General features: G+C 38.9%; 3 protein-coding genes and 3 long non-coding RNA genes across 6 annotated transcripts; 2 read left to right on the top strand and 4 right to left on the bottom strand.

The window, feature by feature from the left end:
• Positions 1-19,734: 19,734 nt before the first annotated feature.
• LOC131012838 (uncharacterized) lies at positions 19,735-22,506 on the top strand. The gene has a single exon (XM_057940825.1). It carries the CDS (start codon positions 20,022-20,024, stop codon positions 22,224-22,226), a length of 2,205 nt encoding a protein of 734 aa, XP_057796808.1. The 5' UTR covers positions 19,735-20,021; the 3' UTR covers positions 22,227-22,506.
• A 6,379-nt stretch (positions 22,507-28,885) lies between these two features.
• Positions 28,886-29,380, bottom strand: LOC131007902 (uncharacterized). The gene has a single exon (XM_057934814.1). The coding sequence runs from the start codon at positions 29,378-29,380 to the stop codon at positions 28,886-28,888; it is 495 nt and encodes a 164-aa protein (XP_057790797.1).
• Positions 29,381-30,716: 1,336 nt separating this feature from the next.
• On the top strand, positions 30,717-36,258 carry LOC131012837 (uncharacterized). Its single transcript, XM_057940824.1, has 9 exons — positions 30,717-30,852; positions 30,972-31,053; positions 31,215-31,293; positions 31,657-31,741; positions 32,078-32,186; positions 33,376-33,464; positions 33,642-33,706; positions 33,790-33,868; positions 35,987-36,258. The coding sequence occupies exons 1-9, from the start codon at positions 30,790-30,792 to the stop codon at positions 36,131-36,133; spliced, it is 798 nt and encodes a 265-aa protein (XP_057796807.1). The 5' UTR covers positions 30,717-30,789; the 3' UTR covers positions 36,134-36,258.
• A 1,005-nt stretch (positions 36,259-37,263) lies between these two features.
• LOC131012836 (uncharacterized) lies at positions 37,264-39,827 on the bottom strand. Its single transcript, XR_009097484.1, has 3 exons — positions 39,550-39,827; positions 38,102-38,162; positions 37,264-37,496 (listed from the first exon to the last, which is right to left on the bottom strand). It is a non-coding gene; the product is annotated as an uncharacterized LOC131012836 (long non-coding RNA).
• Positions 39,828-43,796: 3,969 nt separating this feature from the next.
• LOC131012835 (uncharacterized) lies at positions 43,797-45,069 on the bottom strand. Its single transcript, XR_009097483.1, has 2 exons — positions 44,883-45,069; positions 43,797-44,795 (listed from the first exon to the last, which is right to left on the bottom strand). It is a non-coding gene; the product is annotated as an uncharacterized LOC131012835 (long non-coding RNA).
• A 9,213-nt stretch (positions 45,070-54,282) lies between these two features.
• On the bottom strand, positions 54,283-54,862 carry LOC131012834 (uncharacterized). The gene is made up of 2 exons (XR_009097482.1): positions 54,675-54,862; positions 54,283-54,587 (listed from the first exon to the last, which is right to left on the bottom strand). It is a non-coding gene; the product is annotated as an uncharacterized LOC131012834 (long non-coding RNA).
• Between the last annotated feature and the right edge of the window lie 17,227 nt (positions 54,863-72,089).

Here is a 72,089-nt window from a genome sequence, read left to right as displayed (position 1 = left end):
TACTTTAGAGGATGGAATTAAATAAGATAACTAAGAAATTAAATTGAATGCGGCATGGTCCGAGTGAGTATGTTAAATTCGAGAATTTAATTTCAAAGTTAAATTTTGGTTATTACTTAATAATGTTTATTCTTAAAATTATGTAGACCTCCACAAGCGGTCTCTAGACAAAGTGATTGGCGATATGAGTAAACGTCCACACAACGTGGCTTACTTCATGTTTGTTCTTTCATAAGTTTGTCAGATGAGGTTTCTATAAAAAATATTTAAATCCATTAAAGTAGTGGGAGTTATGCAGTAAACGTCCACACAGCGTGGCTTACTTGTATAATTTTCACGAGTACTTTGGAGAATGGAATTAAATATGATAACCAAGAAAATTAAATTGAAAGCGGCATGGTCCGAGTGAGTATGTCAATTTCGAGAATTTAATTATCAAGGTTAAATTGTGGTCATTGCTTAGATATCATATTAAGTACAATGTACAACACCCCGATGAGTCCCTTCTTGATAATGATATGGTCTAGTTAAGGTCCAACTATTAATTTCTTTTGTCAAAAGGTTAAGTTGACATGGATGGAAATTAAATGACTAGGTGAATAGTCTGGTTGAGGAGTTCGTGTGTAAACGTCCACACAGCGTGGCTTGCATATGAGATTCCTTGAGCGGTTGGAGGTTTCAATTAATATTGTTTTATCAAAAGGTTACAATATTATTGTTACGAATTATGTGCTTTATGTCCGTTACTTTCAGATATGTGTATGTCTCTTATTGTTTTTATTCTTGCACTAAGTTCTTTTTATCGGTCCACATATATAAAATGGAAACGCAGTTTTGGATTTTTATCTTTATCACAAACTAACACAATTTTTGTGTTGCTTACTACTCCACGTTCTTATGGTTCGAACAATAGTCAACTGATGAGAAAAAGGAATTACATAAAAGGTGGCATAAGACGAATAATGTGGCTATATGCTATATTATGAGTATAATGTCACAAACCTTGTAGCTCCAACATCAGGGCATGGACGATGCTATTAGCATCATGCTGAATCTCAAGAAAGTGTTCGGAGAGTCGGACTGAGCTGTTCATTTAAATTTGACGAGAGTAATCTTGTTATTTTTATGAGTGAGCACAGCTCAGTGCATGAGCATGTCATGCAAATTTTGACAGACTTGACTTGCTCAGTGGGAGTATCGATGGTGAGGCAAAAGTCGATATTATCCTGAACTCTCTTCCCAAGTCTTTTAATTAAGAACTTCCGCCTCAACGCTGTTATGAGCAAGAAAGATAATACTCTTTTTGAGTTGTTGAATGCTCTAGTTACGGCTAAGGAAGTTGTGGGAAAGAGATGTGCAAGCACTTGTTATTGCCAAATGAGAGCCATCTTCTTCGTCGAATGACGAGAAGAAGAAGGGTCCAAGGGGCAAGAAAGACAAGGAAAATAGTGGGAGTAGTGGTGTGATAAGATTGAGTATTAGAGATTTTTTCTTTCAATACTCAAGGCAAAGGGTTAAGGTACTTCACTTGCTATAGTAACTGAGACATATCAGCTCATTTTCTACTCAGTTGTGAGTAGTGGATAACGAGAGAAACTAATTGTTACACCTTGCATGGCTTTTTATAAGCTGACAAGGAAGCTGAGAAGTGATGAGATGATTGTCTTCGTAGGCAACGTGACTAGAGTCGCAGTTGTTGCAATTAGAGACTTGTCTTTAAATCCTAAAGACATAGCTTAGTTTATGAGAGTTCCTTATCATGTTCTAAAATTTTGAATAGATGGATCTTATGTCATTTTTGATAGTGGTGTTTTCTATCATAAGAAATGATAAAGTTGTCTATTCTGCTATTTTGAACATCTCTCTTCATGCTATAACTTGTCTACAAAATACCTTTATATTGCATTTACATCATCGAACAAAAGAAAGAGAAAAGTTAAGGCTAATCTCTCATGAGGATCTTACACATATATTGATACCCTAGATTAGGTCACATCTATCTTAACAGGATCCAAAGGCTCATGTCTAAATAGTACATTGGATTCAATCCAGGTTGTACCATTTGGAACCTGCGAATCCTGTATAGAGAAAAAGATGGAGACCGGGTCATTCATGGCAAAGGGGATAAAGGGCCAATAATGTGTTAGGAATGATCTTTTCTGATTCATTGTCAGTGTTTGGGATTCCAACCCAGTTTACTACACCGTGTAATCCCTATATAAGATGGTGTGGTGGAGAGAAGAAATAGGTCACTCTTGGAAAAATATGTCCGATGATGAGTTATGCATCTTTGCAATTAGTCCTAAAGAATCAGAAGGTGGTTATTAGCAATGACACATGATTCTTAGAAGTGGACTATGGGAATAATCACTAATCCAAGTCAGATAGTGTACTTCAAGAAATTGAAGACATTAGACAGGCGATTCCATCACCCAAGCCAAGTGTGTAAGAGTTTTGTACCACAAGACACTGCACGCACTGTTGACACACATGTGCCACCACAGATCCATTGTAGTGGGAGGATTGTGGGACAACCCGATCGATTTATGTTCTTGGGAAGATCTTTGGATTCAGTCCCTGGTAGTGAATATAAGATAATCGACCCATATATCTACTTGGAATTAGTGAGAGACGAGAATGTAGATTCCTGGCACGCCTCAATAGAGCAATCCATTAAGAATATGGGTGTATACTAGAAAATCTTGCTACCAGGAGGCAGTAAAGTCTTAGATTGTAAGTGAGTATACAAGATAATGACAGGCTCGAATGAGCAAGGTCGCAGCTTTCGAAGCTAGACTGGTGACGAAAGGTTATGCCCAGTGTAAGGGTATAGGTTATGATGATATTTTCGCCACTGCCATGCTCAGAACATTCGGATCATTTTACCCATAGCAGCTCACTTAAACCATCGAGGTCTGGCAAATGGATGTCATATATATTACCTTGGAAAAGGTAAGGACATCCATGTGCAACAACCTGAAGGTTACGTGAGGGAGGGAGAGAAGCATCTCGTGTCAATCGCTCTCGTTTCATCGGTGATGTGGTTTATCTTGCATTTTATGTAGATAATATCCTCCTAATTGGCGACAATATGGAGCTATTGTCAAGACATAAAGTAATGGTTATCCGGACAGTCTCAGATGAAAGACTAAGGAGGTACAGTATACATCTTTGTGATCAAGGTTATAAGAGGTCACTAGAAAAGGATGTTGGGCTTATCTCGAGTGTCTTACATTGATACTGTGAATGCTCGTTTTAGTATGAATACCGCCAAGAAAGGATTGCTACCTTTTAGATATGGTGTTCCTTTGTCTAAAGACTATGTCTTAAGATGTCTGTTGAGGTTGAGAAAATGAAGGCAATATCCTACGTTTCCGCAATGGATGGCCTCATGTATGGATTGCTATGTACGAGACCTGATATTTGCTATACAGTTAGTATGGTTGTAAGATATCGGTATAGTCCTAGTTAAGGACACTGGATTATGCGGAGTCAGATTTCCAGGCTAACCGGAACAAAGAAAAATTACCTCAAGCCATGTGTTTTCCTTGGGAGGTAACCGTTATGGTTTGACCACTACCTCCAGGATCTAAGAGCGATTCCTAGTTAGCGTAAGAGCATCACCTTCGTGATAACTCAAGTGCAGTTGCAAACTTTAAGGAATCCAAGAACCACAAGGGGTCAAACACATGGAGAGTAAGTACCAAGTAATACGATTATTCGTAAATCGAGGTTATGTGCTCATAGAATGAATTAACATGTATTGGAGAAATTAACTAATCTTTTCACAAAGGGCTCATCACAAATGGTCATTGAAGGATGGGAATGCGATTGATGCCACCCACTTAGGAAACTTTAAGTATAAGTGGGAGAAGTGTTAGGTGTTGAGTAAATAGACACATTGTATACTAAACGTTTGCTTTAGTATAAGTGGGAGATTGTTGGATTTGTATACTGTAAAGTAAGAACGTTTTATGCTTGTATACAATATTTCCTGTTACCACTATCTAATCTCCTATCTGATTGTGTTCATGATTGCACATGTACGTTCATTATCTCTTTATAAGTAAATTATATGGTGTGTTGTAGATCACAGAAGATCATATAATTGGAATAACCTTAAGAGATATAAAATGATCACAGCCGATATGACTTTAGGACGAGTCATTGGTTTAGGCTGCGGTATAGATGGAAGTAGTTTGTCTTGACTACTTGTCTATACTGGTACGTCATAACGTATTGATAGAACCACAGTGAGATGTATTCTTCTGTCTGACTTAAGTGAAGAATCAAAGATCTCGGTGACTTAATAGAATCTTAATACTAATAAGATTTCAAATATATATGTTGATTCGTATATCACTTTGACTTACTATGGGTGAGAGTTATATAATAACTTGAGTACTCTGTATCTTGGGTGATAGCGGTCAATATATGATATTTGGTTATCTGTATTAGTACCCGTATCCGGTATAGGATAATGACATCCCCTTAAGGAGCTCAATAAGGTTTATTGCGTTAAACCCTGCAGGTTGATTAAGTTCAGACGAAGAAGGCGGCCATAACTTTCTCCATAGAACTCCGATTCAGACGAAGCAGGCGGCCACGGAAAGCTCTGTCGAAGACGAAGAAGTCGTATTTCTGGGCAAAATACGATTTGAGGACGTTTGAGGCTTCAAACGAATGCTTGAAGCTGACTAGTCTGTTCAGCTGCGAATTTGACGAATTCTTCTGAATTCTTCAGGTATTTCTGAACTCCAACGTGCAGCACTTAAATTCATAGGCGCATGTTAGGGATTAATCGTTGTATGATAAATTAATAATAATCCAAGAAACGGTCTTCGGGCAAATCGGGTATTAATTCAGTTTAATATTCCTTCAGCCTCCTCTTCCCGACCTTTTTCTTCTTGCTCAGCCTTCTATGCCGCCACTACGTCTGCTTCCTTCTCTTCTTCTACCTCTTTTTCTTTCGTCGCCTCTTCCTCCATTAGTGCAGGAGAGGTGACGACCTTGTCTAGGCTCTTCCCAGTAGAGTACTGAGATTCTGACTCGGGTATAACGGGTCCCTTCTCTTTGATCGTCGGGACCTTGATGCGCTTTATTCTCATTTTTGTCGGCTCCGCCTTCGGCTAGTCAACGGTGGGGGCTTCCTCAGTTTCTTTTCCAATTACGGCCTCAACTTCTTCTATTTTCGCCAGTGAAGGCGATTTTTGGGCAAGTTCGGTTGGATTTTTTGTGGAGGGAGAGACTGCCATCTTACCTTTGCCTCTGGTCTTTGGTGGTGTTGGAGTGGTGGTGAGATCGATGGAGGTACCGAGTGGGATCTTCGGCCTGGTGCTTACCATGGTGGGAGAGAAAAGAGAGAGTTAGTATTTTTAGTGAGAGGGAAAGAGAGAAGTTACCGGAGAAAGAGAGAGAGGGGCGATTTTGATTCAAAAATGCCATGATGGCTATGATGGCTGACGTGGGGAAGGTAAGAGTCGCGAGAAGGTCGTGTTAGTCACTTTTTTGAAAACTGACTTGACACGTCTGTCAGTTTGAAAACTGGTGGTTACCGCTGACATCACCGAGACCACACGCATTTTTCTGTACTCATGCTTTTCTCCTTCTTTCCTCTTAGTCACCTGTCCTGCCCTATACACCAAAAATAAAAAACCTTCTCCGCGTACCAAAATAATACTCTCTCCGTCCACGAAATGAGTTCCCATTTGTGGACGACACAGGTTTTAAGAAATGTATGGAGTGTAGTGTAAATAGTTTAAGGGTCCCACTTTTTGAGTGTATTAATTAAAGTGATGTGTGGGGTACACTTGCAAAAAGGAAAATGGGTACTCATTTCGTGGACGGACGAAAAAGGAAATATGGGTACTCATTTCGTGGACGGAGGGAGTATAAAAGAAAAACATAAAATGAAAAAAAGCAATAAAAATACCAGGTTGCCTCCTGGCCTACGCTCCAGTTTTCATCGTTAGCACGACGTTTCGCCTTTCTCAGTTTGCTTCTTGGTCCTGAAGCTTCAGATCTTTTGGATCATCCTCCATCTCTTGCCCATAATAGGCCTTCAAACGTTGAGTGACTCAACTAGAAACACCTCTAGATTGACTTGCAATAGAACAAGGACATCCTAGCGATGGTAAGTTAACCCAATGTCGTCTCTCAAGGAAGATCTTTAAGGGCTTTTAATTATATCACAAGAAAGCAGTAAACTAGGATTATTAAACTAAGGCTTGTAAAATAAACTTAACGTGAAATTAAACTTGTAATTAAAAACTTAATTTAAAACCGAACTTAGAATTAACTAGGCAAAATAAACTATTAAACCCTAGGCAAGATTAAACGCGATTAAAGCAACTTAAGAATTTAAACGCTTCTAACTAAGAATTTAAAGACTTCTAAATTAAAGCTTCTAATCTACTCGGCATGAAACTAAAGTGCAGAATTTAAAGGAAAGCATAAACATAATGAAATTGCATAATTGAAAGTGCAGAATTGAAATTGCTTAATTGAAAGTAAAGCATAAACATGAAAGCAAGTAAATAAACATAATGAAAGTGCATAATTGAAATTGCAGAATTTAAAGCAAAACTTAATTTAAACAAAGCAAGTAAATAAACGTAAATACAAAATACCATAAAACGTCTCGAAGAGGCAACCACTGTCACTTGATTACAAATTCGAACGAAGAACTAACTAAAACGTAAATTGAAAGAACTATAATAAACTAACTGGAACATAATCCGAAACCAAGAACTATGAAAGCAATAAAAACTTAAAGTCTTTGGTTGCCTAGCGGAAACTAAAGATTATGGCAAAGATTTTATTATTACAATGAAAATCAAGACCCTATTTATAGACTTCATTCCAACCCTAATTACCATCAAACTCGGCCTGGACTCTTTAAGATAAGCATCGTGCATTCAAAGGAAAGTCCAGCTGGCAGCGTGCTCTGCAAGTAATCTTAGCTCTGGCGAGAAATCGCCAGCTCTGGAAACGTGCTAACTCTGGCGGTCATGACAAAGCTGGAAGTCAGCTCTGGTGAGTAAAGTCCGCTCTGGAAAAGTATGTTGACTCTGACGCGTAAAGTCAGCTCTGGAATGTTCAGATCTGGAACTTCAGCTCTGTCGAGTCTTAGCTCTGCTCTGATAAGTTTGTTCTGCTCTAGAGAATTCAGCGCTGATAGTGAAGCTCAGCTCTGACTATGGAAGTCCGCTCTGCTCTGGTACAAACCTATCCGCGCAGCTCTGCTCTCGCACGGGCTTTTCAGCTCTGCTCTGACGCGGGCTTTTCAGCTCTGGCGCGGGCTTTTTAGCTCTGGACACCAGATTGCGCCAGAATACACAATTTTCACCCAAAATCTCCAACATCACACTCTTCCATCTATAAAATCAAAATCTCCTGCAAAGCATAAAATAAACCCATAAACGCACCAATTTCCAGGATATTTAACTCAAAATAAGCACATGCAACCCCCAAAATAAGAACAATTAAGCATAAATCATTGAGCATTCACTTTGAAAATGCTCCTGGATTTGAAATCCTTAATCTCCACTGCTCCATTTCGATATTGGGCATGCACTTCATAAAAGGCCCTATCCATTTGCTTGATATCTTTCCGGACATGAGTTTGAACCTTAATTGGTAAAGAAGAACTTTCTGCCTATGTTCAAACGTCTTGACCTTGAAGAGTTGGTCATGCGTTCTCTTCAATGTATCTTTGTAAATAACAACATTGTCATAGGTTTCATGCCTTATCTCCTCTAACTCCTGCAATTGGAGTTTCCTCTCTTGCCCTGCAACGCCCCATTCATAGTGCCCATTATGCCTTGTGCTCGAGTTCCACTGGAAGATAACACTTCTTGCCAAAGACGATCCAATAAAGAGAAATCCCTATAGGTGTCTTGAAAGCGGGATAGTATGCCCATAATGTATCGTCAAGACGCATACTCCAATCTTTGCCAGTTGGTCCAACTGTCTTTCTCAGGATGGTCTTTATGATTCTGTTGGAGAGCTCTGCTTGCCCATTTCCTTGTGGATGGTATGCAATGGTCCCTTTTTGAGTAACACCATACTTCTTGAACAACTTCTCGATGGTTGCATTGCAAAAGTGCATCCCTTGATCACTGATGATCGCCTTGGGCATGCAAAACCTGCTGAAGATATTAGACTTCAAGAAAGAAGCCACTACTTTCGAATCATTGGTTGATGATGCTTTTACTTCCACCCATTTGGATACCTAATCCATAGCCAGCAAGATGTACCGATTTTCTTTTGATGAGGACAAGGGCCCCACGAAATCCATGCCCCATATGTTAAATATCTCTACGGGTAATATGGGCATCATGGGCATTTCTTTCCTCCAGGTGATGTTGCCACCCTTTGACACTGCTCACATTCATTGCATATCTTATAGGCATCCTTGAATATCGTGGGCCAGTAGAATCCACGATCCTGAACTTTGCGTGTTGTCCTCTTATGCCCAAAGTGTCCTCCACATTCTTTGGCATGACAATGGTCAAGTAAATCCTTGGTGTTGGGAAATTGAAGAAATATCATATCCCAGTTTTGATGATCCCAAAACCTTTAGTTTTCTCTTCTCCTAGAATAGCCTCTGTATTTGAACTCAACTGTTAGAGTTCAATCTTTTAGCTAGACTGAAGGTTACAGGTTCCTGTAAATCTGCGCAGACTTTTCCTTCGTGGTTCTTCGAAGACTTGTTCTTCATGATCAGAAGCTTCATTTCGCTCGATTTCCTAAGTATTCTCCCTTAATTCGATTTCCAGACTCTTTAGTTGACTTTTGAGGAATGATACTTTCTCCTTCAACTTAGCGTTCTCTTTTTGATTTCCCAAACTGCGCCGCGGGGTGGTCCCACTAGTTGAGTCCCATGCATCCTCTATTTCAACACTTAGTGTGATGAACCTTCTTTTGTTCTTCCATTTCCCTTGGCCGGCACTTTCTATTCCCCTCTGGGTAACTGGCTTCGAAGCAATCGGGCCTTCAAATCCTTTCTCCCGCGCAGGTGCGGTAGTAGCTCTTTTATGAATGACTTGCTCCTCTTCGCGCGGTGTTATTGGTGCTATCGGAGTGAGCGGTATCCCCAACATCTGACGCATAGTGGCGTAATTAAGCATAGCCATCATCTGCTCTGTTACCATTATATTGATCAAATTTGGCGCAAGGATAGAAGCTGCGTTGTCCTGCACAGTTGGCCCAACTAGTGACTGTCTGATCTCTGGTGAAGTCATATGCAACCCTGTAGAAAGAGTGTTATTAACCATAGTGAACCCTGGTGGCATGAGCACGGAGAGATCAATCCCCTGTGTTGAAGAAGTCCCAAGTATCTTGTTCCCATTATTCCCTGGTACGCTGTCGAATTCTTTGGTGAGGTCCCGATGGGGGGTCATTAGTTCCCATGATCAATACCTGTTAGAATGAAACAATAAGATAAAGAAAAATATACGGAATGATACTTGCGTACCTGCGCAGAGATTCCTGCGCAGGTTAGCTGCGCTACGTGATACCCCTTTTCTGTACTATAAAAAAGCCCATAGGACCCCAAAACCTTCCGCCCATGATAGGATTTCTGATCAATAGTATGAATTTGTCAAATAAAAAAAGGTGCCCAGAAATCCCTTTTAATGAATGTTCATAAGAGGCAATGGATCCTTCTGGGAAATAAACCCAGAAAAACCCTATGACTCCACATCATGATTATCCATAATCTCCGAGAATACCCGCATTACTTATGATGATTAACCACTCATTCGGTCCAACCAATAGATCATAATCATAATTACAGGTTATACATGAACAATGAATGCGAAATCATAATGTTGTTAATGTTGTACATAAGGCTCACAACAGTTTCGTTAACGAGGGGAAGGACCTCCGTAGCCTCGCCAACATAGTATATATCATTGAAAGCTCTGTTGTATCTCACAGATATATATCTCATGAATTGCATCTATAAAACAACATAAAATATAATATTAAAATATGCTTAACCACGTAAAAACATCACAACAAGCACGGAAAATCAACTAGCCGCTCAAACATCAATACCCGGCAGCACTGGCTGCTGACCTTGTGGTCGGCAACTAGTGAGTTTTGGGCGGCTAGTTTCTTTTTAGTATTAACAACATTCAATTCAACTAGGAACAAGTTTAATATCTCCCTAAAATGCTTGTATTGGTAAAATAATAACATCATTTGATAAATATAACGTAAAACATGCTCTTTTAACTAAAAACAACATACAATCAAACATGCAAACTATAATTTATACGAAGATAGGAGAGAATCACCTTTTCAAGTAGAAATTCAACACAAATTGCATCACTTCTCGCACAAAACAACTTCTCAAATCTTTAGGGTTTCTATTTCTTCAATTTGTTCTCTAAACTCATGAATATATGAGTATTTTGATTTGTGTTTTCTCATTCACAAATGTTGCCTTATAAAAAGGACTAATATTAAATTCCATAGTACAAATTCACGTGAAAAGTAGTGTTCATTCTGTACAATTCAATCTATTATTTCATGTGCAATTCTATTATTTTATGTGCAATGAAGTGAGAATTAATGCCCCACTATAATCCAAATTTTTGCACTGTCACCTTCTCTCATATTTCACATCGGTATGTACTTCTTTTCCTAAAAAATAAATAATAAATAAGGATACGTAAGTTACATTAAAACATTAATAACAAGTTGAAAAATTACACGAACCTATATATTATGAAATAGGAAAATATTTTACAGCCAAAAACATCACTAGCCGCCCAAAAACCATTACCTGGCGCCACTAGCCGCCGGTTAATTTACACACGGCTAGTGACGCCGGGTAACGGTTTTGGAATAATAAAACATAGTAACACACAAAATTATGGAATACTAAATCTCCTTCCATTAACCCAGAGCCGCTTACTACTCCCCCGGTCTACGAAAAGTGTGACATTTTTGTCATTTTTGGTGTCCACCAAAAGTATGACACTTTGTTTTTTAAAACATGGGTCCAAATTTTTTTTATTTTATTTTATTTTTTATCTTTACAAAATACTCCCTCCATCCCTGAAATAAGTTCCTCTTTTTCTTTTTTGGGACGTCCCCCAAATAAGTTCCTCTTTCTTTCTTTCCATTTTTGGATAATTATCCCACCACTAATAATACTTTATTTATTCTTACTTTTCACTTTTTCACCATTTCCAATACTAATTATAATATTTTTTCACATTTTCATCACTCTCAATACTAATTATAACATATTTTTCTCCACTATCAATACACTTTACTACTTTTCCTTAAAACCCGTACCGTGGGAGTACGTTTTATTTACAAAAAATCACCCTTAGTTCAATCTCAATCACTTACTTCAAGACCCTTTTTTCTCTGCATAAAAATTACTATTAATTTTATTAATTTGTGTTCATCAAAACTGTCATATTTTTTTTTGGACGGAGGCGGGACTTATTTCAGGTTAAGAGGCGTGAGCACTACTCTTAAACCAATGGTGGATTTGTTTTGTAATTGAGTTGTGCATTATTTAAGATGAGATATTGATTATGACAAAGTAACGAGTTTGTCATTAATCAATGATGCATTCATAGTATAGAGTTAGTGGTGACTTGTTTACCTCACAAAATTCTATACTAGGGGGTGACCTCCTAATCTTCTGGTTGATTTCGATAGTGCCTATATCTTGTAGTTGCCTTCACTCATTTATTCTAAATTTATTGAATCATCATTTTACTTCAAAAAATTTCAGATCATTTTAAGTCCAGCGATCTTGAATTTGAGGATCTTCAGTGACGCAATTTTTAATTTTTTTATTTAATATTATTAATTTATATATATATATATATATATATATATAGGAATGAGATCATATAGATCCCAATGCTTATAATAGATCTGTAGATCCAAATCTAGACCACACATTTATGACATGTGGCGCATCAAGATGCATAAAGGCATTTCAAGGCAAAATCTGGAGAGGGGTAAAATTGGAATGTAATTTTCGAAATTTAAAAAAAAAAATAGATTTTCTCAAAATAGGTATATTTTAGATGCATAAAGTTTCATACGAGAATGCATGAACTTTCATATAAAAATGCATAAAGTTTCATATAAAAAAGCATAAGATTTCACCCCACCCCAACCCCACCCCCCACACCCCTGAACCCCACCCCACCCCACCCCAGAACCCCACCCCCACCCACCCCCCAATTTTTTTTTTTTTTAAAAAAAAAAACTGATTTTCTGACCACTGACCCACCCCTACCCCCACCCCCCACCCACCCCCCCACCAATTTTTTTTTATTTGTTTATTTTCTCAAAAACTGATTTTCTGACCACTGACCCCCCCCACCCCCCAATTTTTTTTTTTTTTTTTTTGAAAAACTGATTTTTACATGCATAAAAAAATTACATATTTTACATGCATTGACGTAGCCAGAGGGGGGGGCAGTGGGGGTACTGGGCCCCCCTGGAAATTTCAAAAAACACTAGGGGTATTTTAGTAATTTTATATTTAATATTAAATAAATACATAAATATTCTTATTTTTAGTAATAATCCCAATTTTTCTCTACGTGTAGGAGATAAGCTATTGAACGATTGTAAAACTAGTGTTTTAAGGGTGCGTTTACTTTGGTTGAAAAAAAAATTATTGAAAAATGATAGATAAGAAAAGGTGAGAAAATATTTTTCTCCTTTTTTTTATCATATGTTTTGCTAGAGATGAAAAGATGATAAAATGTTGAAAAATATTTTCACACCCATACCTTAGAATAATATTATCTAATATTGGAGAGAAAATGAGTGAAAAGGGAATGCCCGATAAAATATTTCACACTGACCGGAGAAGATTTTCCATCATAATAAACATGTGAAAATGGTGGAAAATGGATGAAAATATATTTTTTCTCTGTTTTTCCATCAAAATAAGTGTATTTGGTAATAAAATGAATAAGTGATTAGATGTTTTTTACTTATATTTATTACATATTAGAAAATTAAAATAAATTTAGTTGGGATGCTTCAAAAATGAATATTGATTAAATTAGTTGGGACGAAGAGAGTATTCCCCCCCCCAGCTCAAAAGTCTGGCTATGTCACTGTTTACATGCATATACTTTCACACAAAAATGCATATACTTTTCACACAAAAATGCATTATATTTTTTGAAAAAATATAATTTTTTTTTGGGCTGGAGGGTGGGTGGGGGGTTAGCGGTCAGAAAATCAATTTTTTAAAAAAAAATTGGGGGGGGGGGGGGGTGGGGGGTCAGGGGTCAGAAAATCAGTTTTTTTTTTAAAAAAAAATTGGGGGGGGGGGGGGCAGGGGTTGGGTGGCGAAAATACCAGATTTATTAAAGGGAAAAGGTGCAAATTGGCCCCCGAAGTGGTAGCCCCTATAGCGTATAACCCCTCTTACTCACTGTGTGTGCAACTAAACCCCTGAACTCCGAGAAAATGGTGCAAATTCCCCCCTCTGACTAACGGCTGTTAACAACGTTAGGTCAGAGGGGGGAATTTGCACCATTTTCTCGGAGTTCAGGGGTTTAGTTGCACACACAGTGACTAAAGGGGGTGGTTTTAGGCTATAGGGGCTATTACTTCAGGGGCTAATCTGCACATTTTCCCTTTTTTAATTAACTCTCATCTCTCTCACTCAGCCCTCTTTCTCTCTCGGCCACTGCACCGCCGCTAACGGTGGTTGAATAAACAAGTTGTAGGATCATCTTTTATCAGCAACACAAACGATTAATCCATCAAATCGACATTATATAGAAATAGCGAAAATAAGTAGGTTATGATCGTTACATTGTGAGAGGCGTCAAATTTAGCGATGGCGCCGACACCTTGCCAAACATCACAAACTCGCGAAGCTTCGAGGCGGCAAGCTTGCTTCTGCGGCGTGATTTGGGGGCGACCTTCGCACTGTCTTTTGTTGAAGCAAAGCACAGAGGACGACCGCAAGTTTGAGAGAGAGCAGCCAGTGGTGATGGAGAGCGTGCGCGGCGCTCTTCGTTCGAGATTCGAGCGGTGGAGGCACGCCGGTGCTAAGGTTCAATCCTTCGTCCTCTTCAGAGGAGAATTGAGCTGGAGACGGCTCTCCGGTTGGGTGCGGCTGCACTGGAGCCATGGATTGGCTGCTTGCCGGCCTTTTAGCAGCGGTGGCGGCGATTTCGCCGTATTTGAGAGAAAGAGGCTACTCCTCATCGAGAAAAGCTAGGGCTCGCGATCTATCACAGATTGAGATAGAGAGCATGTGGTGGGTGTCATTGGCGGTAGGTGGCCGGTTTGCCGGATATCGCGGCAGCGATTTCGGACCGAATGAGGGAATTAGGGCTTGTCCTTGACGTTGAGCGTGTGCAGCCGAGAAAGCTCCGGGGTTTAGGGCCCAGGAGAGAGGGAAAGGTGCGGCGCCCTCGGCCAGCCTCACCGGAGCTTAAATCAGCGGCAGCGGCGATCAGATTTTGGAGGAGGAGGGCTTCCTGTTTTTTTGTGCGTGACTTTTTGAGAGAAAAGAGAGATGAGAGATAATTTAAAAAAAAAGGAAAATGTGCAGATTAGCCCTTGAAGTAGTAGCCCCTGTAGCGTAAAACCCCCCTTAGTCACTGTGTGTGCAACTAAACCCCTGAACTCCGAGAAAAGGGTGCAAATTCCCCTCTCTGACCTAACGTCGTTAACAGCCGTTAGTCAGAGGGGGGAATTTGCACCCTTTTCTTGGAGTTCAGGGGTTTAATTGCACACACAGTGAGTAAGAGGGGTTATACGCTATAGGGGCTACTACTTCGGGGGCCAATCTGCACATTTTCCCTTTATTAAAATGAAATGCATTTTTTGTATAATTTAATGCATTTTTATGTAAAATCTTTATGCACTTTTGTTTGATTTTATATGCATGTGAAACATGACTATTTTAGGGGGTGGTAATGGGGAGGGTTGGGGGGTGGTGTGGGGTGGGTTGGGGGGTGGTGCGGGGTGGGGTGGTGAAAATACCAAAACTGTAAAAATCAAATGCATTTTTCTGTTCAAAGTCATGCATTTCATGTGAAAACTTTATGCATATTTGTGTGAAACTATATGCATCTAAAATATATCTATTTTGAGAAAATCTAAAAAATATATATATTTTTTTAATTATTAAATCCGAAAATTACATTCCAATTTTACCCCTCTCCAGATTTTGCCTTGAAATGCTTGGAAACTCCTTGTCACGTGTCACCATCTTGATGCGCCACATGTCATAAATGTGTGGTATAGATTTGAAAATATATATATATATATATATATATATATATATATAGGGTGTGGTTCTAGAGAGAACTACATTATTTGTGAGAACGGGAGAACCATCAAATCTAATGCATCCACTGTAAAAATTAATGCATTCGATGTTAAAATTAATGCACTAAAAAATTTTAAAAAAAATGCTCCCTTCAGGATTCGAACCCAGGATCTGCATTCATCCACCGTAGATCTTGATGATCGAATGACTGAAAATGATTCTCCGGTCTTCTTCTATTTATGGTTCTTTTTTGAACCTCTCCCTATATATATATATAAAACATTCAGATCATTTGAAGCATTCTTTTTGAACTTCATATCCCAACAACACCAACAATTAGGATTATGCACATTTTGAGAGAACACAAGCCTTCACTCTCAAATGACCTCTTAAGTTACCAAGTTACTTTACACATTAATTTCTCATTCAACTAAAACCGATACTAAAAAACTAAATAAATTGAATTAACCTACTTGAAACATATTCTCCAAATATAATTTGTTTCACTCCAGTCAAATAAAATTTCATCAAATAATTGATTGAAGACGATCACGTGTATGTTAGTCTCATAAGTCATGTCTTCAACTTTTTTTTAAGGCCCGCATATCTTCAACTTTATGTGATAGCTAAATAGATATTTTATCAAAAAAAATTTATATGCGGTTAATTAATATACTAGCTCCGCGAAAAGGAACCAAAAGATTGCAACAATTTTCGATTTAAAATTTTACTTTCTACCAAAAAATAATACTCGCACTGTTCTTATAAAATGTATCCATTTTTAAATGATATGAATTTTAATAAAATAATTAAATGTATTATAAGAGGAATAAGAGTCTATTTTGTTGTAGGTGGAAAACTTACCAATAAATAAAGTGGATATATTAAGGGAGTAATAAAAGTGCTAAAATGGGCCCACAATCTGAATATAGATTTTCTAGAAATAAACCGAAGAAAAAAAATCCATCTCATCATCATTAAAACTTAAATATTGTATTCTCTCCATCCACAATATCATTTTCACTTTTATCATTTTGATCGGTTCAAGATATTTGTTTTCACTAATAGTATGATCTACAAACTTCCACTCACAATAATAGTGGGACTCAAAGTACTTCATTCACAACAATATTACTATTATCAACAAGTCCATCCGTCCACGAAAAAACTTCATAGGAGGGAATGACACGAGTTTTAAGAAAATAATTGTTGAGTGTGTTGAGAGTAGAGAAAATGTTATTGAGTGTATTGGAATTGTGAAAATGTGTTTTAATAAATATTGAGAATGATAAAAAGGTAAAAAGTAAGGGTAAATGAAATATTTATAAGTATTGGGGTATAATCCAAAAATAGGTGAAAAGTTCTTTTGTAGACGACCAAAAAAGAAAAAGTATTTAGTTTTTTCGTGGATGGACGGAGTACTATCCATCATTTTCTTAAAACATGTGTCATCCACAAAATGAAAACGATATCGTGTACGGAGGGAGTACCTTTTCTTGTCCAATAAAATTACTCACTCCGTCCACAAAAAAGGGTCATATTTCACTTTATTGACAATTTTACCCTTACTTTATTTCTATATTTACTTTATTTGCCATTGATGGACCTACCACAATAAATCCTAAACACTCTACTTTATTCCTTAATTGAATCCTACACTATTGCTTAATTAAACCCTCCCCCATTTGCATAATTCGGTCACAACATTTTCTTCCATTTTCGTTAAAACCCAAGACTGTTCTAGATCTTGCGCCGCTTCACTTCTCTGTGAAACCCTAATTTCAGAACCCGATTTGCGCCACCTCTCTCTGTGCACCTATCCTCATCGCCGATTATCTTAAGTGAAATCAGTGTGAAACCCTACTTTTGCACCCATCCTCATCGCCAATTACCCTTGCGCGATCGATCTTGAAGTGATTTTGAAGTGTTAGAGCAGACTTAATTGTATTGGTATGTGCTTTCACTTTTTTTTCTTTTATCCACACTCCAAGCAAGCTTTTACTCACTTCAAATTTGCTTGTTATTTTCTTTATTGTTGACCTCTCAACAGACAATAGTTTTACTTTCTCTACATTGAGTACTTTTTTATTATTGTGTTATGATCCATTTTTCATTGACAAGAATTGTACATGCTGAAATTTTAAAAAATTAAACTCAAATTCCGAAATTAAACTTGAATTAATTTAACAATATATTTGAAATTTAACTTGAATTAAAATGAAGTTTGAAATTTAACTTAAATTAAGATGAAAAATTAAAACGTTAAAAATTAATTGAATAATTTTATTAAAGTTAAAATTATTGTCATAAAAAATTAATCCGAGATTGATCAGTTCGGATCCTCTGTCCCTTTTACCCTGTCCCACTCCCTGTCCCACTACAATACTATGTCGTTTTACCCATAATAAGTGTGCCCCTTTTAATTAAACAAAATATGCTGATAATTAATTAAATTATGTGAGTTATCGGCTCGGCTTAAGCAAGCTGTCATCTTCATCTTAATTTCTCCTTTCTCTCTCCTATAGCAGATGCAGATCGAATGTTTCTCTTTTCCTTTGAAAACATTTCTCTCTCCACAAAATCGAGAGAATTTCATCTTCCACACGCGATTTGCTTCAATTTTTTCTTCATCCAAAATCAGTCTTGGTCTTGCTTCAATTTTTTCTTCATCTTCACAAACTACCATACTCGATTTTCTCTGCTATTATTCTTCCAACAAGAACCAACTTACTGTGGGGGACATATTCGGTCTTCGGCGCAATCGAATAATTTACATTCAAGAGATAAGTAAGCTTTCTTTTATAATTTTATAGTTATTCGTGGTATTTCAATCAAGTGTCTCTTGAGTTAGTCAGTAACGATTTCTTTTCTGCTGAATGTAACCTGCAAAAATTTGCTTGATTTTGAATGTTTGTTTCTATATTAAGCTTAATTTGCATAGATTGCTGATGAACTTGAACTATTGTGGCTAATTGTTCAGAAATTAGATCATGAAATCCATTTATTTGCTACTCATTTGTGTTAGTGCTAATCAGAACACTGGTGCAGTGGTGCTTCTATTTCGGAGGGGAAAATGTGACAAATATAAATTATTTCATGTATCTCAATCATTCTTGTAGAGTATGACCAACATTCATTTCATTTGGATTTTTTTTTGTTGTGATTCTGCAGAAGGGGAAAAGGGTTCTTTTTTGAATTAGCTATAGCACCAGCACACTTTGAGGACAGACTCAATGATGCTTGGCTTCAGTTTGCAGAAGGAATGTCGTGTGATCACCCGTAGTCAAAACAAGGCAGTGAACCAGCTGATATGATATCAGCTGCAGGTGGAGGTGGTGCTCAAGTTATTAATGCAAAGCAGGCTCCTAGCACAAGTATTAGCTCGTCTTCTCCCGGTCCTATGGCTATGAGTTGGTATACTTGTTCGTATGAAGTCCACCGCTACGAGGCTGGGTATATCCAATGGGAATGCTGCAGCAACGGATGGGTTAAGTCCTAATGACCCGATTGTTTCTGCCTCTCGAGAATGGACTTCGCCATTTGAAGAGCTTGAGAAAGCTTATGTACGGGACGTAATATCTCCTGCCGAGTATGAAATTGAATGCCAAAAGTTGATTGCCCATTTCAAAACGTTGTCTTCCACGTTGAAAGACATTGTACCTAGCATTGAGAGGTTCCATGATACTTACAAGATGGATTGTCCTGTAGCCATAAACTGCCTTGTGATATCAGGGGTTCCTGCAACCGTGGAGCACAGGGCGGCTGCTGCGACATCAAATAGCTGCCATTGTGGCCGAAAAGAAATAGTTTCTGCACACACTTAAGAACTCACGGAAAACTAAAAAATAAAAGAAAATACTCACCGTCGACTTCAAGGTAAAAGAAGCAAAATCAAGAAGTTCGATTGCGCCGACGATGGACGTCGTGATGTTCACCACAATAAGTTGGTTCTTGCTGTAAAATAAAAGCACCAAAAATTGAGTTTGAAAGTTTGGGAAGAAGAAGAAGAAAAGATTGACGGAAGAGTAAGATTGGTGATGGAGATCCCTAGCCAAATCCTGTGATGCGAACGAAATCCCCATTTTTCGGTGGAGATCGAAAATTTCCGAAGAAGAAGGGAGATTGTTTGATCTGCAGAAGGAAAGTAGAAGAAAAAATTTCACGGCTACAACAAGCCGAGCCGATATTGAGCGAATTTAATCAATTAAGAAGGGATTATGCTAATAAGTTCAAAACGCTGTAGTTTTATGGGTGGGACAGGGAGTGGGACAGGGTAATGGGGACAGAGGATCCGAACTGGAGATTGAGGAATTTTGAAAGTGATATTAGCATTACCTCTATAAATTTATTTACTCTATTTAAACATAATTTAACAATTTCCCTAAACTTCGTATCGAACTCGAGGGAACCCTAAATATAACTCTTTTTTGTGGAGGGAAGTAGTATCATAAAATAAAGTGATATCGCCATCTCTCTTTGACACAAACACACAGACACTGTGAGTACTCCTCTCGAATTCACTCGTTATCCAGCATCCCCACAATACAAAACACAGCTTTATCACCCATTCTCCATTTCCCACTCTCATTCGTCTTGTACAATCATCACTCTCTCTCTCTCCATACCCCACCATTCTTAACTTTTACTGCACAGCAACATTCGTCCATGGCAGAAAAATTAGGGCAGTAGAAACACAAACACACACTAATATCAGGAATTAGTAGAAATGGACATAGATAGACCCCATTTCCGCACCACTAGCACGGGTAGCAGCAGCAGCACCGCTGCCGCCACTTCCAGCGAGCTCTTCATCTGCTTCACCTCCCGCCTCTCTTCCTCTTCCATGAAACTCTCCAAATCAATACTCAGTCCCGGCCGCGCCGCCCGCGACGCCGGCCCCGCCTCACTCTCTTCCTCCCTCAGCCGCCGCCTCCGCACCAACGGCAGCCTCAAGGGCGGCCAAGCCTCCCCCTTCTTCACCACCACAGCCAAAAAAAGAGGCTGTGGCTTCGACAACCCGGAGCCCTCTTCCCCCAAAGTCACCTGCATCGGCCAAGTCAGAGTTAAGACCAAGAAGAAGGTGAAGCAGAGCCGCAGCCTCTCCAAGCGCCGGAGTGGCGAAGTGAGTTTCAGAAAGATGGAGCAATCTTGTGGCGATGCAGACGATAAGAGATATTCCAACGCGAGCGCGCATTATCAAGCGCCTCAGGAATGCCTGCCGCAGCACCGTAACCAGAGATGGGTGCATTTGCCGATCTCGATCTGCGAGGCGCTGCGGACGTTCGGGGCCGAGTTCAGCTGCCTGTTTCCCTGCAGAAGTTCTTGTTTCTCGACCAGTGAGAGAGAGAAGAGCGAGAAGAGTGAAAATGGATGCGGGGCTGTGTTTGCCCGGTGGCTGGTGTCCGTGAATGACGGCGAGGGAGGGAAGAGGAGGGAGATCGAATTGGTGGTTGGCGGCGGAGATGAGGAAGACGAGGAGGAGGAGCAGAATAGGGTTTCGATGAGGACTTCTAGAAGGCACGTGTTCGAGGATATTGAGGTTAAGGATGATAGGATTGAGTTGAAGGGGCAGAGTTTAGAGAGAGAGGAAGAAGAAGCAGCTAGAGTCAGCATTTGCATACCGCCCAAAAATGCACTCTTGTTGATGAGATGCAGATCTGACCCCATGAAAATGGCTGCTCTCGCAAACCGCTTCAGCTGGGACGCCGCCAAGAATGGAAATGAAGAACAAAATGTGGCTGATGCCAAAGATGAAGTTTTTGAGCAACAAGTTGCTGTTTCTGGGGAAGAAACAGCTGAGGAAAAACAGATCATAAATGAAGTCGAAGACAACCCGGAAATAGAAGGAGACCTCGAAGAAATTAAGGAAGAGGAACTGGAGATTAGCAGTGAGGAAATGGTTGAAGAAAAAACAGAGGAGCTAGAGATGCTAGTTGAGGAAGCTATGGTGGTAGAAGAAGAAGAAGGCGGGGAGAAGGAGGAAGAGGAGGAAGAGGAGGAAGAAGAGGAAGAAGAAGAAGAAGAGGAAGAGGAAGAAGAAGTAGAGTCGAATATGTCATCGTTTGAAGCTCTTCTCGACCAAGAAAATGCAGAGCAGTTTGAAGATTGCTGCCCAATTCAAGACGAGGAAGAAGATAGTCCAGTTTGCCATCTTTCTCCCTCAACACAATCAGATGAAGAAACTCTTCAAAGCAACGAAGCGCCGCTCCTCCTTCAAGAACCCGCCGCCGATATGGACAAAGAAGCACAAGAGTCGAGTATTATACTAAAAGAGGCAGTTTTGCTAAACCGTGAGGAAGAAAACCAGGCGGCGGCGGCGGAGACCACCGCTGATGAAGATGAAGAAGAGCAAGCAGCAGCAGCGGCAAAACCAAATGAAAATCAACAAACGCAAGAATTGGTGGTCATGGCGAGTAACAATGGAGATGAAGAAAAGAAAGAAAAAGAGAAGCCGTTACTGCCGGAATGCTTGCTGTTAATGATGTGCGAGCCGAAGCTGTCGATGGAAGTTTCGAGAGAAACCTGGGTTTGCAGCACTGACTTCACGAGGTGGCTGCCGGAGCGGCCGCGCAGGGCGCCCAAAGCCGCGAAACCCGGCGGATGCGACCACGAGCCTGTGAAAAGGCGGCTCAGCGTCGACTCCAAGCCTAAGCCTATTATCGACAAGAGTGAGCTCCACCAGCCGCCGCGGTCGTCGTGCTCTCTACCGGCCGCGGCGGCGGCGGCGTCGATGGCCACCATGATAGAACAGAAGCTGGTCAATGCGGTGGCGTACGAGCCGTTTGTGCTGACGAGGTGCAAGTCGGAGCCGATGAGGACGGCGGCGGCTAAGCTTGCGCCGGAGTCGTGTTTCTGGAAGAACGCCGTGAGGAAGCTGGAGCCGCACAGGTGCGCCGCGATGGGAGTCGGCGCAGCTGGAGTCGGCTTCTGAGCCGAGCTGAGCTGGCGTAAAATAAGGATTATTGGGAATCTTTTCGAGTTTAGAGCGTGAGTGAGAAGTGTATTGGTGCACAGTACTTTTGCTTCCAAGGCATGTTTCTTTTCTGTAAATCTTTTTTTTTTAATTTTTTTTTTCATCTTTTAAGAATTAGCTTTATGATACTCTAATTATTTTTTTAGAAAATTTTAACAGCTTTTGTATCTTCCATTTTGCTCTTGTAATGTATTAGGTGGAGGTTATCTACTTTTAGCATGAATCGCTTGTTTGTATATACCTTGTTCTTACATTAATTGTTTTTCAAAATTATTTCATATGCTTAACCCATGGACAGCAGATTCTTTGTCCCTTTTTTCAAATTTTTTTTGTGCAACGCTACTTACAAAAAAAAAGAAAGAGTTCTAATATAAATCTTTTTCCATCAAATTTTCAATTCCTTCTCTTTTTCTTTTTAATTATTTTTTAAAAATCGTTAACTTTGATTCATAATAAAATATTTAATATGAAAGTTAAATTAAAAATAGCACTTAAAAATATATATATATAATTATTTTCGCGGATTCATAGATGGGGACATTCTGTGTTGTATTGAAACATAACAAATTGGCAAGAAGATGGGATATAATTAGGCTAGATGCAATATAATACGCAATCTAGGCATGTGCCTCAATCACAATCAATATTCAGAAATTGTTTGCAATCACATGAAAAAATAATAAAATAAAAAAGATAAGAAGAATAAGATAGACAATTAGAAATTAAAATTGAGAAGAATGTGGAGGGACAGTGGACAGGCTGGGGTCTAGCAATGTGTTTGTATGTATTTGTCGATTGAAGCAAAAGGAGTTATCATAGACATGTGAGGTTCAACATTGGAAAACACAGAAGCAACAATTGCTGAATGAATAAAGATAATAAAATTGCAGTCAAATGGGGCAAAAGGCTGCCATCTCCAAAAATCAATGCCACTGCCGTTTGGCTATCTTTTGTTCATTAAAACCATCATCATATTGCATTTCCTCTTTAAAATAATGACGCTACATAATTACCAGGGATGAGTCCTTAAGACATACAGTACTTCCCCGGTCCAATAAGATATGAATTTTAATAAAAATTGGTAAAAACATTTATTTGATGATGAATCATACTCTTTCTGTCCCATAAATAACTTTCTAATTGGGAACGGCATAGATTATAAGAAAAAGTTATTAAGTATATTGTAAGTAGAGAAGAAGTATTATAATTATTATTGAAAATTGTGAAAAAATATTATACTCTCTCCGTCCACAATTTAATGCACCACATGCCTTTAAAAATCTGTCCACAATTTAATGCCCTATTCTGCTTTTTGTACCCTTTAACTCTTCTTCTTTTCCTATATTTACTACCCTTTGTCACTAATGGACCCACCTTAAAACACTTTTATCATTTTTATATTTTATACTCCCTCCGTCCACGAAAGAACTTCATATCTTTCCTTTTTGGGACGTCCACAAAAGAACTTCCTACCTATTTTGGACTATACCCACCACTTATAATCCTCTTACTTTTCACTTTTCACAACTCCCAATATTAATTATAACATCTTTTCACCACTCCCAATACACTCAACTACCTTTTATCTACTCTCAATACACTCAATAATATTTTTTCTTAAAACCCGTGCCACTCCCTCCTAGGAATCTCTTTAATGGACGGAGGGAGTATTTACTACAATTTATCACTAGTGGACTCATTCACAACACCTTAACACTTTTGTCAACTATCTTGATCACTTTAGTCAACTACCCTTATATTTCATCCATATCACCTTTTTCAGCTTTATTAGTGATGAGGGATGAGAACCTCACCAGCGCAGTCACAGGGAAAACGTTTATTTGTGTCTATATCTATGAATTTTAGACTGTGTCAACTGCGCAGGTACGTAAGCTAACCTCTTAAACCAAAGCCTGAAGAAAAGAAGCCCGCGCAGACGGTTTGACAGCGCTGCTACATTGAAGGACCATTGGAGAAGTACAGTTCAGCAGCGCAGACAGTTCGGCTGCGCAGACTTTGAAGGACCATTGGAGAGGCGAGCGAAGTTAGAGTGGTCACGTTTATCAGCGCAGAACAAAGAAAGACAACTGAAGAGGCAAGTCATTCTTCAAGATTATCAAAGATAGTTGGATGGAACGAAGAGCATGGAATACATGCGCAGACATGCGAGACTTTGACCAGCGCAGCATTGACCTGCAACACTGTGATCGTAAAGCTGCAAGTTAGTTAGAATAGAACAACCTCTTAGATAGTGACCGCCACCCATATCAGTACATGCAGAGTACGTGTGAAATGTAAAAAGATCTTCGTACCTTTTGCCCTTGTGATCCCTATAAATACTCTATGTAATCCTCTTCGGAGGCTCTCACACAATTTTAATAGAAATAGCCGATATTCTCTAAGTTTGGAGGAAGTTGTTCAGAAATTCGAATTTGTGTTTGAAGAGTTCTTGAGTAAACAGGTCGATTTCTACCTCATATATCTATGTTTAGTTTAGGTGTTGGTTTTGTGCTTTACCAATTGGCGGGCTAAGGCGTGAGTTCCATATGTTTCTGGGTTGTATTCTTTCGGTGCTTTGAGTTTTTGGACGGTGTTTACCTTGATTCTTTGAATGTTATTCGTCGTTTAAAGTGGATCTATGGAGTACGGGTAGGTTTTCAGATCGATCTTTGAATAAATGCTTGGATCTGAGTTCTTTTGATGTTTTGCAGATAAAATCTTAAGGTGACGAAATTTTATGATTATATGTGTGGTTCACAAAATCCCTGATGCGTTTCTTGTAAGTTTGCCTAGTTATCATGGTGTGTTTCATCTTTGGGAAGCCCTTATTGTTCTGTAATTATCGATGTTGCCCTGTTGCATTAGTGTGGTTTCTCTCGTGTGCCCTGCTTAGCCCTATGTTTAGCGTTTTAATCATTGTTGTTTTGACTAACGATTCTCTTGTTGGTTGAGTCGTGTGTGGTGGATGTGCTTATTATGGAGGTTAACAATATCGGTTCTCTTGGTGCTTAGTATTATTCCGTTTGGATGGTTTTCCTGGGTTTATTTCCTGGATGAATTTGGTAACTGGCGTAAATGTTCTTCGGAGTGGATCCTCTTATCCATCTATTTTCATAACAAGTCCGTACGTTTGATCTTGAAATTATGATATGGGCTGGAGTTCGTGGGTTTTCTAAGGGGCTTTATTATTCTGGGAATTCTATATGGGTCCCGTGGGCCCCAGGGTCGCAGAGTCTCAATATTAAAGGGAACATCATATTCCAGCATAGGGATGCTGCGCAGACACTTTTCCAAGCACAGTTAACTTGATTTTTCTATTTTTTGTTTATAAACAGGTACCAAACATGGGAACTAATGATCCTCAGCGAGACCGAACTAAAGAGTTATTCATATTTCATCATTATTATTGTTATTATTTCTTACGGAGTCTATCTCACTTTTCATAAGCTATGTTCTCATACGCGGATCTGGCTGATCGCCTGGAGCATGGGGAATGGTCTGCCATTGACCATTGGCGGTCTTCATATCTCTCCAAGGATAATGAGGTAGTCGAGCTGACTAAGCATTTCAGCTCTGCTGAGGAAACTATCCAACAGTAGGAGAGGGACTTGGGGGATGTTGAGGTCAAGATTTATTCTCTGGAGCATGACCTTGACAAGGTGAGAAACAAGCTCTCACCTCTGAAGGCGGCAGAGGCGGGTAAGATGGAGGCCACCCGTAAGGCGGGCTTCACCGGGGGAGGCCTGCACTTTAGGGATCATGTTTTCACGTCTGCTATGGATAAGAATTTCTGAAGACCGTAAGAGATGGTCTGATAGGGGATTATCTTTGTTCTCCTGCCTTCTTGGATAAACTCTCTGGTGCTTACGGTTTCCTGGCGAAAGATATTGGGAGGAATGCTGCTTGAGCCTTTGGGGTGAGCGAGGAGCAGATTGTTGAAATTTAACTTCGACAGTCTCATTTTGCAGATTGATGCAGTTGGTCTAAACGAGACTATGGGGGTCGACGACTCTCTTCCCATGGATCACGCCTGGTGGATGACTGCCTTTGAAAAAGCCATTGCCCATTTCGTGTGTTCCTTCCCATAGAACTCCTAGCCTCATTGCTCTTCCCTCTGGATGTCCTTACTCCTGTGGAAGAGGCAAATCGCCAGAAATAAGAGGCTCGTGCTAAGGCTTCCCAGAGTCAGGATTCCTCCTCTGCTGCGGCCGCTTGTCTTCCTGCTTTTGTAAGTCATACCTTGGAGGAGGTGGAGATCACGGACATCACCGACGACCCCGAAAGCTGAAGTGGTGAGCTCCGACACAATTGACAATATCAAGGCCAAGATCGACAATGTCAAAGCGAAGATCGATAATGTCAAGGCCAAGACTAACCAAGTCGTTGGTAATTAGCCATTGGATCGACAGTCCCGAGCTGGAACTCTCACTCCTTTTGTAAAAGAACCAATATTTTGAACTTAGGCTCTGCTTTAGAACTTATGATTTATCATGTTCAGTCTGAATCTTTGTACAGATTTACCTTGTGAATATAGCTCTTGTTATTCCTTACTGCTCTATTTTTATTGATTCTTTTAAAATTTCAAATGCAGAGTTGTTGTTTCTTTCTTCTTTTTAATTTTTTTGGTGCAAATTTATGCCTTTCCTTTATTGTTTAGACCATGGTGGGGGGTATGCACCCCTATTCCCCACTTGGTCCATGTGAGTACTTGTTTACGAACATGTATTTTATTCCAAACTCTAATTTGTAACCTTTCTTGTTGGAAAGATTTTATTATTGTCAAACAAGATGTAAATAAAGGAGATCCCATTTGTATTCAATGATATTATCCACGTTTTTATAAATCACTTTTCCTTTACATGTGGTGAGCTAAAGTTGCTTTGTTGAGTAAGCTTTGAAACTTTGAAGAATGAAAACAAAGGTCTGATCCCCTGCGGGCATTGACCTAAAGATGCTCTGCTGAGCGAACCATGAAGAGTGGTGCAGGGTTTGATCCCTCCCGGGCATTGACCTAAGGTTGCTCTGCTGAGAGCCATAAAAAATGGGACGGGGGTCTGATCCCTTGCGGGCATTCACCCAAGGCTACTCTGTTGAGAGCCATAAAGAGTGGGATGGGGGTCTGATCCCTTGCGGGCATTGACCTAAGGCTGCTCTATTGAGAGCTATAAAGAGTAGGACGAGATATAGTAATAAGAAAACGAGACATAATGTCCCTACGAATCCAAATATTTTATTAATAAACGGGTCCCCGAACTTTGTTAAAACCCCAGTGGAGAAAAAGAGTATTCGGTCTAATACATTCGAAATCATAAAGTTTCTAAATTTTCAAACATAAAATTTGCGTAAAGTACACACATTCCACGACTGAGTTAAAGGTCTTCCTTCCATATCAGACAAATGGTAAGCCCCTCTTCTGAGCACTTCTGTTACAACGAATTGACCTTCCTAGTTTGCTTCGATCTTCCCCACAGGCTTGCATGCGTCTACTCGTTTGAGGACGAGATCTCCCTTCTCAAATCGTTTGATGTTGACCTTTTTGTCATAATTTGCTTTGATCTGGCTCTTGTACGTTGCAGATATGATCTTAGCCTTTTTTCTCTCCATGTTAATGAGATCCAGATCCATCCTTCTTAATTCATCAGTTTGAATCTCGTCGTAATTTTCCACTCTATGAGAGGTCAACCTTACTTCTACTGGGACAACAACGTTAGCTCCATACACCAGAGTGAAAGGAGCCTCCCCCATAGCTATTTTTGGGCTAGTTCTGATAGCCCAGAGCACTGTATCCAGCTCCTCAACCCACTTTCCTTTGCTCTTTTCCAGTCTCCTCTGTAGTCTTTATCAGAGAATTCAGTTCGCCAGCTCTACTTGCCCATTTGCTTGAGGATGAGCCACATAAACAAATCTTTGTGCAATTTCCAATCTTTCGCATAAATCCTGCACTCTAGCATTGGTAAATTGTGTCCCATTATCATAGATCAATATCCTCGGGGTCCCATAACGACAGCAGATATTGCGCCAGATAAACTTTTCTACAGTAACATCATCGATTTTAGCCACAGCTTCTGCCTCGATCCACTTCGAGAAGTAGTCCACTACAACGATCATATAACACTTTCCTCCTAAGGCCGTAGGGAGCTTCCCTACAATATTGATCCCCTATTTGTCAAACGGACTTGAATAATACATTAAGCCCATGCCTTCCCTTGGTACATGTATTTTGGGAGCATTTCTTTGGCAGCTCCCGCACTTTTGAACATATTCTTTGGCATCCTTCATCATCTCGGGCTAATAAAATCCAGCTCTGATAATTTTCTTGGTCAAATTTTTATAGCCTGAGTGATTCCCGCAACAGCCCTGTGTATCTCTTTCAGAGCGTACATAGCCTCTTCTGCTGAGAGGCACTTAAGGTAAGGGTGAGTGAAAGACCTTTTGTATAGTTGGTCATTCATGATACAAAATTTAGCATACATAGCCCTTTGAGGCACATTTTCATCCAGGCGGGTTCCCGTTCTGAGAAAATACATTATATGGGTCCTCCAGTCTTGAGCTGGATTCAAAACCATAACTGTGGGCTCGTGAGGCTCCGCTGCCTGTATGAATACCACCTTCCCATCCTAAATCTGATCCAGTGCACTAGCCATTCGAGCCAGCATATCAACCTTCCCATTTTCGAATTTGGGTACTTGCTGTAGAACAAACTCCTCGAATTTCTTTGAGAGCGTTTTCAACTTTTGTGAGTAAACTTCGATTCGTTCCTCCCTGACTTCATAATGACCCATGAATTGTTGAGCCACTAACTGTGAATCCGTATAAAGGATCACCTTTTCAACATTCAAATGTACTAGCATTTGTAAAGCTTTGATGGTTGCCTCATACTCTGCATCGTTATTAGATATCTTATACTCCATTTTGACTGCAAATTGTAATACATCTTCGGCAAGGGAAGCTATGTAAATTCCCACTCCACCACCATCCTTAGTAATTGAACCGTCCGAGAAGGGCACCCACTCTAACAATTGCTTAGGAGTAGCAAGTCTTCCTCTTATGGATTTGACACTAGTACTCAAGCGGGTCAAATGCTTCAAAGTTTTTTCGCCACTAAAGGTCATAGTAGTAGTCAAACACAATTTTTCGAATTAGAAGAATACGCTAGGGAGCCAAAGAGAGGGGAATTGCTTAATGCAGGGCCAAATGATGTGGACTTGTTGCATTGGTGGTTAATTAAGCAAGGCCAATATCTCATCCTTGCAATCATGACGAAAGAGATCTTTTCCGTCCTGGCATCAACTGTAGCGGTCGAGCAAGCTTTTAGCGAAATGGGATACATGCTCGATGAACGAAGATCTCAAATGGCACCGCATAATCTTAAAGCCAAACTATTGCTCAAAGATCATACATTAGCCGAAGCAAGAGAGCAAGAAAACAAATGAGATGATTTGTTCATAGAGTACCCCATATCCACGACCGAAGGCGACACCACCGATGCGAGCGAGTCATCTCAATGCACCGAAGGCGAAGACTTCGACAATGACTTCGACTTCGACATGTAGAAGCCTTCATGATTATGCGTTGTCACCAAAGGTAAGACGAATGTAAGAGAACTACGTGGACTTTGATTCATTCGGGATACGTAGGCAACTTAATTATAACTTAAATGTTATAATTAAGATCAAGTCCTATTTCCTTTATTTCTTTTCTTTTTCCCAAATTACAAGTTGTAAATTAAGAGTTGTAATTTTATTTTAGCATCCAAAAGTTGCAATTTGTAAATTGTATTTATAAGAGTTGTAAGGTACAACTTTGAATTATAATTCAATATTGAAATAAAGTAATTATGCAATTTATATTTTGTTGTGTTTTTTATTTTATTAAAGCATATTTCATTTAAATACATAAAAAATTACCAAAAAAAGGAAAAAAGTAGATGGTTTTCACGGTTCGAACCGGAACCGTCGGTTCACGGTTCGAAATCGAAATCGTGAAGGTTATATTTCGATTCGATTCCGGTTCCAAGTTTTGGAATTGGGAACCGCTGGTTCCGGTTCGGTTCGAACCTGGAACCGGACCGTGGGCATCTCTGTCAGTGTGCTTAGTCCAAAGTTTGTCTTTTTTAAAAAAAAACTTTACTCCCTCCGTCCCTAAAATAACTTCCTCTTTTTCCATTTTGGGACGTCCCCCAAATAACTTCCTCTTTCTTTCTTTCCATTTTTGGAAACCTACCCCACCACTAATAATACTTTATTTATTCTTACTTTTCACTTTTCACCACTCTCAATACTAATTATAACACTTTTCACAACTTCCAATAATAATTATATCACTTTTTCTCCATTATCAATACACTTTACAATTTTTTATTAAAACTCGTGCCGTCCCCAAAGAGGAAGCCATTTCAGGGACGGAGGGAGTATTACTTATTTTTTAAATCTTATTTTCTTCATGTTAGAAAAGTTGTACAAAAACAGCGACTTTTGGTGTGGTTCGTTGATTTAAACTGAAGCGCCGAAGTGGAGGGGAAATGGCCGCCAAACTCAAAAACCCTAGCAAAATTCTCAACCCCAACTGGACTCAGCTTCAGGAGGTACTCTTCTCTTTCAATGCATTATGAATTTGTATATTTCTGTGCAGCTGTTTTTTACTCGAACTCTGTTTGGATTGTTCTTTATTCATAATCTGTGTGCGCGTGTGTTATTTGTGCAGAAGCTGAAACTCAATGGCTCCGAGAATAATTTTTCCAAGCACTCAAGTAAATCAAATACAGAAACGTCGAGAAGCATATTAGGTAGTATTGTGCATTTTTTTGTGTTTGGGGTTTACTTTATTGATTTTATTTATTCTTGTGTTTGTATGTGTGTTGTTTGTGAGGGGAACATTTTGTTAAGGTTTGAGTTACTTATTCTTCCACTTTTAGCTCACTTTATTAATTTGTTTCGGGATGAATAGGGAAGCGGAAGGAGAGGTCGAATGAGGAGTCACAAGCATCAAAACCAAATCCATTGATTCCAATTTCCTCTGACTGCAGGTTAGTTTCATTGTTGATGAAGATTGCGGTTTGATAATATTTGGATGGAATTGAGGTTACTCATAGTTGGTTCTACAAATATTTTGCTGAGTTTACTGTTGAAAGATGAAAACGAGGAATTTTTTTGGTATTATATGGTATTGAATATTTGGATCAGAATTAGTATGTGTAAATTAACTGCTGTGCTTTCTGAGCTAGAAGTATGGGAATCATTGTTTATTGTTAATATTATTATAGCAAACTGCCATAAAATTTTAAGTTCTGCTTAGGTATAGCTGCAGAGTGGAATTGTTTTCTCCTGCTTCTTGGTGATTTTCTGCATGGTGTTTTTCTTATGTTCCATACTCATATTATGCCTGGCAGTCTCACAGAAATGGTGGCTATGGATTGTGAAATGGTTGGTGTTAGCTCACTGGGGAACAAGAGTGCTCTTGGAAGAGTAACTCTGGTACTTTTTTCCTTCTTCTGCTGCTCTAACTTTCATACCATGCAATTACTATTTTGAACACTGATATGAAGCAGCATGTACTGAATCTGGTGGACAACCATGTAGCTTTTATCAAGAAGCATTAGATTGCAATAAAGTGCTCTCTGCCACTGTAGAATATCATCTTCTTTTTCTTTGGGTTGGGGTCAACGATGTAAAATTCATTGCTTGTTATCTTGTAGTTTAGTCTTGTGTTTTCCCTTGGTATATGTATCTTGACATGATGTGTTGAAATCATGGAACCATCTGCTCGCACATTACTTGTTTGGTTACTAAATCAACTTTAGTATATGGCAGGTAAACAAATGGGGAAATGTTGTATACGACGAGTATGTACGTCCGCTGGAATATGTTGTTGATTTTCGTACTGAAATAAGTGGGATTCGGCCTCGTGACTTAAAAAAAGGTAGGTAATTTTTAAATTTTGCAATCAGTTTTCAAATTTGTATTGTTTCGACGCTATTAGAATATTTTTCCTTGTTTTTATTTTTGATAAGATGCATTCAAACCTTAGTTTACTCCTGACTTGCTACTGCATCCTATTTCACATGTTATTTGTAAAGTGATTGTCATGTACATTCTGAGGAAAAAGAATTTGTTTAATTTTGGCTTTCCTTAGGTAGGTGGGGAGAGGAGGGTACTTTTGAAATTTTTGGAAATATTTAGATTTCAGAAAATGAAGAAGTTGAAGTCACACCAAACAGATGTCTTTGTGTTTAAGACTTAACCTTATTAAGAGATTGTTTTGACCATAAGCTTCTGTGATTCTTCCTGCCAATATCTTGGATTTAGTAACTTACTCTTAACTATATATCTGATTAATATTACCTAGCAAGATGTAAAGTCTATTGCAATCAGTCTAGTTCCCAAAGTTGAGTCTCTAAATTTGTTTTGCATCACAGAAAACCATTGCATCTTTCAGAGTAGTGCAACTCCATTCTGTACTTAGGGTCTGGATACCCTCACATGATCTTTCCCTTGGTATCAATTACAGATGTAAAGTCTATAAAGGGGAATGTACTGTTTAATAGGGTTTTCTCTGGAGATTGAACCCAAATAGAGTAGAGAACATATAATTACTTGTTATTGGTTACTTGTTCCTTTTTGGTTTGAAGTTGCCTTAAGCATGCAAGAACTTCTGCCAAGTTTGTGACACAGTTGTACTCGATATCAAAGTCTTACCTAAGTACCTAGTCAATGTTGTATTAGCATTCTATGTATTCTAAGAAAAATGGAAGTATGAAAGACATTTGTCGCATTTCTCTCTGAAGAGAACACAGTTGGAAAATGTATTGTGGTGAAACATCACTTTTCTCCTAGTTGTAACGTAATTAAAAGAGACCCTATTCGACATGTAAATCCTTTGAGCTTTAGTCTTTTACTCTATTCGATGGGATTTATGGATTGATCGAGATTCAAGCTGGGGTTCCTGAGTTTCTGACACCCCTTTTCCCTTTGTTCTTTAAATGTCCTTTTGCATTACGCTGGGATGGGATGTAAGAAGGAGCAACAATAGGGCAAATGGGCTTCATTTATTTTGCTTTGATTCTCCTTTTCCGCCTGCATATTTATTCCCATTTCTCTCGTCTTTGCAGCAAAAGATTTCAATGTTGTTCAAAAAAAAGTAGATGAGATAATCAATGGCAGAATCCTTGTAGGTCATGCGCTGCACAATGATCTTAAAGTAAGTATATCTCCAGACTATATTTATACCATTTGATTAATTTTTTTTAAAGGGGATTGATAATGATTCCTCATCCCCCCTATGGTGACTCGAATCCCCGAACTAGTGGTTGGAGGGTTATACCATTTGATTTTCCTAGATATGCATTTTAAGCCAATGCCTTAATGTTTTGTGTAGGCATTGCTGTTGACACATCCAAAGAAGGATATACGAGATACTGCACAATATGCTCCATTTCTAAAGTACTCTCTTACCACCCGTGTGATCTTCTTAATGAGTGGAAATTGACATGACTTATATTATTGATGTATTATTGAATAACCAGGGAAGGACGAAGTCGCTCCTTGAAGAACCTTGCAGATGAATTTCTCAGTGTTGACATTCAAAATGGCGAGCACTGTCCGGTTAGTGTTTCCCAGTTCCTCTCCAAGTTATCAGTCCAATAGTGCATTTTGGGGCGTTTGGTTTGGTGGATGTATTAAATAAGATTGATAAGCTTGATGGGATTGGAGGATGATTAAATAATTAGGTTAATAGCCGAAAAATACACGAACTATTTTACAATTTGCATATTGCACATCACCTTTAAAATTAGCTCCAGAATACACCACCTTTTAATTTTGTTCCAAATTGCACACGGTGAAAATTCCGGCAACTCTTAAGTTTGACTGACGATGACATGGACAGCCACGTGACTTTTTTTACACGCTGGCAAGCCATGTGAGCAAAACGACGTTTTGATAATTTGAAGAATAAAAAAAAAATAAAAAAAATCCTTACTTTTCCGGCGAGCCATTCCAGAATCCAACGAGCCATTCCACCACCACAAACCACCGTATTTCCTCACCTCCACCATAACCACCACCACAAAAATCAAAGAAATCAAAATATGAGAAGAAATCACGAGCATCTGCCTCTCCATCGGAACTTCTGGCCAGAAATTAAACCCGCCGCCCAGCCTTCCCCTTTCTCTAGATCCACGGCGGTAACCCTACCCTCCGCCTGCAACTCCGACGTCGACGCAGCAGCAGACCACCTCCCAATTCAGAGCCTATTCCAGGTCCCAGCGAAATTTCCCGACGACAAGAGCCCAAATTTCCCCAAATTCAGAGCTTATTTCTCAGTTCCCAGCCAAATTTCCCCAAATTCCCATCAGATATTCCTCAAAAAATCCGATCAAGAGCCCCCAAATCTAAATCGGTGGCTGGAACCCGGTGAGGCGGTCGACGTTTTACAGATGGAAAAGGACGGCGGCGGCGCGGAAATAGCAGCGCAGCAGCGACGTCTGGCCTCGATGGTGGTCGGTGCGCGTGCATCTTGTGGCGAGCGGCGTTTTACAAATGGAAAAGGACAGCGGCGGCGCGGAAATAGCAGCGCAGCGGCGACGTTTGGCCTCGATGGTGGTCGGTGCGCGCGCGTCTTGTGGCGAGGAGGGCGAAGGCGAGCGGCGGTCGACGACGAACTAGAGTGGTGGTGGTAAACTGAGGCAGGCGGCTGGTGAGGGAGGCGTTGGTTTGGGAGTGAGGGAGGCGCTGGTTTGGGAGTGAAGAGGAATTAAGGTTTTCATGATTTTTTTTTTTAAATTTAATTATACTCACTCAAAACGACGTCGTTTTGAATGCCGGTGAGTCCACGTCTGAAAATTCCGGTGCCACGTCAACACCGATCAAAGTGGTGGTCAACGCGTGTGCAATTTGCAACAAAATTAAAAGGTAATGTATTCTGAGGCTATTTTTGAAGGTTATGTGCAATTTGCAAATTTCGTGAAAGTTCGTGTATTCTTCGGCTATTAACCCTAAATAATTCACCAACCTTTGAGAGGATAAATAATCATTCAATTGGATGATTAAAGTGCGGGCCGAGTTATCTATCACCGGTCGAATCATGCAAACCAAACACCAGATTAACTTAAATTATTTTATCAATCATTCCTTATTACTCAAACTAAGTGTTTCCTTTGTTTTAACTTTTCTATCTTTTCTAAATATATTGCATTGTAGTTTATGAGGTATTGGCTTACATCTGAATAATCATATTATTTTTGCATTTGATTTACAAATCTTTGTTTTAATTAATATTTTGCTTTGGTATACTTAAGCCCTTGCTGGGTATTATTTACACTTAAAAGACAATAATCTTTAAATTATGTATTTGACCACTGTTTTTATTATTATGAAACGAGAACTTATGTTATCTTATGGCAAATGATGATAGCTCTGAATATCATTGCCTTTATTTATTATGGATCCAATTTCCTAAACGTAAATGTCTGCAAATGAAATAAAAAAATGAAGGTGCACTCTGGAAATATTAAATTTAGGATCTGTGTTATGATCTTAGGTCTGTGAGACATCTTATAATATGAGTTTTTGTATTATGAATTATCCATATCTATAAGATCATAGCTATTACTTCGTTGGAAATGCAGGCATCACAATAGTAAGCTTGACAATGAGCCTTGGACTTCCTTTAATATACTTGATTTTTGGAGGCATTATTCGCTCCGCTTGCATTTTTTTCAGGTCGAAGATGCCCGAGCTGCTATGCTTCTTTACCAGAGAAACAGGAAACAATGGGAAAGGAGCGTCAAAGATTTCAAGAGACTCAAGGAAAAACAGAAGAAACGAAAGCCCAAAAAGAAGTTGAAAGATACAGCAGAAGGCACATGATTTAAATCTCTACAGGGTAAAAGCTCAAACGCTTTGGTAAATTAAAATGTAGAAATATTACATGATTGTACCAAATATTCTTGCTTTCCTGATGAAAATGTCTGTGCAGCTGAGTTCTTTGGCAAGGTTTCAGTTTTTCGTCTGCTACAGTCCAATTTGGTTCCGCTATTTTGTTGCTCTTTTTTATTTTACTTGTTTTTTCTTATAACATATTAGGGTACGTCAGATGCACAAAAGCATATTAACTGAATATAAATATCTATAAAGACAAACTAAGAGGAATTATATTGATAATCAAAAGACAAACTACAATAGAGGAACTCTCTCTCTCCAAACGGCAATTAGCCGCTGATTTTTCAATCAAAAGATTTTAGGTAAGTCTCTCTAAAAGAGAGAGACTTCTTTTATATCCTAGCTTGACTTCTAGGGAAAGTCAATAGTAGCTTTTAAAGAAAACCAAGAGAAGCAATCCAAACATAAATTGGATTAAAACATACTCTCCCCGTCCCATGGATAATGGCTCATTTTCATTTTTTATCTGTCCTATTGATAATGGTATGTTCCATAAATGAAACTATATTCACTCACAAAAAGTTGTGGGCTCCACCACTTTCTATTACTTTTATCTTTTAATCACTCTTATTCTTAATACCTGTGCCGAATAATAATAATAAGTCATTATCGATGAGACGGAGGAAGTATTATCCTAACACTTAAGAGATACACCTTCTGTCCACAAAATTTATGCCACAATTTTCTTTTTTCGTCCGTCCACAAAAAATATGTCACATTAATTTTTAGTAGTAGGGTCCACACCATTCCAGTTACATTTAAAGTGGGACCCTTACTCCATTACCAACTTCATTCACATTTTATTAAAATCTGTGTCAAAAGCAATGTGTCATAAATTTCGTGGACAGAGAGAGTGTCACGGAGCGGGCTCGACTTAATTAAGGATAACTAAGCCGGGAAGCCGCGACGAAGGACACAGTTATCGACGACGATAGAAAGGGAGTTTCTGTCACGACCGAACTTAATTAAGGATAAATAAGCCAGAAAAACGTAACTAAGGACACAGTTATCGACGGCGAAAAAAAGGGGGTGAACAAATAATAGAGGATCGAACTAAATTTTGTTTAAAGAAGGAAAAATTTATAATACACCTGATGTTTAGTCACAAGACTCGAACAGACTTGTAGGTTCAGATAAAACTGGCTTAACTGCAAGAACATAAAACCTAAGAGTACGCAGCGGAATAACATAATCTGATTACATGTATGAAGACATGTATCCAAGAGTTCATTCATTTAACCTATGACAAAAGCTCCGCTCTTCACTTCATCTCCATCAGCCACTGCTCAACCTGCACATTTAGAAATATATGCAGGGCTGAGTACAAGAGTACTCAGTGGGCACGTATGCCTAAATATAAAAATACATGCATCATAAAACTGTAAATTTGTCATGCCATCATAAACAGTACAACAAGGGAGTTTTTGTGAAATAGGCCCAAGCTTACTAAATTCATTTGTGATTCTTAAAGTTCGTCTGATCAGACTAAGTTCTCTTGTATTCTATCATATCTGGAACTGTGTGTCGGAGAGGTGGCCACCTCTCACGAACACTTGACCGGCCAACCCGCTAGATGACTCACGGTCATTGGTGTACACTAGTCCTGGCAGGAAAGCTATCAACTGCTCAGGACCCGAATTCGATTGCATCATTGGCAAAGCCAAAGCAGATAGATATCATACTGAAATTGAAACATTTTATGGCAAGACAATACTTGAAATAACTTTAATTCAAAGATTTTTGTAACGAAATAACTTGTTCAAACGGTAGCATTAAACTTGTTCGATAGATATATAAAACTGAAATTAACAGTTAAATCATCTCATGCATTCATTCGTATAAGAGGCCTACGATACGCAGGGGATCTCTATATACGTATAGTAAAGTAATGCCCACCTGATCCTCAGTGTGGAAGAGAGGTGATCTTAAGCGGTGGTACCGTCCCGTGAACCAATTCCTATAAGACGAGTTCTTAACTCTTAGCACATATCATGGATAACAAAAACCGTTGTCTACTTGGGATCTCTAGGTCAACCTATTCCCGGACTTACAACGCAAAATCGAACTAGGGATTATGCATTTTACATACGTTAGCTTATCTTGATGCCTTATCTAGGTTAACTCACTCATTTTCATGAAAACTTTGCACAAAACATATCCCAAACTCGTCATACACATATACATAATATTTCATGAAACATCCTTTAAAACCAACTTTCAAACTTAGAAAATAATTCAACAACTTGAGCTCTTAAGGGGCTGTTTTGCAACAGACACCAATTCTGCCTCGGATCTCTAAATGAGGCTCCAAAGGACATTCTGGAAACTACACATTTCAAGGATCATTCTCCAATTTGAATCGAATGAAACAGAGTTCAAACGAGCAAGATATGTCCACTCAAAGATGGGTACTTAACAAGCAAAAATCTGGAAACTTCAGATTTCCAGATTAGAACCAAGTCAATGGGCCTTCTTTAAAAATTCATATCTCCCATTACAAAAGGCCACTGGGAACTCCAAGGGTCAATCTGAAAACTAGGGAGAGAGTGTGACACTCTCCAGTTGAATTTACCCCAAGGAGATTCATGGTTTAGGAGATATTAACATCCAAAGTTCAGTGCACAAAAAGAGTTCAAGTTCGGCAGATTCAAAGTTTAATTCAGAAAAACCTCTTTAGGCTTTACCAAAAATTCTATAAATGAACAAATAAGTTCCCAACATGTCAATGGATATTCAATATAAAAATAGGCTTGAGAATCAAAGATTTAGGTTGGCCTTTGTCACCTCAAAGTCGTAGGTTTGTAGAACCTACTGGAGGATACACAGAATAAGAACTAGACTTCAAAGAATTATACCGGGCATTTCCCTCATCCAAAAATATTGTGGCCAGTTTCAAACGAAAGATAAGGGAGTCTAGAGTATCATATTAATGTTTCAAAGGGTTTTACCGATTGAAACGTGACTTATGGCCTCCCAAAGATTGTTTACCAGAAATGCATTCCAGACGGGCAGTGATGTTTAACAATTCATAAATAAATCATAAGAGCTCTAAAAATTCTGAAAATATACCATAGTGTAGAAAACATATAAAATATGATACATAATTAATTTGGGAATTTTTGGGCACCGTTTGGACGGCTGAAATCGCCTTGCAAAATACTGCCGGAGCAGTGTGCTTATGGCAGATTCGCAGCTTTACCTCATGCACGATTTTTCACCCAATAAACTCTACCAAAATAAACATACAAGACCATAAAACATGTCCTCACACAATATAGCACACATATGAGTAACAATCCGTGGTCTTAAAGTATTTTCAGTTGAGAAGACAAAAGAAAACTCACCCTCGAAGCACAACCTTCACTCTAACTTTACGCCCTAGTTTTCCCATGCTCTCCCTTGCTTTGATACTTCTCTTGGGGCTTCAAGGGCTTCTATGGAGTGTGATAATGGTGGGAGAAGAGTCTTGGGAGTGGGGGAGATGTGGAGGGACGAAAATGGAGAGGGGAGAAGAGAGTGAGAGCACTTTCTTGCCTTAGCACTTTCTTGGAGTGAAAATGAATGGAATGGGAGAAGTTTGCAGCCACTCTTGCTTTTGGAGAGGCTATGCACGAAAATTTGGGGTAGGATAGGGTGGGGGTGGCTGCCACCAATGGAAGGTAACTTGTGGCATGCAAATTGGTAGTTCCAATGCCAAGTCATGATGGTTCTTGTCCCCTTTTAAATTTTCCTTCTTTTCTTTACTTGTAGCGTTGGCAAGCATTGAGATTGGGTGGCGTGAGTGGTGAAGTGATCTAAGAGAAGATCTAAATAAAATCCTTCAGTGTCGGTCACTCTCAGTATTAAAATACTGGTTTCGTGCTTGCTAACATCGATAAATGCTAAATTAAATCCGTAGATTCAATCCGTTCGTCATTCTAATACTTAAATTAAATCCGTAGATTTAATTAGCTTCAAAGTCGAAAATAATTCACGACTTAAGTAACAATGTGAAATAAACTCCATCTTGATAAATAACCCAACTTAGCTAAGTTGGTTATAACTCGGAAAAATAATAATTTATCGACTCAAGGATTCTCATCGCGGTCTTAAACACGCGAAGATAAATAAATGCATACTTGCTAGTGTAGTGACTCTGTCTCCAAAATACGAAATTCATAAACATAGATGAAAACATAAAACGCTTCAATTACTGGCAGATAGAAAATTTAACACACAATACTGTAATTAAAATACTGATAAAAGAGCGGGTCACTACATCCTGCCCCTCTTAACAAAAATTTCGTCCCGAAATTTGCATATCTCTACTAAAAAAAACTTAGGGTTTTTCTTCATAGTTCAAGTCTGGGCTAAGGATCATCTCTCCTTAGTGGATCACATGCTTTGGATCGTGAACGTACTTCCTGAGTGGTGATACGTGGAACAACGTTGTGGACGTTTCCAAAACTTGGCGGTAACGCCGACTTATAGGCCACTGGGCCTATCTTCTCTAAAATCTCATACGATCCTATAAATCGGAATCTAAGCTTTTCCTTGACATCAAACGTAGTTTTCCCTTGGTGGGAGATACCTTTAGGAAGACCTTGTCTCCTATTTCAAAACGTAACTCGGTTTGGCGTGAAACGGCGTAAGATCTCTGTCTATCCTGTGCCTTCTTTATTCGTCCTTCGATCTAGCGGACTATCTCAACCATCTCATCGACCATGTCTGGTCCTAAAACTTTTCTCTCACCCACTTCATCCTAGTAAAGTGGCGATCTACACTTCCGTCCATAAAGCGCCTCGTAAGGTGCCATATTAATGGTCGCCTGTTGACTATTATTGTAGGTAAACTCGATCAATGGCAGCATTGATTCCCAACTTTTTCTGCAAGCTGATCCAAAATCTAGAAGTAAATTTTGAATCTCTACCCGAAGTAATGGATATTGGTATTCCATGTAGCCGTACAATCTCACGGATGTACAATTGGGCTAGCTTCTTCGATCCATGGGTAATTGGAATCGGTATATATAAAAAAAAAGCGCACTTCGTGAGACGGTCTACTATTACCCAAATAGATGTGCTACCCCTATTCGTCTTGGGTAAACTCGTCACGAAATCCATCGCTATGTGCTCCCACTTCCATTCTGGGTGTGTCATGAGCTTCACTCATATCTCGTTTCTGAGTTCCTCGTTATGGGGAACACACAATCTTCCTTCAAAAGAACGGCGTTATCCGTTGCCTCTTGGTAGCCTCCTGGCGTGCCTGTTTGGATCTTAAGACGAACCCTTTCCAAGCTTTCGTCCGCTCTCTGGGCGCTGATGATCCTTTCTCTGAGGTCTGGGGCGGCTACCAGAGTTGCAATAATTTCTCTTGTCGTTGCCGGTGGTTGAACCACTTCTTTCTTCAATCTGTCAAAATCCTTTACGAGCGTGTCACAGCCCACTATCCCAATGACGGGTTAACCGGGGTTATGACTTGGGTGAACAATAAGAAATGGAAATAAAAAGGGGATTTACTAAATAACCAACATTAATAACAACAAACTAGTGGTATATATATATATATAACCACTTGGATAATTAACAAACGAGCCAGCCATAACGACTAAACCCCAAATGAAAGTTTAAACAAAATGAAGGAGTAATAAGTTCCACAATACGATAACAAATTCAGAGTGTTTGCAGCGGAAAAACGTGTGAGTTATGCATATGGAGATGCATACTCAAGGTTTCATTACATAAACATCAAAAGAGAAATCCACTCAACACCAATCCATTCCATCGCCTGCTCAACCTGCACATTTAGAAATACATGCAGGGCTGAGTATAAAAATACTCAGTGACATAAGCCGAAAATACAACATGCATACATATATATATTGAACTGCCATAACAGTAACACACAGGGGTTTTCATAAATGACCTGCGCTTACTAAAACATTTCGTTCATTTTCATAAAGGTGGATGCATCCCATTTTCAGTCTATATGATCCATATCTGTCCTTTCTGTCACGCGCCGGGAAGGAGGCCTCCTTACCACGGACGCCAAGACCGGTCGCAAGCGACTCGCGGTCTCCATGAGTGTACACGTTAACCCTAGCTAGCGACCTTTGTCTAGCATAGGATCCCAATTGGATTTCCTTTAAAGTTGGCGAACCAACACAGATAGGATACATATAAAAACATAAACATTTTGGCAGTCAATCATTTCATAAATATTTCATTTTCATAACATTTTTATTTTCATAAAGGGCATTAAACATATAAGCATTTCATAAGAACTGAATAAATAGGCAAAACATATCATGCATATATATTCGCATATGAGGCCTACGTCACGCAGGGGATCTCTATATACGTAATAATAAAATAATGCCCACCTCAATTGTTCTTAAAGCTGGCGTGGAGTCGTTTCTTCTTCTGCTTCACTTTCTGTCGCCCGGACCTTCATTGATGAAGAGTCGATAAGTTCGTGAAGAAATTGTCATAAGACAAAGTCTAATTCTACGTGCCTAAGGTATCTTTTAATGTTTTAGGGTTCTAGCATCCATATTAATCTTGTTTCATTCAATCAATAAAATGTAACCAATTATCATGTAACTATCATATAGGTTCGAACCCATTTGTTCGAACATCAACATGTACATAATCCATAACCTCCCTCTATACCCGTCATTTAGTCAAGTACTCCATCAATTAAGAACAAGTCATATATTATCACCTTGAAAATTTAATCATTATAAATCATGCTTTCTCATACTTCGCACATTTTCATCACTTAAATAAATAAATCATTTATAAACACATGCTTAGTAATTTAATATCTCAATTAAATCCCAAGCTCATTTGATAAAGTAAATCATATACTTAATCATTCTATAACACAATTCCACATTTTTTTATCATGTAAATAAATAGTCTCAATATTTATTAAAACATGAAGCCATTCTAATAGGACATTTTAATTCCATTATAATGGAATTACTCATAAAATAATTTAATCCTTTTTCTTTAAAAAGAAACCATATTTATAATATTCTATACATTTTTTTTTTTAAATAAATAAGAAATTCCATTATTCATTTATAAATAATAAAACATTTTAAAATCCATTGAGATGAAATAAAACATTTTAACCATTTAAAAAAATCCATACTCGTAAGCTTTGAAAAAAATTTTATCATGTAATAAATGGGGCTTAATCCCAAAATATTTGCTTTTAAAGTCCATTAATAATTTAAATAATAGAATGGACTTCATTTAGAATAAATAATCCCAACTTCCAATATTAAAATTTAAATCAAGAGATTTAAATTCACTAAGTAATTTAGTGAAAATTTAAACATTTTTTTTTTTTTTTTTAAGAAATAAGGCCAAAATTCGTAGGCCTATATTTAAAACAATAGCCCAAGCATTTAAATAAAATTAGCCTACACAACTAAAATAAAAACCCATCAATTTTAAAACAAAAAGAGCCCAGCAGAAGTAAAATAAAATCGGCCCAAACAAATTAAAACATGATTCGGCCCAATGGAAAGAGAATGGGCTTGAGCCCCAATTAAACCTAACCCTAATACATACATAACACACACGCACAACACACACAACACACACCAGCCCCATTTGCTCTCTCTTTCTCTCGGCTCTCTCGCCTCTCTCTCTCTGCTCGGTCGAGTGCGGCGCCGCCTCCGGCGCGCCGCCTCGCCGTGCATCTCCCCTCCCCCTCTCATACTCTCGGTCTCTCCTCTTCTCTCTCTATCGCGCCGGAAAAACAGAGCCACGGCTCCTTGCTCGGAATAGGGCAGCAGAGGCTACCCCCACCGTCGCATCCATCTTCGCCGTCCACAACCACCGCCGGACTCACGGGGAAGAGCCGAGCGTCGCCGCTCCCGTCGTTCGTCTTGCTGGAATCGCGGTGGAGGCCGAGCCTTGCCTCGCCGGGAAGGTAGGCTCCAGATCTGAGCTCCCCCTCTTTTTCTCTTTTCCGGCCGACCAGGAACAGCTCGGTGCTCCCGCTGCCGTGTCGCCGCTGCCGATGCCGCCGCATCGTCGTCACCGGAGAAGATAAGTTCTCCCTCCTATCTCTCTCTCTCCCTCCCCTGTTCTACCTTCTCTTCTCTCTCTTTTTTTTTTTTTTATTTTTACAGCAGCCCTAACCATCTCTCTCTCGTTTCAGACAGACAAAGGAAAAAGGCGGCGACTGCCGCCGCGCCGCCTCCGGCCGCGAGCAGCCGCCGACTGCTCTCACCCCCCCCAAATTCCAGTCACACGCACAAAACACACATAGAGCACTTAGGGTTTCAATTCTGTTCATTTTCATTCATTTCTATTTACAAAAACTGATCTGTACTTGTAATAGATAGAAATATAGTAAAATGTGTGCGTGTGTATTATTCTGTTGGTGGTTCTCTGATGGTAATAAGCTGATGTAATTGAAACAATAATAGTCTAAAAGAAGTGGTAATGGATGCGTGTGTTCGATCTGTTTTCATTTGAATCATAGTTTTGTAATTTAACAAATGAATGTATGGAGAAAGTAAAGTAGGAGGTAACCTTGATATGAGTAGGAAATGAGGAAAATCTTCTTTCTGAATTCACCAAAATTGGATCTGCGAATTTATTCAGCCAAGCTTAACAATGAAATTTTGGATCTGAAAACTATGAAAGAATTGGAAGAATTAATGGACGTTTATTACCTCTTTCTTGTTTTGGGAAATCTTGGAAACTGATTTGGAAAGCTGGAATCAGTGAATTATAATTCAAGCATAAGAATAGCTTGGATCAGAATGTTAGGAGGAATGGGAGGAATGTTGGTTGCTGATTTTGATTAAATAAAAGCTAATTGCATGTTGAGATGTTAAAGTGTAGAAGATGGCTGGCAAAAGAAGGTTGGAATGATGAGTGTGTGGAATAATGAGTGTTTAGTGAAATGATGAGTGTTTAGTGGGATAGTTGGCATATGATGAGTGTTTAGTGGGATGGTTGGCATATGATGAGTGTTTCCAACACCATCAATTTATTTAAGAGTAAGATGGATGTGGAATTGTGTAGGTGCTAGATGAATGTGATGAATAAAATCCTTATTCTGTATTTGTAATACTAATTTCGGGTTCTCATATAACGAAGCTTCGTTATAACTCTCTATAAATTACATATTTTATAACTCGTTTTATAAGTCGAAAATTAATTACGACTTCAAGTAAATAATAGAAATACGATTTCTATCGTATATAAATTAAATAACATGACTCTGCTAAGTCAGTTATAATCTGAAATAATAATTATTGACTACTCAATAATCCTTTAAATCTCAAACGAATTCAAATAATAATAAGAATTTAGCACATTAAAACACATATATAACAATTAAATCATATCAGATAAATCAAATCAGTTTTATTATTAATGGATGCCGAACCCTAATTATTAAGTCTTTAATCAGTGATTAAAAATTGGGATATGACATACTATCCCCCTTAAAATAAATTTCGTCCCGAAATTTGTACCTCAGGAAATAATTCTGGGTATTTCTCCTTCATGCTAGACTCGAGTTCCCATGTCGCCTCTTCTTGATCATGGTGCTTCCAAAGGACTTTTACTAAGGGTATCGATTTATTCCTTAGTACTTGAATCTTCCGATCTAAAATAGATTCGGGTCTCTCCTCATAGCTCATATCTGGGCTAAGGATAACGTCGTCTCTTTGGATCACGTGTTTTGGATCATAAACATATTTTCTCAACTGCGACACATGAAACACATTATGCACATTCCCAAGGCTTGGCGGCAACGCCAGCCTGTAAGCTACCGGGCCCACCCTTTCTAGGATCTCATAGGGTCCTATAAAACGGGGTCTAAGCTTACCCTTTACGCCAAATCTTGTAATCCCTTTAGAAGGAGAAATCTTCAAAAAGACTTTATCCCCACACTCAAACTGCAAGTCGGTTCGACGTTTGTCGGCATAAGACTTCTGTCTATCTTGGGCCTCTTTAATACGCTGTCGAATCTGACGGACGATCTCAATCATCTCGCCTACTGTATCTGGCCCCAAGATTCTTCTTTCGCCGACTTCATCCCAGTAAAGCGGCGATCTACATTTCTTCCCGTATAACGCCTCATAAGGTGCCATGGCGATAGTTGCTTGATAGCTGTTGTTGTAAGCAAATTCGATTAGTGGCAACACACGCTCCCAATCTTCTCCTCTATCTAGCACAACAGTCCTTAACATATCTTCTAGCGTTTGAATTGTCCTTTCGGACTGACCGTCGGTCTGCGGGTGGAAAGCTGTGCTGAAATTCAACCTTGTTCCCAATTCCTTCTGCAAGCTTATCCAGAATCTGGAGGTAAACTTAGAATCTCTGTCGGACGTGATTGTCTTCGGCACCCCATGTAAACGCACGATCTCCTTGATGTAGAGTTGGGCTAACTTATCTGATCTATACGTGATAGGGATAGGCAGAAAGTGTGCGCTCTTCGTGAGTCTGTCAACAATGACCCATATTACCGTGTTACCTCGTCTTGTTTTTGGCAATCCTGTAACAAAGTCCATTGCAATATCGTCCCATTTCCATTCTGGAATCTCCAAAGGCTGTAGCTCGCCGTAAGGTCGTTGGTGTAAAGCCTTTACTTGCTGGCAAACTAGACACTTTTCGACGAATAAAGCCACGTCTCGTTTCATTCCTTCCCACCAGAAATTTTCTTTTAGATCTTGATACATCTTAGTGCTTCCCGGGTGGGCGACATAAGGAGTGTCATGGGCTTCGCTCATGATCTTGTTCTTGAGTTCATCGTCATGAGGGATGCATATTCTCTTCTCAAAGAAAATAGCATTGTCGGCTTCTTCGTGATAGTTCTTGAGATTTCCTTCTCTTATCTTAGCTCGTAATTTCTCCAATTTATCATCCTTCCTTTGAGCTTCTACCACCAATTTCCTCAAATTTGGTATAATCGCGACCACCCCCGCTATTGTAGCAGGTGGGTTTATCACCTCTAATCTCATCCTATCAAAATCTCGTATGAGCTCTTCTTCCTTTGTAAGGATGTATCCCAGTTTCAATGGGACCTTGCGGCTCAATGCGTCGGCTACTACATTGGCCTTCCCCGGGTGATAATTTATACCACAATCATAATCTTTTACTAATTCGAGCCACCTTCGCTGTCTCATGTTGAGATCTTTTTGCTCGAAGAAGTACTTTAGACTTTTGTGATCAGTGTAAATCTCACACCTGACACCATATAGATGATGTCTCCAAATTTTTAGTGCGTGCACTACCGCCGCTAGTTCAAGATCATGGGTCGGATAATTCAATTCGTGTGGCCTAAGTTGCCGCGATGCATATGCAATCACTTTGCCTTCCTGCATCAAAACGCATCCTAGTCCGTTCTTTGATGCATCCGTGTAGACCACATACTCCTTGTCTGGTTCCGGAATTGTTAGCACTGGCGCTGTAGTTAGCTTTTCCTTGAGCAGCTGAAAACTTTCTTCACACTCGTTAGTCCATGTGTATTTAATTCCCTTTCGAAGCAATTGCGTCATCGGCCTTGCTATCTTGGAAAATCCCTCAATGAATCTTCGATAGTAGCCAGCCAATCCCAAGAAACTTCTGATCTCGTTTGGGGTAGTTGGCGACTTCCATCCTTGTACTGCTTCCACTTTGGCGGGGTCCACCTTAATACCTTCTGAAGATACAATATGTCCCAGAAATGTAACTTCTTTGAGCCAAAACTCACATTTGTTGAATTTGGCAAAAAGACGTTCATCCCTAAGAGTTTGCAAAACAGTTCTCAGATGTTCCCTGTGTTCTTCTTCATTCTTGGAGTAAATGAGGATATCATCAATAAACACTAGGACGAATTTATCCAAATAAGGATGAAATACTCTGTTCATGAGGTCCATGAACACAGCTGGTGCATTTGTTAGTCCGAACGGTACAACTACGAACTCGTAGTGACCATATCTTGTTCGGAAAGCCGTTTTGGGTATATCTTCATGTCTAACCCTTAACTGATGATACCCAGACTTCAAATCGATTTTGGAGAAAACACCCGCGCCCTTGAGTTGGTCGAATAAATCATCAATTCTGGGCAATGGATACTTGTTCTTAAGCGTTAGCTTGTTCAGCTCTCGATAATCGATGCACAATCTCAAGGTTCCATCTTTCTTCTTGACAAACAGCACCGGCGCTCCCCATGGGGACACACTAGGCCTGATGAAGCCTAGGTCCAGTAACTCTTGTAACTGGATTTTCAACTCTTCCAATTCCTTCGGGCCCATTCTGTACGGTGCTTTTGATACCGGCGCCGCTCCTGGCTCTAGATCGATGGTGAATTCTACTTGTCTGTCAGGTGGTAATCCTGGCAAATTTTCTGGGAAAACATCTTGAAAATCCCGCACGATCTCTACATCTTCCATTGTCTTTTCGGTCTCAATTCCCCCGTTCAGGTATACGAGGAAGGCTTGGCAGTCTTTCTTGCTCATCATCTTCCTTGCCTGTAAAGCTGAAATAGTCGGCACTCTGTTCCTCCTGCATATTCCGTGGAAACTCAAAGCGTCCCTTCCTGGAAAGTTGAAACCGATTTTCCGCTCTTGGCACAATATCGTGGCATAGTTCTCCGCTAGCCAGTCCATTCCCAGGATTATATCAACGTCCTCCATCGATATAACATGCAAGTTGTTTGCTATAACCTTAAACGATCCTATGGTCAGTTCTAGGTTCGAGCAAGCATGTGTTACTACTGCTATTCCTCCTATTGGTGAAGAAATTCTCAAGTCCTGATTAGTCTTTTCAGGTTGGAGCTTTAAAGTTTTTACACATACACTTGCAATAAAAGAATGCGAGGCACCCGTGTCGAACAGAAGTATAACAGGTGTGTCAAGTAATGTGCCCATACCTGCCAAATTCCCTTGGTTGTTTCCTTGTTTATTCTTGTGCAAGGCATAGGCTCTTGCCTGTGGAATTTGCGGTGGACGTGCCGCAGGTCGATACTGCTGCTGTGGTGGTGGGTAGAGTAACTGTTGGCCTTGGATAGCCCTGAGTGGTTGTACTTGGCCCGGCTGATTCGGCCCTCTCATTCCTCCTTGTGGTTTTCCTTGGCAGTCTCTGGCAAAATGGCCCTTCTGGCCACACTTAAAGCAGGTATTGCTGCCAGCCAAGCATATGCCGTGATGTGACTTGGAGCATTTGGGACACAAAGGTGCCCTGAGCTGGCCCTGATTGTTTCCAGCTGATCCTGGATTGACTGGTCGTCCTTGCCATTGCCCTTGTGGCATCATGTTTCCTTGCCATGGCCTCTTGTTATCTTGGTTGTTGTAGTAACCCCTATTATTGTTGTTGTTGCCATCCCATTTTCTCTTCCCACGATCGTTGTTTCCCGAAGCTTGAGTCTGGGTTGGGCGGTCTTCAGGCATGGCTGCTTCAACATCCAGGGCTCTGCTAAGTGCCTCAGAGTGGGTAAGATTACCATGACCAGCGAGCGCCATCTTGATCTCATGCCTAAGGCCTGAACGAAACTTCTCGGCCATTTTTTCATCAGTGTCGATCAGATGAGGAGCATAGCGAGACATGTCGCAGAAAGCGCGATCGTATTCCGTCACGGACATCTTGTTTTGTTTCAGATTGAAAAACTCCGTCTCTTTCTTCTTTCTGTAGCTCTTGGGAATGTATTTATCGTAGATTTCCGTTTTGAAGTCTTCCCAAGTCAGGTTTTCCAATTGTTCGAGGGTCATTGCCCTCTTCTTGGTTTCCCACCAAAAATCTGCCGACCCAGTTAGTTGGAATGCAACACAAGAGAGTCTCTCTTGATCAGTACAGTGAAGAAAGTCGAAAATCCTTTCCATTGCTCTAATCCAGATTTCGGCATCAGTCGGGTTGCCGGTCCCGTTGAATGTTGGTGGGCTCTGTTTAAGAAAAAGTTCCTCAACCCTTCGTGGGGGTTCGTTTGCGGTTCCCACATTGTTTCTTGGGGCTCTTCTGGGAGGCATTCTGTGCTTCAAAAATAAAAGATCCTCAGTATATTCCTTACCTCAATTCATAACATATTCCTCTTGATTTAATCATGAAAGCATCATAACAAAACATCTAAATCCTTATTGATCACAAGAGGGTACTAGGACAACTAAACAATTGTAAGGCTCAATTCTTGAACGATATCAAAACAAAGTGGTGCAGAAAAATTTGTTGAGAAACTCAAACGAATAACCAGATGGTAGAAAGGAGTAACTACTAGGTCGAACAAAATGATCTAAAGTAAAAACTCATCTTGCTTCTCAATCGAAAGTTGAAACACATGGGTCTTCAACCCAAAAGACGTCGACTGATATTTGGATCATGTGGACTGGCTAGGTCCAATCATCATCACCTCCCAATCACACGGAAAACATCATCCCAAACTTAGAAAGCCGTGGACAACTATTCATAACAATAAAACTCAAGTTCGTACTGGCAAACCAAAAGCTTAATTTAAAGTTCTATGTCCTATTGGACCCAAACCCCCGCTATAACATGTACACAAATATATACATATATATATAGGCAAAGCATACTGTTCTTAAAATCTATCGTGTACTAAAAGTCGATTCGGTGTTCCATCGCGTGTGAACATTTGAACGTAGAGACTATGCTCAAACCCTTGATGCAGCGTTTGCCTTGAATTCGTCTTGTATCATCATCCCGTGTTTTTCCTTCAACGTGTACATGTCTTTTCATTCCTCTTTGTAGTTCAAAAGAACCATTGTTTTCTTGTGGGAGTTTGAAATGCTCTAAGTTCTCTTTCATTCTTCTACATCATCACTTTAAGAATCTAGATTGTAGAGATATCCTACTAATCCAGCAGTCTATGTTCTTTTAGAATAGTGATCATGCAACTTATAGCAATCTATGTTTTCTGGGGAAAGCATGTGTCAATTCTCTATCATTCTTCTCTTATCATAACATCATAACTGCAATGATATGCCATGAAAGGCAAAACATTCAACATTTCAATGAAAGGCAAAACATTCAACATTTCATCATAGCATGCTCTTTACATAAACATTTTCATGAAACAGTTTAGAATAATAACATCTTTAAAACATTGTAACTGCAGTTACCTTTTTCCTTGATTGAGCACGATGCAATGGAGTGTTGAGCGGTGTCGTATGATCCCACATATGTCAAGTGAATCAATCTAGACATGACTTTTTAGAAAATGGTTTCTAGGGCCAGAGCAAACGAACTGCTCTGATACCACTCTGTCACAGCCCACTATCCCAATGACGGGTTAACCGGGGTTATGACTTGGGTGAACAATAAGAAATGGAAATTTAAAAGGGATTTACCAAATAACCGACATTAATAACAACAAACTAGTGGTATATATATATATAACCACTTAGGTAATTAACAAATGAGCCAGCCATAACGACTAAACCCCAAATGAAAGTTAAACAAAATGAAGGAGTAATAAGTTCCACAATACGATAACAAATTCAGAGTGTTTGCAGCGGAAAAACGTGTGAGTTATGCATATGGAGATGCATACTCAAGGTTTCATTACATAAACATCAAAAGAGAAATCCACTCAACACCAATCCATTCCATCGCCTGCTCAACCTGCACATTTAGAAATACATGCAGGGCTGAGTATAAAAATACTCAGTGACATAAGCCGAAAATACAACATGCATACATATATATATTGAACTGCCATAACAGTAACACACAGGGGTTTTCATAAATGACCTGCGCTTACTAAAACATTTCATTCATTTTCATAAAGGTGGATGCATCCCATTTTCAGTCTATATGATCCATATCTGTCCTTTCTGTCACGCGCCGGGAAGGAGGCCTCCTTACCACGGACGCCAAGACCGGTCGCAAGCGACTCGCGGTCTCCATGAGTGTACACGTTAACCCTAGCTAGCGACCTTTGTCTAGCATAGGATCCCAATTGGATTTCCTTTAAAGTTGGCGAACCAACACAGATAGGATACATATAAAAACATAAACATTTTGGCAGTCAATCATTTCATAAATATTTCATTTTCATAACATTTTTATTTTCATAAAGGGCATTAAACATATAAGCATTTCATAAGAACTGAATAAATAGGCAAAACATATCATGCATATATATTCGCATATGAGGCCTACGTCACGCAGGGGATCTCTATATACGTAATAATAAAATAATGCCCACCTCAATTGTTCTTAAAGCTGGCGTGGAGTCGTTTCTTCTTCTGCTTCACTTCCTGTCGCCCGGACCTTCATTGATGAAGAGTCGATAAGTTCGTGAAGAAATTGTCATAAGACAAAGTCTAATTCTACGTGCCTAAGGTATCTTTTAATGTTTTAGGGTTCTAGCATCCATATTAATCTTGTTTCATTCAATCAATAAAATGTAACCAATTATCATGTAACTATCATATAGGTTCGAACCCATTTGTTCGAACATCAACATGTACATAATCCATAACCTCCCTCTATACCCGTCATTTAGTCAAGTACTCCATCAATTAAGAACAAGTCATATATTATCACCTTGAAAATTTAATCATTATAAATCATGCTTTCTCATACTTCGCACATTTTCATCACTTAAATAAATAAATCATTTATAAACACATGCTTAGTAATTTAATATCTCAATTAAATCCCAAGCTCATTTGATAAAGTAAATCATATACTTAATCATTCTATAACACAATTCCACATTTTTTTATCATGTAAATAAATAGTCTCAATATTTATTAAAACATGAAGCCATTCTAATAGGACATTTTAATTCCATTATAATGGAATTACTCATAAAATAATTTAATCCTTTTTCTTTAAAAAGAAACCATATTTATAATATTCTATACATTTTTTTTTTTAAATAAATAAGAAATTCCATTATTCATTTATAAATAATAAAACATTTTAAAATCCATTGAGATGAAATAAAACATTTTAACCATTTAAAAAAATCCATACTCGTAAGCTTTGAAAAAAATTTTATCATGTAATAAATGGGGCTTAATCCCAAAATATTTGCTTTTAAAGTCCATTAATAATTTAAATAATAGAATGGACTTCATTTAGAATAAATAATCCCAACTTCCAATATTAAAATTTAAATCAAGAGATTTAAATTCACTAAGTAATTTAGTGAAAATTTAAACATTTTTTTTTTTTTTTTTTAAGAAATAAGGCCAAAATTCGTAGGCCTATATTTAAAACAATAGCCCAAGCATTTAAATAAAATTAGCCTACACAACTAAAATAAAAACCCATCAATTTTAAAACAAAAAGAGCCCAGCAGAAGTAAAATAAAATCGGCCCAAACAAATTAAAACATGATTCGGCCCAATGGAAAGAGAATGGGCTTGAGCCCCAATTAAACCTAACCCTAATACATACATAACACACACGCACAACACACACAACACACACCAGCCCCATTTGCTCTCTCTTTCTCTCGGCTCTCTCGCCTCTCTCTCTCTGCTCGGTCGAGTGCGGCGCCGCCTCCGGCGCGCCGCCTCGCCGTGCATCTCCCCTCCCCCTCTCATACTCTCGGTCTCTCCTCTTCTCTCTCTATCTCGCCGGAAAAAACAGAGCCACGGCTCCTTGCTCAGAATAGGGCAGCAGAGGCTACTCCCACCGTCGCATCCATCTTCGCCGCCCACAACCACCGTCGGACTCACGGGGAAGAGCCGAGCGTCGCCGCTCCCGTCGTTCGTCTTGCTGGAATCGCGGTGGAGGCCGAGCCTTGCCTCGCCGGGAAGGTAGGCTCCAGATCTGAGATTTCCCTTATTTCCCTCTTTTCCGGCCGGTCAGGAACAGCCCGTTGCTCCCGCCGTCGTGTCGCCGCTGCCGATGCCGCCGCGTCGTCGTCACCGGAGAAGATAAGTCCTCCCTCCTATCTCTCTCTCTCCCTCCCCTGTTCTACCTTCTCTTCTCTCTTTTTTTTTTTTTTTTTACAGCAGCCCTAACCATCTCTCTCTCGTTTCAGATAGACAAAGGAAAAAGGCGGCGACTGCCGCCGCGCCGCCTCCGGCCGCGAGCAGCCGCCGACTGCTCTCACCCCCCCCAAATTCCAGTCACACGCACAAAACACACATAGAGCACTTAGGGTTTCAATTCTGTTCATTTTCATTCATTTCTATTTACAAAAACTGATCTGTACTTGTAATAGATAGAAATATAGTAAAATGTGTGCGTGTGTATTATTCTGTTGGTGGTTCTCTGATGGTAATAAGCTGATGTAATTGAAACAATAATAGTCTAAAAGAAGTGGTAATGGATGCGTGTGTTCGATCTGTTTTCATTTGAATCATAGTTTTGTAATTTAACAAATGAATGTATGGAGAAAGTAAAGTAGGAGGTAACCTTGATATGAGTAGGAAATGAGGAAAATCTTCTTTCTGAATTCACCAAAATTGGATCTGCGAATTTATTCAGCCAAGCTTAACAATGAAATTTTGGATCTGAAAACTATGAAAGAATTGGAAGAATTAATGGACGTTTATTACCTCTTTCTTGTTTTGGGAAATCTTGGAAACTGATTTGGAAAGCTGGAATCAGTGAATTATAATTCAAGCATAAGAATAGCTTGGATCAGAATGTTAGGAGGAATGGGAGGAATGTTGGTTGCTGATTTTGATTAAATAAAAGCTAATTGCATGTTGAGATGTTAAAGTGTAGAAGATGGCTGGCAAAAGAAGGTTGGAATGATGAGTGTGTGGAATAATGAGTGTTTAGTGAAATGATGAGTGTTTAGTGGGATAGTTGGCATATGATGAGTGTTTAGTGGGATGGTTGGCATATGATGAGTGTTTCCAACACCATCAATTTATTTAAGAGTAAGATGGATGTGGAATTGTGTAGGTGCTAGATGAATGTGATGAATAAAATCCTTATTCTGTATTTGTAATACTAATTTCGGGTTCTCATATAACGAAGCTTCGTTATAACTCTCTATAAATTACATATTTTATAACTCGTTTTATAAGTCGAAAATTAATTACGACTTCAAGTAAATAATAGAAATACGATTTCTATCGTATATAAATTAAATAACATGACTCTGCTAAGTCAGTTATAATCTGAAATAATAATTATTGACTACTCAATAATCCTTTAAATCTCAAACGAATTCAAATAATAATAAGAATTTAGCACATTAAAACACATATATAACAATTAAATCATATCAGATAAATCAAATCAGTTTTATTATTAATGGATGCCGAACCCTAATTATTAAGTCTTTAATCAGTGATTAAAAATTGGGATATGACACTAAGTCAGTTATAATTCTGAAATAATAATGATTGACTGGCTCAATAATCCATATCGTGATTTCTCACGTGAAATAAAATAATACTCTGCTTTAAGTACTATATAACTCAAAGTCATAAGTTGAAATTAATCAAAGATCAACACTGAAAGATGCAATAATTAATTATTGCATTACTGGTTTTAATAAATTAAGAGAGCGGGTTACTACATACTACCCCTCTTAACAAAAATTTCGTCCCAAAATTTGCATGTCTCTACTAAAATAGTTCCGGGTATTTCTCTTTCATCTTGTCTTCAAGCTCCCACATGGCTTCCTCTTGTCCGTGGTGTCTCCATAAGACTTTCACTGATGTGATTGCCTTGTTCCTGAGTTGTTGCACTTTCCGATCTAAAATGGCTTCGGGTTTTTCTTCATAGCTCAAGTCTGGGCTAAGGATCATCTCTTCTTGGTGGATCACGTGCTTTGGATCGTAAACGTACTTCCTGAGTTGTGATACGTGAAAAACGTTGTGGACGTTTCCAAAACTTGGCAGTAACGCCAACTTATAGGCCACTGGACCTATCCTCTCTAGAATCTCGTACGGTCCTATAACTCGGGGTCTAAGCTTTCCCTTGACACCAAACCTAGTTATCCCCTTGGTGGGAGATACCTTCAGGAAGACCTTGTCTCCTATTTCAAAATGTAACTCAGTTCGGCATGCATCAACGTAAGATTTTTGTCTATCATGTGCCTCCTTTATTCGTCCTCTGATCTGGCGGACTATCTCAACCATCTCATTGACCATGCCCGGTCCTAAAATTTTTCTCTCACCCACTTCATCCCAGTAAAGTGGGGATCGGCACTTCCTTCCATACAGCGCCTCGTAAGGCGCCACATCAATGGTCGCCTGATAACTATTATTGTAGGCAAACTCGATCAATGGCAGCATTGATTCCCAATTTCCGCCTCTCTCTAACAACACTGTTCTTAACATGTCTTCGAGGGTCTGAATTGTCCTTTCAGATTGCCCATCTGTCTGTGGATGGAAGGCGGTGCTGAAGTTTAGCCTCGTGCCTAACTCCTTCTGTAAGCTCATCCAAAATCTAGAAGTAAACTTTGAGTCTCGGTCTGAAGTGATCGACACGGGCATGCCGTGTAAGTGTATGATTTCTCGAACATACAACTGGGCTATCTTTTCTGATCCGTATGTGATCGGTATTGGTATAAAATGAGCACACTTCGTGAGTCGATCCACTATTACCCAAATGGCAGTGTTTCCTTTCCTTGTCTTGGGCAAACTAGTCACAAAATCCATTGCAATGTGCTCATACTTCCATTCCGGGATTTCCAATGGTTGTAGCTTTCCATATGGCCTTTGGTGTAGGGCCTTCACTTGCTGGCATGCTAGGAATCTATCTACAAAGGACGCTATGTCTCTTTTCATGCCTTCCCACCAAAAATGCTTCTTTAGCTCTTGATACATCTTAGTGCTCCCAGGGTGGGCAGTATAAGGGGTATCGTGAGCCTCGCTCATGATTTTATCCTTAAGCTCATCCTTGTGAGGGATGCATATCCTTCCCTAGAAGAAGATATCATTATCTGATGCTTCTCAATAATTCTTGAGGTCTCCTTTTCTTACCGCTTCTCGTAGCTTCTCCATTTTCTCGTCTTTTCTTTGTGCTTCTACGATCATCTTTCTCAAGCTAGGTATCATTGCAACAACGCTTGCTATCGTTCCTGGTGGTTTGACCACTTCTATGCTCATTTTACCGAATTCTCTTATGAGCTCCTTCTCTCGAGTGATGAGAGATCCCAATTTAGATTGAGTCTTACGACTCAATGCATCAGCCACTACGTTGGCCTTGCCTGGGTGGTAGTTAATACCGCAGTCATAATCTTTCACTAGTTCCAGCCATCTCATTTGCCTCATGTTAAGGTCCTTTTGCTCGAAAAAGTATTTCAGGCTTTTGTCGTCCGTGAATATCTCGCACCTAACCCCATATAGGTGATGTCTCCAAATCTTCAGTGCGTGCACCACCGTGGCTAACTCCAAATCATGGGTCGGGTGGTTAAGTTTGTGTGGTCTAAGTTGTCGCGATGCGTATGCTATCACTCTTCCTTCTTGCATCAGCACGCAGCCAAGTCCATTTTTGGACACGTCTGTTTAGATCATGTATTCCTTGTCAGCTATTGGGACGGCTAACACTGGTGCCGTAGTTAACTTTTTCTTGAGTTCTTAGAAGCTCTTCTCGCACTCCTCTGTCCAAGAAAATTTTATTCCCTTTCTGAGTAATTGCGTCATTGGCTTTGCGATTTTGGAAAATCCTTCTATGAACCTCCGATAGTAACCTGCCAATCCTAAGAAACTTCTTATCTCATTAGGGTTAGTAGGCGATCTCCATTCGCGCACCGCTTGCACTTTCTCAGGGTCCACTTTAATCCCTTCTGATGACACAATATGTCCTAAAAACGTGACTTCGCTGAGCCAAAACTCGCACTTGCTGAATTTGGCACAAAGGCGCTCTGTCCTCAACGTTTCTAGGACTATTCTTAGATGTTCCTCATGGTGTTTCCCGTTCTTCGAGTAAACCAGGATGTCATCTATGAATACCAAGACAAATTTATCTAAGTACGGGTGGAACACTCGATTCACGAGGTCCATGAACACGGCTGGTGTGCTGGTTAATCCGAATGGCTCAACTACAACTAGTAGTGGCAATATCTAGTTCGGAAGGCCGTCTTAGGTACGTTTTCTGGCTGGATCTTCAGCAGATGATATGCAAACCGCAAACCTATCTTTGAGAACATACTCGCCGCCCCCCTTGAGCTGGTCAAAGAGGTCGTCTACCCTTGGTTCAGTCCTCTATAGTCTAAACACAATCACAATGTGTCATCCTTCTTCTTGAGATAGCTTTTGGGTATATACTTGTCATATATGCCCACCTTGAATTGTTCTCAAGTCAGATTTTCAAACTGCTCGGCTGCCATTGTTTTCATCCTTGCTTTCCACCAGGAATCAGCTGACCCAGTCAGCTAAATCGGACACGCAAGTTAGGCACTCTTGGTCAGTGCAGCGAAAAAGCTGAAAATGCGCTCAATCTTTCGTAAATATGTCTCAGCTTGGTCGGATCTCTTGTCCCACTGAAGACAAGTGGACTTTGTCATAGGAATAGTTCCTCTATTCTATGTTCTGGTTATATGGGTGGTGAGGCCATGTTTTGTTCTAGCCCTGGTACTGGCCCTCTTCCACCATCTCAGGGAATTCTTTCCCCTTCTCTCGGACGCCTTTGCTTTGTTGGCATTCCGATGAGTCGACATATAGTCACCAATGTAATACACAGATGCATATCATCAATTCTGTAAATCATTTTCTTGATTCTCGAATCTTGCTCGTACTCTTTCTCATGAAGGTATATAAATAACATAGCGGAAGTGACTTGCCGCAAAAGACTGATAGGGTCGCTACATAGACATGGGAAATTAGTATCAATGAGGACTATTTCATCAACATTTGAATATAGATGGTGATCTATCCAAGCATTATACATGATAAACTGGCTATCTTGCAAGGTTATCATGAAAGAGCTCAGTTCTGAAATGCCCTATGAACCAGCGTTTCCGTACTAATACTAGTCAAAGTAACTAAGCCAACATAGGGGCATACAAAAGCATCAAAAAGATCATTGTTTTCGAAATACAAATAACGTCCTACTAAATGCGTAAGAGATTATCTGCATGCATTACGTGCTTGACCCTTGGGTTGAAGCATACGTGTCTGACTGATTTAATCTGATGAGTACCTGTTTGTCCTTGGGTCACAGAAAATCTACCAACAGCTAGTAGATTGCAATTATTCAAATCACAAATGGCAATTAGGCAAAGTGTTCCAATAATTTGCCAAACAATTGAAAATGAATAACCATAGGGTAGAAATGAATTGACTGAAAGGTCGAAACGAAATGACCTAATAGTCTGAACCCCTTTGGCTTTTCAGATGAAGGTTTAAAATATATAGGTTTAAAGACCCATATATGACGATTACTGAGATTTTGGCCATGTGGATTGGCCAGGTCCGACACAACTACTTCTCAGTCACTCGGAAATACTTTTCCGAACTTGGTAACTCTTGTTCATTGGCTGCAGAAGGTATATTTGGTCTAAAATCACCACTTTCTTCTCAACATCTTAAACATGTCCTTGAGAATATTCTAGAGCTTCTCAAACTTGGAGTCTGCCTCCGAATTTAATGCAATCCTTAAACATCTTCTATAGGCGAAATAAGATAGGCTCAATCTTACTCTACAATCTTCCTCTACATGATCTTAATGTAGTACTTCTAGTACTTAGTGTTCCTTCACATAGCGCTTGAAATGCAACCATATAATTTGAAGCACTCTTCCGTGTCATTGCAAAAGACCTTCTGAATCATCACGCATTCAATAAGGAAAAAGCTTTTGCTCCTCTGAGCATCTTTCCAGGGTATGTGTCACCATACGTAATGCTAAGTCATGGAATGACCTTAGTCAATGGTCTCATTCCGGCTACTAAACTAAATGCCTAATCCAAGACGTTCTAACTGAGGCGATCCTTGATAGGTTAAGGTATGTATACTTATCTTGAGTATATCCTTAAGGTCTCTTTAGAATCTTAATTCATTTGTTTCAGCATCGATCCACTGTCAACGCTTCTAGCTATTATTAAACTCTTAAACCATCTTTGAGAACTTCTCTCGTCTTACACACTTGCGTAGACTTTTATGATCAATCATAATGACTGGTAACTGCTAGTACCCATATCACATCGCCATGCTCAACCTGGAGGAAGAACAACAAAAGGTTTTCAAAATGACAAAAGCTTTATATTTCGTGCGAATGCGCAAGTGTTTAATATCTTATTTATGTCTTTGATTGATTAGATATCTCAATGAACTTAGATGCGTTAAGAATGCATGATCACTGTTACGAGAAGAACACTAGAAGCTAGAAACTCAATTATATTTCACTATAACCATGGTGAAGAGCCAAGAAAGAGGAAGAGAATCCAACGAAAGCAGTGCAAGCGGAGTGCCACGCACGAATCACTGACGCAGGCATAGTTCTTCATTCAGGTTGTTCACGCGAGGCGGAACACCTAATCGACTATTGCCTTATTCGATGATAGTTTAAGTATGATATTGCTTATAGCGATGAGTGCGACTTATGTAGTCAGTTAGCTAATCCCTAATAAGCTAAGACTCACTTCTAGCCTCGATTATCACTAGCTATGGCTTGAGGATAACCTTCATGATTCATGTATGAACTTCAGAGTTAGACTTACGAAGGGTCAAAATGCTTTGTATATGATGTTATAATATTACGATTAAACCTATCAGCTTATAGTTTCAGATATTCGGAACCATTCTACTTACAGTACCTATCGCATTAGATGAGGACATGACTGAGAATTCCTATTAATTATGATCACCTACTACGAATTGGAAAGACGAGATGTTGAGAGATGAACGTTTGAAGCCGAGAGGAGATGGGCGAAGGGAGCGTCTGAGTCATGCAAAACAACGACCAGCGACCGTTCGCCGTTTTTCCATAGGCGGCGGCGGCGATTTCTAAATTGGGAGAGGAGAGTGACAGCTCTGTTTTGGAAAGAATAAGAAGGAGGTTGAGGGATTGACGTTGACGAGGAGAAGCGGCGAAGCATCGACTCGCCGAATTGCGGAGCGGCAGCGTCTGGCGCCTCGGCTGAAGACAGATCGAGAGAGAGAGAGAACCAAATGGGGCGCCTGTTTTGAGAAGAGAGAGAGACCGAGTGGGAGAGATAAGGAGGACTTGGGCCTTCTCTTTTAATAGATTTGGGTTTGCTTTTAATTATTTTGGGCCTTTCCTTTTTTTATAGTTGGGCTAAGTTTAATTATTTAACTTGGGCCCAGAATTAATTATTTCAGTTGGGCTGCTAATATTTTATTTGGGCCCTGATTTATTTAATTATTTGAGCCCAATAATCTCATCTCGGTTGGGCCTTGTAATAATTATTCAACCCAAATTTTATTATTTTACTTGGGCTCCAGATTTATATATATATATATATATATATATATATATATATATATATATATATATAGGGGGAGGATCGTGTGAGAACTCTAACTTTTTGTGAGAACTAGGAACTAATTTCAACCATAGATCATTTCCATCCTACGGTCAATATCTATTAAATTACCTAAGCTTTATTTTCGAGTAAGAGGATAATTTAGTCAATTTATCATTTCATGTAACCGTGCACTACCTAAATTCACGCAATAACATATCTTTTATTTATGGAAGTTGGAATTTTAACCAAATCATTCAATCACCCACGATTAAATATTTTTATTGATCTACCAAAGATTTCGGAAAAATCATTCAAAGATTAAATAATAAAATTTCATTTATTGATCTCATAATCATTCAATATTTTCCTGCAACCTATACGATTTATATTTTTTTAGTCTAATACTATTATTTTTTTTCTTCTTTGTTAGTTTCATTGTTTGGATATTTTTTAATATTAGAATACATGATACTTTTTGTAGGTTCATGTTCAAGTACTTGAACTTTCTTGGCATAAAAGAAATATTCTCATAACAACTTTATAATATTTGGCAAAGATAAAAAAAAGGTACTGTAGTTGTCAAATACCAATGTGAATTATGAAGTACATGCCTCTAATTAAAATCATAATATACAACCTTCATGCAAATTTTAGAAAATTCCTATATGAAATTAGTGAATACCATGTAATGTAATTCACTCAAGTATTAGTAATATTTGTTGAATTTTAATACATTTATACATATTTGTTCGTGTATTAGTTTGTTCATGCTCGCATATACACTATTCATGTAGTAATAATAGTTTCTTCAATATTCAACATTCAAAAGCTTGTTCACCTTCTACAATAGAGTGTAGTATGATATTGTGTACTTTACAATTACATATAGAAATCATGTTCACGTCTTTAATTGCAATGTTCATTCCTATTACTTGTTATATTCATGTTCCTTGTTGAAGGATGTTTTGTACTTACTCATTATTTTTAAATTGTTAGTTTGGTTTTAAGTTTTAACATTTACACATAGGTTGTTCATATATTTTTTAAGCCGCTCAAAGGTGAGTACTCAAAATTTTTATTTTTTACAATTATTTTTTTGAAAAATTTAGATCACCGTTTTTCATGTTCAAAGTGTTTTATTTCAATATGCATTATTATTATTGTTATATTCATGTCCGGAGTTGAATGATATTATGTTCAAACGCATTATTGTTTTATTGTTTGTTGGGTGTTAGCATCTACACATAGGCCTCTAATATACATCTAAATAATACTAAATTATTTTGTTTATGAAATAATCGATGCAAGTACAACTTCTTCACATATTTCTTTTGGCCATCATTTAGCAAGCTCAAGCTATCGAACTGAGCTGCCAGCGTTGTTCGAGTATTCAATTTTGAAAACTATTCATATAGTGTGATCACCACACATTTGTTCATGTTCTTTTGTGCACTATTCATGTTTGAATATATTCTATTCACGAACTCTAATACATTGTTCATGTTCGCTAGTGGCATAAATGAACATATATTGTTCATAATGTCTCACATGTAATGAACATATACCAAATCTAATGAATAATAACCATTAGACTACATTTTGAACAAAAATAACAATACAATGAATAAGATTCTCAAATCCAATAAACATATCACCAGTTACATGAATGAACATATACCGTGAATAATATCCCACATCTACTGAATATATCCTAAATGTAACGAACAATAAGCATTAAATTACACTTTGAACAAAAACAACAATACCGTGAATATCCCAACAACGACAACGACAATGATACCGACAATGATAACATCCTTGTACGCAACAATTTTTTTCTTCAAGTCGTCGAAAAGCAACGGGAAAAAATAACAACAAATACATTATTGAAAATTCCAAAGTAAAACAGAGATGTTCATAAATTATCGTCGCTTCAACGGAAGTCGCTGGAAAATCAATGGTTGTTCAGCCGTATCAGGTTTGGATGAGTGCATTCTCTTCGTGCCAACTGTTCACGATAATGGAAATGAATATATATGTTGAACAATTTAAGGTAATGAACAATAACAGCGAAACTCATGAACAAGCACAACAATATCGTGAATATTACACTAAACTTGTGAACAAGCACAAACAATACAGTTGATGAACAATTTCAGTTAATGAATAATAACGTACTGGTGAACAAGAGCAACAATATCGTGAATATTACTAAATTTAATGAACATTAGTACATCATTATTACCTGCCTCACGCTTGACTTTCCTAGCGATATAATTGTGCCTTATGAAGAACTCTTTGCCTCTACTTTGTGGCTGCAGATAATGTCAAGTTAGATCAAAAATAAATAATGAGCATACCTCATTTGTTCAAGTACATAATTCATACCTCTCGCCTTTGCTTCTATCAACTTATTTTGCAATATTATTTCCTTATTGGATGGTCTAGCTGTCACATGAACAATGAAACCCATATTATGAACAAGGAAAAATGCAATATATGAATGGAACAAAAAATATGTTCATAGATTATAGACTCTTCACCACTCTTCACTATAAAAAAACCAAAGAACCACCGGCAGGAACCGCCGAAAAAAAAACATAAAAATTGAACGAAAATTAAAATATTTTCATATATTGTTGTATCTCCAAACAAAAAATTGTTGAAAGTTCAAAGTTCATACTTTTTTGTTCAAAGTACCACCAAGAAATCACTGTTCAACACAAATAGATAAACAAAAAACCACTCACAACCACATACATTATATAAAACCCAAGAGATAAACAAACATTTGCATATATCATCGTTCATTCGCCAATAATCGTCGAAAAAGAACAAATTTTTGACGATTTGCAAAAAAAAATTTATAGAAATTTCCGCCGGCAAAAGAAAGAAGTAAATTCAACCGAAAAATTACCTCTTCTGAGCCCGGCGTGAACAAGGTGAAAGGCGTCTTCTATTCGTCGCTTTTTGCGATTCCGGCGTGAACAAAGTTGAAGAACAAAGTAAAAAAAATGGTGGAGTAAGAGCTTGAATATTTATTGCTATGATAGGTAGAAAATGGCGGTGGAGATGAATAGATTGATGTTGATAGGTTATTTAGTGTAGGTGAATTTTTTTTATTCAAACAAATGGAGTCAACCCTATAATTAAGGGATTCAGTTTTGATTTACCAAATTTAAGATGATTCATACCATAACGACATTAAACATATTTTCCATTATTACCCTTGTTCATAAAAAACGCAGCTCTAAAATTAAAGATTGTTAATTAATTAATCGCCTAATTTATAATCTAGGCCGTTGGATTAAGCTTAATCTATGGTGTAAGATGGTTCTTAGTTCTTACAAGATTATAGATTCTCACAGGAGTCCAACCCTATATATATATATATATATATATATATATATGAATTGTAATTATTTATTTTAATTCAAGCCCACTCTTAATTAATTATTAGGCTGTATTATGTTGAGCCTTTTAATTATTTGACTTATATTATTACTTAAGTTCATATTCGTTTAGCCCGGTTAATTAGACGTAGCTGCCCAATTACGATTAATTCTTACGAGATTACTAAGCGAATGAGCCGACTTAGCTATTTTCTTTTAATCGATTAAATAGAGCGAGATCTTTTAATCCCATGTAAGTTAGAACACCCTAAGATGAACGGGTTAGTCATAGTTATTTATTCGATCGTACGAGATGAGCTTCAGTTAGTTATTTTGCTTAATCAATCCGATAGTTGGGATTAATAATAGAATTATCAAGAATGATAAATCATGCATAAGAGAGTCATGCATATTTAATTTTGCATTCTCATTATTTGAGAATTGTGTTCGAGCAATATCTTATTTAAAATTCTCGCAATAAAGGTCAAGCGCGAGAGCAATAACTAGATTAAGATCCGCTACTCCACAACAAGAGTTGCTATCAGGTGGGCATTACTTTCATATATATCAAATGAGTTTCATATTTCAGTTGAACAAGCTATTTCATGACAAAATCTTTGAATTAATTGAAGTTAATTCAAGTATTGTCTTGCCATAAAATGTTTCAGTTTCAGTATGATATCTATCTGATGTGGCTATGCCAAGTTATGTAATCGAATTCGGGTCCCGAGCAGTTGATAGCTATCCTGCCAGGGCTAGTGTACACCAGTGACCGTAAGTCATCGAGCGGGTTGGCCGGTCAAGTGTCCGTGAGAGGTGGCCACCTCTCCGGCACACAGCTTCAGATATGATAGATTATGAGAACTTAGACTGCAGTCGAACTTTAAGAATCACAAATGACGTTAGTAAGCTTGGGCCCTTTTAGCGAAAAACTCCCTTGATGTACTGTTTATGATGGCATGACAATTTACAGTTTTGAAGCATGTATTTTATACTTAGGCATACGTGCCCATTGAGTACTTTTGTACTCAGCCCTGCATATATATATTTCTAAATGTGCAGGTTGAGCAGCTGTCAGTGGTGATGAAGTGACAAGCGAAACCCTTGTGTCTTATTTTTATGTATTAATGAACTCTGGGGATACATGTCTTCATACATGTAATCAGAAACCTTATTCCGCTGCGTACTCAGAAGTCTTATATTATTTTGGCTAAGTCGGAGTTATCTGAACTTATTAGTTTATCTGAGTCAGTATGACTAAACCTCCGTTACATTATAAATAATCATTTTGTTAACAACGATTGAATACGATCCTTCCCTGTTTGATTATCCCCCTTTCTACCCCGCTTCTAATCTCCCTCCCTTAGTCACGGTTCCCTGGCTTAATTATCCTTAATTGGGCTCGGTCGTGACAGAGAAAGTGTTGAGCTTTGGTTGACTGACACATATATACAAGTGATCATACTAGAAAAATGGGCTTGATAAACATGCATTTTTACCTCTTGGGTGTGTCATTTTTTATGTTTAGTTATGAGGATTTTGTGTGTTTGTTGGTCTATTTGAGCTTATATTCGTTTATGGTCAAGAACTTGTTACTTTCTTGTGTTTGAATGAATTTTCAGAAATAATGAAGCAGAATTTGGAAGAATTGGCTGAAATACAAGTTGTAGTTCGTCTCGATAGGAGTTCGTGAGCGCAAACGGATCATAAATCGGAGTTCGAACGAGAGAGAACGAGCCAAAACAAAATCACTGCGCAAAGCTGTCAGAGTTCTGTTTCGGCGCGCGGGCTGGAGGCGCGGCCGCGCGACGTGGCCGCGCGAGTCGCCGTATTTCCGCCCAAAATTCGTTTTTTCAGCGATTTTGGGTATTTTTGAGTCCTACTTGACCTAGGGCATATAAATACTCCCCAAGAACTTATTCTAAGGACCTTTTATCACTTTATATCATATTTTACTTTTCCTGAGAGCTGAGAGAGACGGAGAACGGAGTAAGAGCAAGATTGAAGATTCACAACTTTACTACGGTTTTATTGTTGAATGTTCATTTGTTTATTTGAGATATTGATTTTTAGTCATATGTCTATGTGTGGCTAAAATCCCTTTTTCCAGGGTTTAGGGAGTAGACATGATTTAAATTTCTGACTGTTTGATTCAATTAATTGAGAATGTTATTCCTTTTTATGTTCTTGTTATATTTGTTTGCTTTATTGATTGGCCACCAATTTAGCATAATCATAGGTTTTAATTTGAGATCGGGAGATGATGATTATTACCTGAACTAAGAACATAGAACACATTTATTTTAATTCTAAAGGGAATTGATAACTGTGGGGGCGTTAATCCTAGGAACTTTTAGGAGTTACATGTTAGAAGTGCGATCCAGGGATGGTAGCCTTGCATGTAATCAACGGTTTGTATGCCACGGGAGTGGGTATGAACTAGCTTAGAGATTGCCTTAGGAATCATCTTATTAATTGAATTGAACATGTTAGTTAGGAGAATCTGTTGAAACCTTTGCCTTGGGAAATCTTCTCTTATCAGTTTCTCTGCTTCGCAGCTTGATTTATTTTCTTTCCTGCTGTTTATTTATTTAGTTTTAAAACCCAAAACTCTTAATTTCGTTTGTCCAGATAGAGTAGAATAATTTAGGATAGGAATTGGTTAATTCAGTCTCTGTGGAATACGACCTTGCTTGCTACTGTACACAATTGCACCCGTACACTTGCGGCGTGTTAATAAAATAGCGAACAAGTTTTTGGCGCCGTTGCCGGGGACTGATTTTTATCAGTACTATCTGTTGATTATTTGATACTAATCTGGATTTTTTTTTTGTTATTTTTATTTATTTTCTCTATTTTTCTTTTGGTTCTTATTTTTTGGTTGTGGAGTTTTTCCAGGTAGTGCATGAGCAGCTATGGAGATTTTTGATAGCATGGGCACTACATGCTATCAATGGCCAGCCGAGAGGGTATATTTGGAGAATGTTGCTGCCACCACAAATTCTGATTCAGTTACTTTGTTAGCCACTCAAATCGCTGCATTGTCTTCAAAGATAAATGCTTTGAGTATTGCTAAGATGGAGTCAGCTGTGAAAAATCCGATGATGATGGAAGAGGTAAATTTTGTCAGCAATTGGAATTTCAGGAATTTTCAGCAGGGTGGATTTCAAAGAGTACAACAGGGAACCAATCAGAGTTGGCAACAGTTCTATCATGGAGGGTGCCCGAATAACGCGCTTCAGGCTCCACCAGGCTTCTCTGTCACCAATGAAATCATCAATGATGAGAAGAAGCCTAATTTGGAAGAGTTGATGATGAAATTTATCTCCAAGTCGGAGGAGAGGATGGAGAAGCTTGAGTCTACCACTGCTGCTTTAGGGATCCGGATGAAGGTGTTTGAGACTCAGATGACTCAAATAGCCACTGCTATTAGCAATCTACATCAGTCGGGCCAATTCCCAAGCAATACCGTGGTGAATCCAAAAGAGCAGTGTATGACCATTGAGTTCGAAAGTGATACATCATATGAAGAGCCTCAAGCGATGGAAGAAGAGCAAAAAGTTCTGAAAGTTGAGATGAGCTTGAAGGATGAAAATTTTAAAAGTGTTGAAGAGCGCAATATCCAAAATGTAGTTGACACTTGCATCGACCAAGGAAAATCATTGAAGGCTTGTTTCTTTAGCTTTTATCTAACTCCATCTTTTGATTTTAATTTTGATTCATCTGATGAACACTTTTTGGAGTGTGGTAGTACTTTTGATTGTTCGCAGGATGGCCATAATTTTCAAGATATTTTGAAGGTTGGAAAATCACCTTATCATTGGTTCGCAAAAGATGATGTACTCAAATTTGATGAAAAGTGGCCGCCACCTATGCCTGCTGGATCGTCGAGCTAACGACGTTAAAAATAGCGCTTATTGGGAGGCAACCCAATTTTTGGTTAGTTTGTTCCTTTTTGTTTGTTTGTTTGTTTTCGTGCCCCACAAATCCTTTTCAAACTTATTCTACTTGGTGGTGAATAAGTTTGGGGGGATGTGTCTTTATGGGTGCACTGTTTGCTTTGGTTATTTTTGTTTGTTTTGTTGTTGAGTTCGTTAGTCTTGCTTTGGTGGTTTCTCTGTGATGATACCTTGGTGGAGATATGAGTTGTGTAGGGATTTGGATGGATAACTGGCTTATGATGATTTCTGTTTAAAACTTGTGAAAGTGCATGCGTTTGTGTCGATATTGTTGTGATTGAGCATGATTGATGAATGATAAGCATGGTCTCTATGTGTTTGCAATCAATGAAATAAGCTGTGAGGATTTGAGCCTTGACTGTTGACTCAACTAGAAACACCTCTAAGTTGACTTGCAATAGAACAAGGACATCCTAGCAGTGATAAGTTGACCCAGTGTCATCTCTCAAGGAAGATCTTAAAGGGCAATTAATTATGTCACGCGAAAACAGTAAACTAAGGATGATTAAACTAAAACATGGAAAGTAAATTAACGCGAATTAAACTTAACTAGGCAAAAAGGAATTATTAACTAATGCTTGTAATTTAAACTTAACTAAAAACTTAATCTAAAAATGATCTAGGCATGAAACTATTAAACCCTAGGCAAGAATTAAACGCATAAAAGTAAAAGAACTTGGAAATTAAATACTAACTAGGAATTTAAATACTTGTAATTTAAAAGCTTCTATTCTAATGAGCATAAAACTAAATTGCATAATTTAAAGTGCATAATTTAAATTGCAGAATTTAAAGAAAGCAACTAAAAACAAATAAACAAACTTAATTAAAGAAATACCGTAGATCGTCTCGAGAAGTAATCTGTCACGTAATTACAACTCTAAACGGGAACTAATCTAAAACATGAATTAAAAGAACTATAAACTAAACTTAACTAGAACAGAAATCGAAACTAGAACTATGAAAGCAATAAACCTAAACTTTGGCTGCCTAGCGGAAACTAAAGATTAGGGCAAGGGGAATGTCATTACAATGAAAAGTATGGCCCTTTTTATAGGCTTCAAATCCCTATGGATCACCATGGAAGTTGCCATGCAAAGTAGAATTCTAAAAGGAATAGAATCGTGCAAAATAAGGCAATTTCCAGCTGGCGTGCTCTGCAAGTCATCTCCATTCTGGCCGAATACTCAGCTCTCGCCAGAGGAACGGATGTTGTCATAGAAATGGATGTTGCTAGAGGAACGAACCTCCTCTGGCGGTCGACTCCTCTGGCGCCTTTCTCCTCTGGCGGTCGACTCCTCTGGCGCCTTTCTCCTCTGGCGGTCGACTCCTCTGGCGCTTTTCTCTCCTCTGGCGCTTTTCTCTCTGGGTTCTTCCAGAGGAATGGTGACTCCTCTGGCATTGGGGACTTGACTTCTCTGGCAGCGGAGACTTGACTTCTCTGGCATGTCTCTCCCCTCTGGAGCTGTTAACCTCTGGCGCCTTGACTCCTCTGGCGGGGTGATTTCTCTGGCGCCTATTTCGCTGCTCTGGCATGGTCTGGCGTAAAAACGCCATTTTTAGCCAAAAATCCCCAAAATTATACTCTTCCACCATTAAAACCTAAATCTCCTGAAAAGCATCAAATACACCATAAAACGCACCAATTTCCATAAGATTTATCTTACAATGAGCACATTCAAACCCCTAAAATTAGAACAATTAAGCATAAATCAACCCCCCCACACTTAGCCTTTTGCTTGTCCTCAAGCAAAATCAATATGAATCCTAGGAAGAGATTGATTTCAACAATGCTAATTTCCAATCCACACATTCTCAAAGTCAATTCAAAATTTTACAATCAACATACATCTCTCGATCATGCAAATAACTCAAAGTTTAAGAAACAACAAAAGAGTAATGTAAGTAATTCGATCAGACCCAATTCTCCGCTAGAAGTGACTAAATTGAAATCTAACTTAGAACAATAAAAACTTGAAACTATGAAAGCAATTAAATCCTAAGCTTCGGATGCCAACAGATTGCAAAGATGGCGTCTAAAACTAGGGCAAGGGATTTGATTGCATTCCAATAAAAAGTATAGCCCTATTTATAGACTTCAATTCCCTATGGATCATCATGGAAGTTGCCATGCAAAGCCGGACTCTAAAAGGAATAGAATCGTGGACGATAAGGTAAGTCCAGCTGGCTTGCTCTGCAAGTTATCTCCACTCGGGTAGAAATCGCGGCTCTGGCAGTGGGAAAGCGACTTCTCTGGTCAGCGGGAAAGGACTTCTCTGGCATAGGGGACGAGACTCCTCTGGGAAGCGGGGAAATGGACTTCTCTGGACAGAGGGGAAATGGACTCCTCTAGACAGAGGGAAAATGGACTTCTCTGGCGGTTTTCTCGCTTCTGGCATTTTGAGTCCTCTGGCACCTTTCTCCTCTGGCATATTTCTCCTCTGGCGCCTTTCTCCTCTGGCGGTCATTTCATTTCGCTGCTCTGGCACAAGCGATTTCTCTGACTTTGTGACTTCTCTGACTTGGTTCCGCTTCTTTGACTTCTCTGGAAAGACTTCTCTGTCGAGACTTCTCTGGCACGACTTCTCTGTTCTGGTCTGGTCTGGCGTAAAAACGCCATTTTTAGCCAAAAATCCCCAAAATTATACTCTTCCACCATTAAAACCTAAATCTCCTGAAAAGCATCAAATACACCATAAAACGCACCAATTTCCAGAAGATTTATCTTACAATGAGCACATTCAAACCCTTAAAATTAGAACAATTAAGCATAAATCAACCCCCCCACACTTAGCCTTTTGCTTGTCCTCAAGCAAAATCCGTATGAATCATAGGAAGAGATTGATTTCAACAATGCTAATTTCCATCCAAACATTCATCAAGTCAATTCTAAATTTTACAATCAACACACATCTCTCGATCATGCAAGTAACTCAAAGTTTAAGAAGCAACAAAAGAGTAATGTAAGCAATTCGATCAGACCCAATTCTCCGCTAGAAGTGAATTCCCTAATGTGATCGCCTTTATAATCAATATCACCAATTTCACACTTTGTGTGCTTAAGATTTTCGACAGTTGAGCCATAATTCATGAAATAAAAACCATTTGGATGTAATCCAAAGTCTTTTCACGTGGTTTCCCATGCTCATAGTTAGACTAGAGGAGCAGAGACTCAGAGCTATCACATTTTTCAGAACAGGCCAGATGTTTCAGAGCTGGCAATTTTTGAAG

This window comes from Salvia miltiorrhiza, chromosome 2, assembly GCF_028751815.1.
Source record: "Salvia miltiorrhiza cultivar Shanhuang (shh) chromosome 2, IMPLAD_Smil_shh, whole genome shotgun sequence".
NCBI lineage: Eukaryota > Viridiplantae > Streptophyta > Magnoliopsida > Lamiales > Lamiaceae > Salvia > Salvia miltiorrhiza.
This window is presented reverse-complemented; position numbering and strand designations above follow the sequence as displayed.

Bases quoted from the DNA above. Each gene is read 5' to 3' on its own strand.
- LOC131012837 (XM_057940824.1), top strand. From the start codon at position 30,790: ATGGCCGCCAAACTCAAAAACCCTAGCAAAATTCTCAACCCCAACTGG. The intron at 31,054-31,214 runs GTAGTATTGTGC...CGGGATGAATAG, and splicing joins AACGTCGAGAAGCATATTAG to GGAAGCGGAAGGAGAGGTCG. The intron at 31,294-31,656 runs GTTAGTTTCATT...TATGCCTGGCAG, and splicing joins CCAATTTCCTCTGACTGCAG to TCTCACAGAAATGGTGGCTA.
- LOC131007902 (XM_057934814.1), bottom strand. From the start codon at position 29,380: ATGACCTTTAGTGGCGAAAAAACTTTGAAGCATTTGACCCGCTTGAGT.
- LOC131012838 (XM_057940825.1), top strand. From the start codon at position 20,022: ATGGACATAGATAGACCCCATTTCCGCACCACTAGCACGGGTAGCAGC.